General features: G+C 44.7%; 1 pseudogene; it reads right to left on the minus strand.

Moving 5' to 3' along the window:
- Positions 1-22,591: 22,591 nt before the first annotated feature.
- On the minus strand, positions 22,592-22,878 carry LOC100399052 (ATP synthase F(0) complex subunit f, mitochondrial pseudogene; annotated as a pseudogene).
- Positions 22,879-72,089: the final 49,211 nt, after the last annotated feature.

Here is a 72,089-nt window from a genome sequence, read left to right on the forward strand (position 1 = left end):
CGTGTGTGTGCTTGTCCATGCCTGTGTGTGTGTGCACGTGCACGTGTGTGCCTGTTTGTGGCTGTGCGTGTGTGTGTGCGCGTGTGCGTGTGTGTGTGTGTGTAGGTTATTCAATGCATAGTGGAGCGATAGTATTTCCAGCAGAGGGAACAGCAGGAACAACGTCTCTGAAGCAGGAAGCGCACGAATTTTGTTCCAGACCCAAGCAGGGGAGCCTGAGCAGGATGGATTGAGTCGAGAGGCCTGCATGGGAAGGAGGTCAAAGGGCAGCCGTGGTCAGGGTGAGCACAGGAGGAAGTCAGCTGAACTTTTAAAAGGAGAGACTAATGTCCTGGTTTATGCGTTTAGGAAGCTGCTCACAGGGCCAGGAGGCAGCTGGGGGTGGAGGCACCAAAGGGGACCTTGATCCTCGAGAGAGACCACCCGGGATGATGGAGAGGCTGAGAAGTGTGCGGCTTGTATTTTGGAGGGGGACACAGCAGGACATGCTAATGAGTCGGTATGAGATATGAAGAAATGAGGGCACTTGAGAACCCACCTATTTTTTGACTTGTATACCTGAAAGAGTGGTACGTTGAAAAACTGCCTTTTGTTAAGGGAAAGACGGGTTGGGCAGGGGTTGCCTGGAGACCAAAGGTCTCGGAGAAAGGCTGAGTTGGCATCGTTTACTGGACATCCCCGAGGAGCAGGCATGGAACTCATGTGGGTGTTGAGGCACGTCCTTTGTGGGTGGGTGCATGAGAGGAGCCGAGCAGCAGGAACTGGGTGTGACTCTCTAGCGCAGAGACAAAGAACAGGAGGGTATGCTCCTGTAATCCCAGCACTTTGGGAAGCCGAGGCAGGTGGATCACTTGAGGTCAGGAATTTGAAACCAGCCTGGCCAACATGGTGAACCTGTCTCTACTAAAAACACAAAAATTAGCCAGGTGTGATGGCAGGTGCCTGTAATTCCAGCTACTCAGGAGGCTGAGTCGGGAGAATCTCTTGAACCCAGGAGGTGGAGGCTGTAGTGAGCCAAGTCTGTACCACTGTACTCCAGCCTGGGTGACAGAGCCAGACTCTGCCGAAAAAAGAAAGAAAGAAAAGAAGAGGAGGGCAGACCAGCAAGGGAGACGGAGAAAGCAGGCAGAAAACACAAGTGGAGATGAATGGGTTTTTATAAACAGATGCTTCATCAACTGTGTCACGGAGTAAGACGGGGACTGAGAATTGACTATTTAACATGGTTTAAAAAAGAAAAAAATTCAGGTTGCCGGCAACCTTGACAAAATTCATCTCAATGACGTGGAGGAGACCACAGTGTGTTTGAAATGTAGTGAAGCGATAGGACATGAGGCTTGAGAGGCGATGACTGTATGGATGTGGTTAACAGCATGCATCCATCTTATTCACTATCCAGCCATGTACGGTCTAAAAGAGCACGGAAGCTGTTCTTTCAGACACTCTGGTGCACAGGAAATAATTCAGCAGCATAAAAAGAATGATACATTAGGATTTTGTTTTCCCTAGAAAGTCAGCGTCGAGTAAGCCTTGCACAATAACACAGCAAGGCTACCAGAGTTCACACATTGTAACCTTCTTAGAACTGGGACACTGTACATTCTTCAAATGTCATGATTTCACCAGGGCCTTCCTTATATGTAAGTCACTAATGCAATATCAAATGAAAATTTGTCTGTACCACAGAACATTAATAACCTTAGTTAAATGAGTTTACTAGGCAAACATGCATTTAATTTTTTTTTCTTTTTTTTTTTTTGAGACAGAGTTTCGCTCTTGTTACCCAAGCTGGAGTGCAGTGGCGCGATCTCGGCTCACCGCAACCTCCCCCTCCTGGGTTCAGGCAATTCTCCTGCCTCAGCCTCCTGAGCAGCTGGGATTACAGGCACGCACCACCACGCCCAGCTAGATTTTTATATTTTTAGTAGAGACGGGGTTTCACCATGTTGACCAGGATGGTCTCCATCTCTTGACCTCGTGATCCACCCGCCTTGGCCTCCCAAAGTGCTGGGATTACAGGCTTAAGCCACCATGCCCAGCCACATGCATTTAATTTATGATAACTTTCCCAGGTGTCAGAGGACTGCGGTGGACCAGATCACAGCAGGTGCCCACCTCACCTTGTTATGTCATGAAAGCCTCTTCATCAATGGCTGGACTTTTTAAGCTACCCGGAAATAGATTCCTTAGAAAATTTTCCTGTACCAGGAAGAGTATACCTCGTGCCACTGACCACAGAGCAATGCCCCAGCTGGGATCTTCTTTAAAAACAAACAAAAACTCAGTCAGCTATCACAGTATCTTAAGCTTGAAGAATTCTTTAATATCTTTTTTTGGGAAGGTTTGCAAAGTCATCCAGTTGTTCTTCTCTTTGTTTCTTGTTTTCCAAGAAAATGCGTTTCAGACTTGGAAAGAACCATGAAAGCGCAGACAGTGGAAGGGGGAGTCAGAGTCATACCTGTTTTCTGCTCTATGATGGATCTTTTTGATTCGATTGTATGGTTATTAACCCGAGGGTATTTTTGACACCAGCTGAAAAAAAAGAGAAGAGAAGAAAAAAGGAGAGAGAAGAAAAAAAAGAGAAGAGAAAAAAAGGAGAGAGAAGAGCACAGATTCTCCCCTCTGCTCTTCTCTCCCCTGTTCTTTCTTTGAGAGTCTTATTTGGATGTGTGTGGCGTGTTTCTAACTCAGGTAGTCTCAGGGGCAGTGAGACCTGGGACGTTAGTTTCCCAGGCATACTGGGGAGAAGGGGAGACCATGCCTGCAATGTCAGCTGAATGTGGGCTGGGCATGCCAGGCACTAGATGGGAAGGAAATGCACACAGGCCTCAGGTGCAGTGTTCAGGGGGAAATGGCAGAGGCCTGGCCAATCAGGGATTGGGGTCAGAGAAGGTCACAGGCCTGGGGCAAGGATGAAGTTCATTTGCCATGGGGTATATCCACTGACTGTGGAATGTAAGGAGCAGAACTAATTCCTGGGCCTCAGGCTGGATAGGCAGACAGCAAGTCACGTTCTCACAACTTGGGCTGAGGCTTAGTGATGAGTTCCAGACCCCAAAGGGCCTGAGCCACCATAGTGCTGGATGGAAATGGAAATCCTGCATAACACAGCACAAATTAATATTAAATCGACTGGAAGATTAAGTTAGTACAGGACAGCGGTGACTGTTTTTTATTTTGGATAAGAAAGGATCAGACATTACTAGGGCTGAGATCTCAGACGACAAGTTTCTTAAACTTTGTTTATGTGTTGGAAAAGACTGATATAATTGTAGAGGACCATTACATTACATGACATAGGTCACGGAAAATCTTATATCTGCAAGTTTGCTTGTAAAATGTGAAGTGTACTTACATTTCAGGAGTCAAACCCCTGGCAGTGTTTTCTGTTGTTTGTACGTGGTCAGTTGCATACAATGGACATTTTGACTTTAACAACATGTCATTTTTCCTGTAGTGTTTCAACATGGCAGTAGTGTCCAAATTTCTAAAAATAAATGTATGAATCATGGCAGAGTGATTTTTTCTTACAAAACTTCCTGTAAGTTGTGCTGAGAAGTCTTGGACATTTTTCCCTCCCCTAATAGGTCATTATTTATTTGCCTGGTGTTTTTCCACCCTATCTTCTCCTTCCCATCATTGCAACTATCGTTTCTTTCGTTCAAGTAGAAATGCCCTTTCGATTGCAGATATTTTCTCCAGTTAATATTTTGAGATAAAATTTACTTCCAGTGAAGTACAAAAATTGTGAAGATTTTTATAAACAAATACGCTTGTGTAACCACCACCCCAATAAAGATACAGACTCAGTCAATCACCCCAGAAGTTACTCATGCCTAAATCCAAGTCTCCGTCCTCCGAAGTCAACCACTGTTCTGGCTGACTTCTGTTGCCATAGATGAGTTTTTCCTGTTCTTGAACTTCATATACATGAAGGCATGCAGTGTGAAGCCCTTCAGGCCTGTGCTCTTCCATTTAATATATTGTTTTAGAGGTTCATACATGTTGTTGTGTGAATCTTTCATTCTTTTCATTGCTGTGTCATGTTCCATTGTATAAGTATGCTACAATTAATTTATTCATACCAATGATGTTTCAGTGGTTTCCAGTCTTTGACTATTTTGAATAACATTTTGTGTAAGTTATTTTATGCATGGGTATTTTCATTTCACTTGGGTAAAAACAAGAGCAAAATTTCCTCTAGTTTATACAATTCGGTTGTGTCTCCACCCAAATTGCATCTTGAATTGTAGCTCCCGTAATTCTCGTGAGTTGTAGGAGGTACTCGGTGGGAGACAACTGAATCATGGGGGCAGTTTCTCCACCACTGCTTTCGTGGTAGTGGGTAAGCCTCACGGGACCTGATGGTTTCATAAGGGTTTTGCCTTTTTCTTGGTTCTCATTCTCTCTTGCCTGTCACCATGTAAAACGTGCCTCTCACCCCCCACCACATTTGTGAGGCCTTCCCAGCCATGTGGAACTTGAGTTCATTAAACCTCTTTTTCTTTATAAATTACCCAGTCTCAGATATGTCTTTATCAGCAGCATGAAAATGGACTCATACACTAGTTTTCCAAAGTGACTCAATTATATTAAACTTCCACCAGGAGTGTATCAGAATTCCAGTGTTCCACAACCTTTCCAACACTCGGTATTTCCAGTCTCTTTTAAAATTCTAGCCATTCTGAGGTCAGTCCAGTAGTATCTCACTGTGGTTTTTGTTGGCATTTATTTGATGATTAATGATGCTGAACACTTTTTGTGTATTGGCATCTTGTGTATCTTTCTTTATGATGTGTGCAAGAATTTTGCCCATTTTTAGTGGGTTTTTAAATTACTTATTTCTGGAAGCTCATGACATGTTCTGAATATGAGACCTTTGTCAGATGTGTGTTTTGCAAATATTTTCTCCCAGTCTGTGGCTTGCTTTTTCATTTTCATAATTATGTCATTTAATGAACAGAAATTTTTCATTTTGATGAAGTTCAGTCTCTGAATTTTTCCTTTTATATGTAGTGTATTTTTGTATCCAGTCTAAGGAATCTTTGCCAATCCTAAGAGTGAAAAGACATTTCTCTGTTTTCTTCTGGAAATTTTATAGTTTTAGCTTTCATGATTCATCTTTAATTCATTTTCGTAGGGTTGCAAGGTAGGAGTTGAGGTTAATTTTTTTCATACGTTTATCCAGATGTGAAAACACAATTTGTTAAAAAGACATGATTTTCCACTTTTAACTATTTTAATGGTCACTGTCTCAAATATAGTGGCTCGATGATAAGTCATGAAATCATATAGGATAACTCTTCAAGCTTTGTTCTTCTTTTGAAGTTTGCTTTGCCTACTTTTTGTTGTTTGACTTTTTATATAAATTGAGAATCAGCTCTGATTTCTATAACAAACCTGTTAATATTTGACTAGGATTGTGTTGAATCTATATATCAATTTGTGAACAATTGAAATTTTACCAATATTTAGTCTTTTTAAAAAATCCATGAACATGGTATGTCTATTTATATAATTCCTCAGCAATATTTAAGAATTCTCAATGTAAATTATTTGCATGTAGTTTATTAAATTCATATCTAAGAATTTTATGTTTTCTGTAGTATCATAGCTGGAATGATTTTTATCTTGTATTTTGATAGTTTCACTATTTTTTAGGGGTTTAAAAATTATTACTTGCATAGTCTTTTTTAAAATATCATAAGTTTGGGAAAACAAGTGATATTTGGTTGCAAGGAAAAGTCCTTTAATGATGATTTCTGAGATTTTAGTGCACCCATCACCTGGGCAAGGTACACTGTACCAACATGCTGTCTTTATCCCTCACCCACTGCCACCCTTTCCAAGTCCCCAACGTTCGTTTTATCATTCTTACTTACATCTTTGCACCCTTACAGCTTAGCTCCTACTTTTAAGTGAGAACATACAGTGTTGGTTTTTGTTTCTGACTTACTTCACGTAGAATGATGATCTCCAACTCCATTCGGGTCTCTGCAAATGCCAGTATCTTATTCCTTTTTATGGCTGAATAGTATTCCATGGTGGGGTGTGTGTGTGTGTGTGTGTGTGTGTGCACGGGTATCACATTTTCTTTATCCCCTCATTGGTTTATGGGCATTTAGGCTGATTCCATATTTTTGCAATTGCAAATTGTGCTGCTATAAACATGTGCAAGCGTCTTTTCTGTATGACTTCTTTTCCTCTGAGTAAATACCCAGTAGTGGGATTGCTGGATCAAATGGTAGTTCTACTTCTAGTTCTTTAAGGAATCTCCATACTGTTTTCCATAGTGGTTAGACTAGTTTTACATTCCCACCAACAGTGTAAAAGCGTTCTTTCACCACATCCATGCCAACATCTGTTAATTTTTGATTTTTTAATGATGGCCATTCTTGCATGAGTAAAGTGGTATTTCATTGTTGTTTTGATTTGCATTTCCCTGATAATTGGTGATGCTGAGCATTTTTTCATATGTTTGTTGGCTGTTTACATAGCTGCTTTTGATAATTTTCTATTCATGTCCTTTGCCCACTTTTTGATGGGATTCCCTGCTTTCTTCTTGTTGATTTCTTTGAGTTTCTTGTAGATTCTGGATGTTAGTTCTTTGTTGGATGCATAGGTTGTGAATATTTTTTCCCGCTCTGTGGGTTGTCTGTCTACTCTTCTGATTATTTCTTTTGTTGCACAGAAGCTTTTTAGCTTAATTAGGTCCCATTGATTTATATTTGCTTTGTTGCATTTGTTTTCTTGGTCAGTAACTCTGCCTAAACCAATTTCTAGAATAATATCTCCGATGTTATCCTCTGGATTTTTTATGGTTTCAGGTTTTAGATTTAAGTTTTTGATCCACCTTGAGTTGATTTTTGTATAAGGTGAGAGATGAAGATCCAGTTTCCCTCTTCTACCTGTGGCTTGCCAGTTATCTCAGCACCATTTGTTGAATAGGATGTTCTTTCCCTATTTTATGTTTTTGTTTATATATCTATTATTATTATTATTTGCTTTGTCAAAAATCAGTTGACTGTAAGTATTTAGCTTTATTTCTGAGTTCTCACTTCTGTTTTATGGGTCTACATCCCTATTTTTATACTAGTACCATGTTGTTTTGATAACTATAGCCTTGTAGTATGATTTGAGGTCAGATAATGTGATGCCTCCAGATTTCTTCTTTTGCTTAGTTTTGCTTTGGCTATGCAGGTTCTTTTTTGGTTCCAAATGAATTTTAGAATTTTTTTTTCTAGTTCCGTAAAGAGTAACTTGGTATTTTGATGGGAGTTGTGTTGAATTTGTAAATTGCCTTTAGCAGTATGGCCATTTTTACAATATTGATTCTACCCATCTATGAGCATGACATGTATTTTCGTTTGCTTGTGTTGTCTTTGATTTCTCTCAGGATTGTATCACAGTTTTCCTTGTAGATATCTTTTACCTCCTTGGTTAGGTATATTCCTAGATATTTTATTTTGTTGTAGCTGTTGCCAAAAGGGTTGAGTTCTTGATTTGATTCTCAGGCTGATCATCGTTGGTATATAGCAGTGCTATTGCTTTGTGTACACTGATTTTGTACCCTGAAACTTTACTGAATTCATGAGTCTTCAGGATTTTCTTGGTATGTGTTCCTATCATTGGGGAAGAGCAACAGTTTGACTTCCTCTTGGCTGATTCCAACTCCCTCTGTGTCTTTCTCCTGTCTGATTGCTCTGGCTAGAACTTCCAGCACTATGCTGAATAGAAGTGGTGAGTGTGGGTGTCCTTGTCTCGTTTCACTTCTCAGGAGGAATGCTTTCAACTTTTTCCAATTCAGTATAATGGTGGCTGTGCATTTGTCATAGATAGCTTTTATTACCTTGAGGTATGTCCCTTCTATGCCGATTTTGCTGAGGGTTTTAATCATAAAGGAATTCTAAATTTTATAAAATGTTTTTTCTGCATCTTTTGAGATGCTCATATGATTTTTGTTTTTAATTCTGTTTATGTGACATGTCACATTTATTGACTTCAGTATGTTAAACCGTCCCTGCATCATTGGTATAAAACCTACTTGATCGTGGTGCATCATCTTTTTGATATGTTGCTGGGTTCAGTTGGCAAGTATTTTGTTGAGAGTTTTTGCATCTATGTTCATCAGAAATATTGGTCTATAGTTTTATTTCTTTGTTATTTCCTTTCCTGGTTTTTGTAATAATGTACACAAATATAAGTCTATGCTGCCAACGCAGTAAGTTATTTTATTCTAGTAGCTGACCTGTAGATTTCTCAGTATTTTCTACATACGCCATCTTGTCTTCTTCAAATGACCAAACTTTTTTTATCTTTCTAATCTGTATGCTATTGCTTTGTTCCTTGCCTTGTTTCAATAGGAAGTGTTCTTAAAACTAATTTTGAGTAAAACTGATGAGAGAGCATCCTAATATTATTATTATTAACAGGAAAGCAATCAATATTTTATTATTACATGATGGCATATGTAGTTGTTTTGGTAAAACTCTCAAATCACATTTTTTTCTCTGCTCTTACACCACAGCAATCAACACAGAAGACTTCTTTGACCAAATGTATGGGGTTTTTCCCCACCAACAAGCCGTGGACATCAGCTGGGTGTCCTCCAATTAAATTCTGACATTATCTACCTGGAGATGGTATCAAATCCCACAGGCTGACGGCTCAGACTCCAAGACTGCTCATTCACTCAACAGGTACCAGTTGCAAGTCTGTGCCTCCGGAACTTTTGACCTACTGGCTTCAAGTTGGGAGTCCCATGACGCCCCCCTTTACTTTTGATTCATTTGCTCACAAACTCAAGGAAACACTTGCTTGTGTCTGCTAGCTTATTATAAGGGACATCTGAAAGGGTACAGCTGTCGGGGAAGCGGTTCGGAGCTTCCATGCTCTCCCTGGTGTATGGTCCTCTAGAAACCTCCATGTGCTCAGCTATCCAGAAGCTCTCTGAACTCGGTCCTCTGGGGGCTTTTTGGAAGCTTCATAACATCAGCATTCCTTGTCCAGGGTATAGGGCAGGACACTCTCTGGGGAGGGTCTTAAACCCACAATCAGAAAAGTTAAGGACGTGTGCTGGGGAGACAGGTCTTTGCCTTTTTCCAAACGTGATTTGAGGGTTCCAAATTGAAAAGGGAAAGGAAGGGATATGAGAAGTACACAATTTTCATGTAAGAGGTGGGTGAAGAAGAACAGTCATTATGTTTTTGTCTGGCTCAGTGAATCTGCATTCTTTTAATTTAACATAAGATGACATAGACAAATGGAGCAGAGAAGTGCAGGAAAATGCATTTTACAGAAGACAACGTTGACAAAATGGGGCAGGGGAACAATGAGACATTAATTTGCGTCTGGCGGGTGGCGGGGCAGGGTATGGGTGACGGCTCCGGTAAAGAGAAGCTATCAGTTTACATTGCCATGTGAAATTTTAAGAGTAACACCTTGAAAGATCTTGTAGCTCGCTAGGAATTTCCTTGTGGGCAAAATATGGGGGAGGCGTGTAGCTGTTCATCATGCAGCCATCTTATTTACGAACCCAAAGGGAGAGGCAGGTTTGCATGACCTAGCTCTCAGCTTGACTTTTTCCTTTGGGTAAATGAGTTTGGGGTCCCAAGACTTCGTTTCCTTTCACACCGCCGTCTTGTTGATGTCAACATTGGCGGTGTTTCTGATTAGAAATCTGGCGTCCTTACCTTCCCTCCTCTTTATACATACTGGTTGGCTGCTGTTCAGGCTTTCTCTTTCTGACCAGTTTGGAGAAGTTTGATTATAGTCCGCCTTGTTTTGTTTGTGTGTTTTGTTTCTTGCGTGTGGACTTTGCTGAACTTCTTGGATCTGAGGGTATACAGTTTTCATCCAGTTTTTCAGATGGAGAATTACTTGATCCCGATACTAAAACGATTTCCTCGGATGTTTTCTGCTCTAGTGTCAGTCATCTCCTCTAAGGATTCCAAGTTCATCCAGCTTCATATGCTGGAACTTGTCCCACGGTAACGGATGCTCTTTCACCTTTCTTTTTCGTTATTTTCTCTCCCTGTGGTTTCTTTTGAGTAGTTTCTGCTAACTCTGTAAGTTCACTAAGTATTTTTAATTTCCATATCTAAAGGTCCATTAGTCTAACCCGGTGTCCATTTCTCCTCAGATGCTGTACTTACCAATTCTCAGACTTTGCCTTTTCCATATCTTTCATGAAATTTTTGAACATCTACATTCAGTTACAATAATTTTTAATGTTTTTTCTACTGTTTCGATCAGCTCTGTCCATCCTTTTCTTTTCCTTTCAGTTTTTTTTTTTTTTTTTTTTTTTTAGATAGAGGGCTGTGGCATGAGCTCAAGCAATCCTTGTGCCTCATCCTCCCAAGTAGCTGGAATTCCAGGCTCTGGAAATTAACCAAAGGCTTATAGGAATCCATTAAGTATTTATTCAAGGAAATGGATGAATTTCAGTAAGACCAATGAGCTTTATGGGATTTCAAGTTGTCTTAGTCTAATGCCTCATTCCCAGGCCTAGTTGTAGCTTTAAAAGATAAAATTCTTGGTACTCCAGAACAGATAAAGCTGGAGCTCTTTTTCACAGCTCATTCCTAAAGAATGGACGTTATTTGAGCTATCTAGTCATTCCCTGACAGGCTGACCAGACAGACTTTTATTTTACTTGAAGTCCAGCTCTCCCTTGGGGACATTATTCAAACTGTACAGACAAGTCTTTTAACACTGAAGCTGCCTGAGGCAATGGATAACAGTTGGGATAGGCTAGCTAAAAAGCTTAAAAGGAAAAGCTGAAGAAAAGGAAGGTAGGAGCTTTGAAAATATTTGAGGTATTTCTGAGAATCTCGGAGGCCATGCACCTCTTGAAAGCTGTGTGGCTGCTTTGGAAAGGCCTGAGATGGCCCTGTGCTCTCAACGATGGCTGACCATGGGATTTGCACAGGTGGGAAGCGAAGGCTGAGGAAGAGTTATGAATGACCTGGGGGAGGATTGAACCCATGACCCAACACACACAGAGCTCCATCCCTCAGAAAAGCCTGGGAGATTGGTTCGCAGCATATAAGGAATTTCGCCCCAATCTTCAGGTGACCATGAGACAACCAAGTAGAGGTTTTAATCGCCACACTGAATAAAAATACAGAGTTTACAGAGTTAGTTAAGACAAGTTGCTAAACAAACACGCAACTGTAATAGGCAGCAAAAACGATTCCTGGCAAAAGAAAGGGGAAGAACATGATCTCCATACTAGTTTATTTCTACACAATACTACCTAAAATATTCAATTTTCTATCGAAAAAGACACCAACCAAAAAAAAAACAAAGAAAAACAAAGGGAAGAAGAATGTATGGCCTGCAGAAGAAAAAAGGTGTGTTAGTCCATTCTCACACTGCTATAAAGGACTACCTGGGATGTGGCAATTCACAAAGAAGAGAGTTTAATGGGCTCCGTTCTATAGGCTGTACAGGAAGCATGGATGGGGAGGCCTCAGGAAACTGACAATCATGGTGGAAGCTGAAGGGAAGCAGGCATGTCCTGCACGCCTGGAGGAGGAGGAAGAAGAGAGAAGGGGGAGGTAACACACACTTTTAAACAACCAAATCTCTGGGCACATACTCACTATTACAAAAGCAGTACTCAGGAAAAAACCCTCCCCCAGGACCCAGTCACCTCCCACCAGGCCCTGCCTCCAACACCACCCATTACAATTTGATGTGAGATTTGGGCAGGGACACAAATCCAAACCATATCAAAAGGCAACTGATAGAAATTGTTCCTGGGGAAGCTAAGCCCTTAGCCATATGAGACATGTCTTTAAATCAGCCATTTAAAATATGTTCCCAGAGATTAAGAAAATAATTTCTAAAAAAGTACAAAAACAAAATCTCATAAAATAGAGAATGTCCATAAAGTGATAGAGATTTTGAAAACATACAAAGGAAAGTTCTGGAACTGAAAAATACAATAACTGAAATAAATATTTCACTAGGGGACTCAATAGCAGATTTGAACAGTCAGGAAAAAAAATCCTACGATTTTGAAGATATTTTAATTGAGATTATCCATCCTGAGGATCAGAAGTGAAAAAGAATAAAGAAAAATAAGTAGCTTCTCAGAGACTTGTGGGACACTATGAAATGGATATGGTTTGGATCTGTGTCACCACACAAATCTCAGGTTCAGTTGTCATCCCCAGTGCTGGGGCCGGGGCCTGCTGGGAGGTGACGGGATGGTGGGGATGGTTTCTAATGCTTTAGAACTACCCCCCCCAGGCGCTGTTCTTGTGGCAGAGTTCTCATGAGATCTGGCTGTTTGAAAGCATGTAGCACCTTCGCCTTCTCTCTTCCTCCTGCTCCAGCCATGTAAGATGTGCCTGATTCTCCTTTGCTTTGCCCGTTACTGAAAGTTTCCTGAGACCTCCTCAGAAACCATCACACTTCCTGGATAGCCTGTGACACTGTGAGCCAATCAACCTCTTAAGAAATTACCCAGTCTCAGCTGTTTCTTTATAGCAATGCGAGAATGGATGAAAACACGAACCTATCAACATAGGTGTAATGAGATTTCCAGAAGGGGAAGAGAGAAAAAGAAAAAAAAATGAAGTTTAAATGGCTGAAAACCTCTCAAATTTGATGAAAACTATTAATCTGCACTGAGGAAAAATAAAATAAAGTCCTAAGCTCCCCATCCAAGTGAAGAGACTCTCTTTTGGCCAAGGAGATCCTAGAAAAATATTGATAACCGAGTTCTCAGCCATGATGGGATGGGAGACTGGACATACCTCATTATCCTCCCTCCCTTGCTAACTGCCATTAGGTATTCTTCCCTAAAGGTTCAACAGAAGCTAACCCTTTGGAAAGACTCACTCTACCCCTGATATCAACCACACACTCAATGCTGCCTCTCCCTTTGGCACTGTCTACAAGACAACTGACCAGCATTCCTTTTTAAGAGACCAGCAACCGCAGAGTGTTTCTAGCCAGTCTTGTGTTCTCTGCTTCCCGTTTTGACATCACAAAACGGGAGGGCCCAAAACTCCACCCTCAGAGCATGTTAACGCCCCTGTTTAATGTGGGTGCCCTGGAGAGGCATGAAACCCAACTACCACATGCGTGCTTCTCCTTCTATAAATATATTGACTCCTCCTACAGCTTGTTAAACATGACTATTTAGCCACCTTGTTCAGCATAAACCCCTGTTTTATTCACCCCACCCTTGAAGTGTCTGTTTCCAGCTTCTCTCCAAAGGCCACCTTTTGCAGCTTCTCCAAAAGGTCACCCTTCAGGCTGCAACACTTTATGAAAAGTAAAAACCTGCTCCCCAAATGTACGAACCTCATCGTACTTCAGTTGACAACATATTCATGAAACCAAACAAACTCCATCGAAAAGAAGAAAGGACCCAAATCAATAAATTCACATTCTAGCTTGAGGAATTAGAAAATGCGGTACACTAAAATCAAGCAACACCGAGGGAATAAGGAAGAAAGAACAGACAGAAACTATGAAAACTGACTCGAGAAGAAAGAGATCGTCTGAGCACAGATGTACTAAGTAGAAGGACTGCTTTGGTGATCAAACCAATTTCCGGCAAAGAAAAGCTCAGAACCAAATGACCCTAGTGATGACATCTACCAAATATTTTAGAATCATGAACATCAATCCTTATAGCTCTTTCAAAAAAAAATAGAAGAGGTCTCAATCATGAACAGACCAATAACAAAGAGTGAGAACAATGTCAGACCTCCCAGCCCAAGTCTGCCCATTTTAGCCTTGGTGACCTGCACATATACCTCTGGATGGTCCCAAGAAGCCACAAAGGCTGAAGTAACCACAAATAACCAGGTGGCCACAGAAAGAAGTGAAACAACTTGTTCCTGCCTCAACTAATGGCTCTCCCCTTGCAGCCTGCAACCATTGTTCCTGCTCAGCCTTGCAAACATTTCCCCCTGGACATTGGGTTTCTCAAAACCCCCACCCCTTGTAACTCTGTAATTTACCTCACCCTCTCCTTCACTGCAACCAACCCCCCCCACCGTTATGATCACGCCTGTTTGTAATAAATGACCCCTGCCCTTGTGACCATGCATCCCGTGACACCCTTCCCCTCCCTAAGACAGATGACCACCTTTAGCTGATTATTTGCCCCAACCTGTATAAGCAATCCCCTCTCCTACCCCCTTTGCCTAACCTCTTTTTGGATTTGGCCTGCTTGCACCCAAGCACGAAATAAATGGCTTTGCTGCCCACACAGAACTTGCCTGGTGGTCTCTTTACATGAGTGACATGCTTGACAAGTAAATTGGTAATTTTTAAATTGCTGGACAGGCACGGTGGCTCATGCTTGTAATCCCAACACTTTTGGAGGCTGAGGCAGGTGGATCACTTGAGGTCAGGAGTTCAAAACCAGCCTGGCCAACATGGTGAAATTCCATCTCTAATAAAAATACAAAAATTAGCTGGGTATGGTGGCAGGTACCTGTAATCCCAGCTACTTGGGAGGCTGAGGCAGGAAAATTGCTTAAACTCAGGAGATTGCAGTTGCAGTGAGCCGAGATCATGCCCCTGCACTCCAGCCTGGGCGACAGAGCAAGACTCCATCAAAAAAAAAAAAAAGAAAAAATAATTTCCAACAAAAGAGCCCAAGGTCAGATGGATTCACAGCTGAATTCTATCACAGATGGATTTGCAGCAGAATTCTATCAGACATTCAAGGAAGAATTGCTATTAATCTTACTGAAACTATTTCAGAAAATGAGAAAGGGGGAATCTTCCCTGATTCATTCTATGAAACCAGTGTCACCCTGGTACCAAAGCCAAGAAAGGACATAACCAAACCCAAAATGGCACAGCAATATTCCTGAGGAAAACAGACACAGAAAATCTCAAGAAAATACTGGTGAATCCAATTCAATAGCGTATTAAAAAGGTAATTGATCATGATCCAGTGGGTGTCATCCCAGGGATGGTTCAATATCTGCAAATCAATAAATGCGATTGATCACACGGACACAATTAAAAATGAAAACCACACGGTTATCTCAATAGGTACAGAAAAAGCATTTGATAAAAGCCAGCATCCCTTCATAATACAAACCCTCAACAAAGGTTTTTTAGTCGTAAAAGGGACGTACCTCAAAATAATCAAAGCCATGTAATGCAAACCCACAGCCAACATCACGTTTAATGAAGAAAACTTGAAAGCATCTCCCCTGAGAACTGGAATAAGTCGAGGATGCTCACTTTTCCCATTTCTATTCAACATGGCGCTGGAAGTCCTGGCCAGACCAAGCAAGCAAGAGAAAGAAAGTCAGGGCATCGAAATCGGAAAGAGGAACTCAAGCTACCTCTGTTTACTGATGATGTAACATGATACCTAGAAAACTAAAGACTCCTCCAGGCCGGAGTGGTGGCTCGCGGCTGTAATCCCAGCACTTTTGAAGACTGCTGATCGGGAAGCCTCCAGTCCCTGGCCTGAGGAAAAGTCTGCCTAGAGGAGCGTTCACCAATCCCAAGGGAGGAGAGAGACTTTGGAAAACATGGCCCTCAACATTTATGAGTCTGGTTTATGTAACTGGAAAGACGGCTTATACCCATGACACATTTTGGGTGGAGCCTGCAAAAGCTCCTAACAAGAGGCGCAAACTCTGGTGACTTTAGTTCATCGCGGGACACTTTGAAGGCCTGAGTGCTGCCTTTGGAGGCCTCCTCATTACTGGAGCTGAAAGGCCGGAGCTCTCACGTTGGAGCTTTTTCCTTTCGGTGTGGGAAGGGTTCAAAGGATGGCACATGAAGTAGGTGGATCTGATAGTGCGGAGAAAACACGTTTTAAGATGAAAGTTATTAGTCTTGATTATCATAATTCAGAAGAGATGTTGCAGCCAGAAGCATATTTAGGGGATAATTCGCAGTAAAAGAAGAATAAAATCTGTCCTCATTTCTCACCCTCACAGCTCCTGAGTCTACAGGGACTGTCGTGATCAAACTTAAATCCCTCCAGGGCACCTGCAGCCTGGCATGAGGGAAGATACTGGCAGCCAAGGAAAGGAGAAATGCAAGTTTTGCTAACCTACTATGCATTTTTCTGGCTTAGGCTTAAATTGCTTTCGAAAGTTCAAGCACGAGCATTTCCATTTTTCTAAGACCAATGAGAATTTTAATTGTCTAAATACGTACTTCCAGAGATGTACTATCGTACTAGCAGAGTACATAGGAAGCATAGCCGTGTCTGCTTCCGGGGAGGCCTCAGCAAGACCATTTATATAACTGGGATCCTTAATGGTTCAAACCCAGGGGAAGCAGTGCGACTGAGTGCCTCCCGACCTGGGGTTGCCACACTAAGTGCCAGAGAGCAGAGGTCGTGCCCAGAAATGAGCAACCTTTGAGGGGAGACCAATAGCCTCATCTGGGAAGTGTATTTGGAAAGGTCGCTCTGCGGGAGAGATGTGTCATGGAGCATTTCCCGGGAATGGGGAAGGAAGGCGGGACTGTTCCCTCTTGGATGCTCACCGCAGGGCCTGCAGGGAGCCCAACCACTGCCCACAGTAAAATGGCTCATTTGCAAAATGACGGAGCAAGTGGCGAAGACCAGGGAGCGCCTCCTTTCAGGGTTCCTGTGGTCTCTGTATTACTCACCCAGCTTGGTGCTCCATTTTCAGAAAGGTATTGAAAAGAGTGTGCTAAGATCATCATACAATGCACACGTGCGTTGAAACCCTACCATAAATATTTACAATTATTAAGTTAATTATAAATTTCAAAAAATAGTGTGCTAAAGCAATCTTGAACTTGACTAGAACCCAATTCCCCGAGCATTCCGTGCAAAACCAGGACTGAACTTGTACTGCATTGCTCACACGTTTGGTCTCAGGAAAATGGAAATGCTTTTGTTTGAACTTTTGAAAGCAATTTAAGCCTAGCAGCCAGGGGTGAATAAAAAGCTGAGGTCAGTGTCAAATGAAAGCCATGCAGCCACGCTGGGTGACGCAGCCTCGATGGCTTTTTCGGATATGTTTTTACAACTTCACCTCTCCTAATGGTCACCAGAATGTTCCTCATGACCATTTGGTTTCTGAAAACTTTTGATATTTTATATGTTTACACTTTAAAAAATTTAATATTGTTTGATATTTAGTTTGAATAAACTATCCAACATGGAGTACCTGATCAAATATTTTAATATAAAACATTTTTACACGTAATTTCCTCACTCTTTTCTAAAACCAGATACATGAATATCCAATACTAAAAGTATTTTTTCTTTTGGATTTGAATCTACTTAAGACCTTGTGGTTTCTAAGATGAAAATCAGCACAGATCTTTTTGTTATGGCTTTTACTGGGAAGGCACGCTGAGAAAAAAGGCTGAACTCACTTCTGAGATGTCACATCAACCTAATGAAGCAATTTCGACGAGCCAAATGTAGATACATCTGGACACATGGTTTCATTTTCTGTATGATATAGAGGGCTCGCTATGAGAAGAAAACGCTTTGCCAGGGTCTGAGCACAAAATGTCTGAAGAAGTATTTTGAAATATTTAATAAAGTGTGATGGGGTCTGCGGAATCCAGCTGAAGTGTTAATGCATCTCTGGAAGTATTTATTTTTGTAATTAGAAGCTCATAGTTATTTTAAGAAAGTATGGGAAGCAAACGTCTATAAAAAATGTTTGAAATAATTTAGGACCTAATATGTCAGAGAATTAAAAATGCGCCAGCGCTGTGTGGAGGCTGGCAGTCGGTTTGTCAGGCTGTTTTCTACGTTGCACTAAGGGGATATTCAAGACTGGATAATTTATAAAGAAAAGAGGTGCAACTGGTTCACCCTTCTGCAGGATGTACAGGAAGCACAGCAGTGTCTGCTTCTGGGGAGGCCTCAGGAGGGTGACCATCTCAGTGGAAGGTGACGGGGAGCTAATGGAGGCAACAGGGCAGGTGGGGGGAGGTCCACACCCTTTTAAACAACGAGATCTTATATGAACGCAGAACAAGAACTCACTTATCACCAAGGAGCTGGTGCTAAGCCATACGTGAGTGACCCATGCCCATCATCCAGTCACCTCACACCAGGCCCCACCTCCCACACTGGGGCCACATATCAACATGAGACTTGGAGGGGTACACATCCAAACCGTATTATTCTGCCCCTTGGCTCCCCAAATCTCATTTCCTTCTTACATTTCAGAATACAATCACGTCTTTGCAATAGCCCCACAAAGTCTTAATTCATTCTAGCATTAACTCGAAATTTCCAAGTCTCAAGTGAAAAGTCTCATCTGGCGATGAGTCCCTTCCACCTATGTGCCTGTGAGATTAAAACGATTATTTATGCCCAAGATACAACGGGGTAGAGGCATAAATATTCCACTCCAAGAAGAGAAATCAGCCAAAAGAAAGGGACAATGGGTTCCACATGTGTCTGAAACCCAGCAGGGCAGTCATTTAATCTTAAAGCTCCAAAATAATTTCCTTGACTCCATGTCCCAAATCCAGGGCACACTAGTGCAAGAACTTGGGCAGCCCTGTCCCTGTGGCTGGGCCGGATACAGCCCATGAGGCTGCTCTGAAGTTAGGAGTCTAGTGTCTGTGACTCTTCCAGGCAGGGCATGCAAGCTCCCACTGGCAGGGTCTACAGGATGGGGGCCTCCTGCCCACAGCTCCATTAGGCAGTGTCCTGGTGGGGACTCTGCATGGGGGTAGGAACCCAACATTTCCTCTTAGCACTGCCGTTGGAGGCTCTCTGGTGGACTCCCCCTATGGCCGGCTTCTTCCCAGGCCCTCAGGCCTCCCTGTACATCCTCTGAAGCCTAGGTGGAATTCCCCCGCCTCCCCCCATGCTCCTTCACTCCTGCCTTCAGTGAACCAACTGGGTTAACACCACAAAGAATCTGCCAAAGCTTATTGTCTGCACCCTCTGGAGGAGTGGCCTGAACTGCACCTGAACCCCTTTGAGCCAAGCCTGGAGCTGAAGTGACCAGGATGTGGGGGAGCAGTGTCCTGAGGCTGCACAGCGCAGTGGCATCCAGGGTCTGGCCCCTGAGGCATCTGGGCCTGTGAGGAGAGGGCTTGCCTAGAAGATCCCCGAAATGCAATCAAGGCCTTTATCTCGTTGTCCTAGAGGTTAGCACTGGGCTCCCTTTCAGTCATGCTGATCTCTCCAGCAAATGGCTGCTCCACAGCCTGCTGGGATTCTTTCTCCACCCCAGGACCAAAGCTTGATGCTCTGCTTCCCTTTTAAATACAAGTTCCAAGTTTAACTCATTCCTCTGTCCCTACGTCTGATCCTAGGTTGTCAGAAGCAGCCAATCCACCTGAACACTTTGCCACTTAAAATTTACCCCACCGGCTACCTACCCTAAGTCATTATTCCACCAGATACCCACCCTAAGTCAACCCACTCTCAAGCTCAACCTTCCAGAAATCCCTGGGGTTTGAACACAGTGTAACCAAGTTCTTTGCTAGGGTGTGACTTGGGTCACCTCTAATAACTTTTCACTTCCATCTGAGATCTCAGCTTGGACTTCACTGTCCCTATTTCTGTCATCATTTTGGTCACAACCACTTAGCCAGTGTCTAGAAGAAGTTTCAAACTTTCCCTCTTCTTGTCTTCTTTCGAGCCCTTCGAACTCTTCCAACTTCTGCCCATCACCCGTTTCCACAGCCACTCACACATCTTCAGGTATCTTTAAAGCAACACCCCACTTCTCAGTATCAGTTTTCTGTTAGACCGTCTTTTGCATTGTTATAAAGGAATTCTTGAGACCAATTTATTTATAGAAAATAAGTTTAATTGGCTTATGGTTCCACGGTGGTACAGGTGGTGCTGACATCTGCTTCTGGGGAGGTCTCAGGAAGCTTATGATCACGGCAGAAGGCAGTGGGGAGCCAACGTGTCACACGGCAAGAGTCGGAGCAAGACAGAGTGAGGGGAGAGACCAACACTCTTCAAATAACCAGATCTCGTGTGAACTCACAGCGAGAACTAACTCATCAGCAAAGGAAGGGCACCAAGCCATTCATACGGGATCTACCCACGTGGTGCAGACACCTCCCACGGGGTCCCATCTCCACACCGGGTGCCACATTTTAACATGAGATCTGAAGGGGACAAGCATCCAAACCCTAACACTTGCTTCCTATTTCTGTTGTCTTAGCCAAGAGGTACTTGAAGTTGTGGGGTTTCTCCTCATGTCAGACGCCTGATGAGATGAGGTTGCTATTTCTGTTAGTCACTGCACTAATTTCCAGCCTAAACATACAATGTGCAAGTGTGCTATTATTTGTTCATTGATTTATGTCAGTAGAATGCTCACCTTGAGCAGCGCTTTGGCGAGCTTTGAGGGAAGCTGGATGAGTGGCCACTCACCGAGGGCAAAATGTTACTTGCAGCTTCCACAGCAGATGGATTAAATACATTGACCACGTTTTAATAACTATAATTATGTTGACGTAGGTGGCAAAAGCCCAGAGAATGAGTATCTGTGTGTTGCTTCCCAGTGGTGTGTTTATACTCTCAATGTACAATAAGATAGGAGGCTGAGCACAGGGGCTCATGGGTAATCCCCGAGCTCTGGGGGCTGAGGTGGGAAAATCACTTGAGCCAAGAGTTGCAGATCAGCCTGGCAACAGTGTTGCCAGGCTCTAAAATAAATACCTAAATAAAAATAAAAAATAAATAAAAAAGAAGAAAAGAAAGAACATCCTATAGGAAATGAGCAGATTCTGTCCTAAGCTCCTGGTACCCACTGGTCCGGAAGGTGGTTCTTCGCCATGCTGCTCTATGGATCCATTTCAAATGGTGACACGAAGCTGGTGACACAGTGTGAAGGTCAGGACGACAGAACGTCCCAGTGCGTCTTTTACTGTGAAGAGCCTTTAGCTCTACACCCACAGGACAAGGGCACACTTGAAATTCAACATTTAGAGAAAGCAATTAACAAAATTGTAGTAAAACTTTTCTTCTAATTTGGTTCTTGATATTTTGTTTCTCCATGTACAAAATTATAGTGTTTGGCCACTTGCTTTTAAATTTATATCTGTTGTTAGAATAAATGTGAAAATAAATATGAAATGACACATAAAAACATTTTCTTAAAGAGTTAGAAGGATTCATCATGTATAAGTTAGATAATATATTATTATGAGTGAATATAGAATATATTTTATACGTAATATATTTATATAAACACATGATTAAGACATGTGTTTAATGTCTTAATCACATGATTAATAAGTATATCTGTCTTTAAAGACATGATTAATAAGTATATTTGTCTATATTTTTAAAGAACTAATGTTGGGTTCCAGATTGCAATATTAGCTCATGCGTCTTTATTTCAAACTTGAGACGAGCATCCAAAAATGTGTGGCTCAGACAGCATTCCAGATATTGTACGTTCATCTAAATCTGCTCTGAATTTCTTAGGCCTGAAAATGTGGAAAATTAGAAATCTTGAGGATAGTTGATAAGATTTCCAGTAGTCTCTGTTTCTAGTTAAGCTGTGCTTCCAGCTTAGTCATGGATGAGGTCCAGCAGGGTGGAAACAAATGGGAATCTAATCTAATCTGAGGTCCTCACAATGCTAAAAGGCAGCTCCAGCCAGGACAGTAAATTTTACTTTGCTAATGGCAGACACAAGGCTCACAGGGACCATGGCGTTTCCCAGAAGGGAGTGCGATTTACTCCAACACTCAGTGTTATTTGTGTCCTAGATACATCATCAGGATTTCTGCTAAGTATAGTCAAGACTTCTGCCTGAGAATGGCCCCTAGGACTAAGGTGCTTTTCTCAGCAATCCCAGTAAATCCAGGAACATGCTTTTTGCTTGATCCCACACGTGACCTGAGCTGATTGTCTCTGGGATGTGGCCCATGAGTGTCCTGATGATAGAGCTCTGTCTGTGGACATGCTCCCTCTGCACGGCAGGAAGCTGGAAGGAGAGAACCTATGGAAAGCATTGGTAGTGAGCAGAAGCTGTTAGCTGATAGACATGATCAAACGCAAAGCTGAAATGAAAGTCATTTGGTCACAGCAAAAAGAGCAGAAACAAACAAAGAACCACATGGATCTCCAAAATGTCACGTCTGTTCCTGAGGTGATGCCTGCAGGAGCCACTCTAGCTGTAGGTGTGACACGAAGGCCGTTCTTCTCATAACTCATAACTCATAACTGAGGCTGGAGCACAGTGGTGCGATCATGGCTGACTGCAGCCTTGAAATCCTGGGCTCAAAGGATCCTCCAGCCTCAGCCTCCCGAGTAGCTGGGACTACAGGTGTGTGCCGTCATGCTTAGCCAACTGAATTTTTTTTTTTTGTAAAGATGTGGTCTCACTATATTTCCCAAGCTAGTCTCGAACTTCTGGCCTCAACAATCCTCCCACCTCAGCCTCCCAAATCTTTTGGATTAATTAAAGGCATGAGCCACCATGCCTAGTTAGCAACAGTATCACTGAATACTGTTTTTTTTTTTTTTTTTTTACCAGTCATCTTTTATTTGGAGGTTAATTCCATTAGGGTATGAAAGGATTCAGCAATATTTGAGACTGTGTTCCTTATGGAGGGGCTCAAGCCAAGAAGGTTGTGGAGGGGAGTGCAGAGCCTGTCTTCCTCAGTGGTACTTGCGTTGCTGCTCGTGCTTGAGTCCTTGTAGGAAAAGGTGTAGTTGAAGACCACGTAGCATGCCAGCACCATGGTAAGCCCCGCGATGCTGCCCTTCTTCACGTTAATATATTTGTTATAGTACCGGCAGTAACCGCTTCGAAACGCTCCGACAATGCCACTAGGGCTGAAGTCCCGCATCGAGACCCAGCTTGGCAGCTCTCCTAGTCTGACCTCCAGAAGTTTCTTGTCCTTCAATGGTATGACTGACGCCATCTTGGAGTACTGGTGTCCGCTGTCTTTTTTTTTTTTTTCACAGAACAAATGGAGCTCAAGTTTGTTGAGCTTGCACCGGGTGTGCAAGACCCAGTGCCAAGACAATTATTAAGAAACAGTGCTAAGACAAGTATATGCTGAGACAGGTAACCCATATGGGGTGTGACCCTTGGGAGATACAGATAAAGGGGTCGAGGAGTGAGATGGGGAAGAGAAAGCACCAGAAACTCACGCTGCGTTAGAAGCTGCTCGGTAAGAGCTGAATACATCACCTGTTTGCTGCCGCGCGCTGACCTGCGGTCCTGGCCAGGTGTTACATGACTTAGCTTTAGCTGGGTTATCATTCAAACACAAGGAATCGCATGAACTTTCTCAACAGTGGCATTGAGATATAACCTAGATATCGTGCGTTCACCCTCTTCGGGTGTGCAGTTTGGTGGTTTGGCACACTGACAAAATCGTGTAGGCATCATTACAGTAAATGTCAGAGCACCTTCATCACCACAAAAAGATAGTCTGTAATGTTTAGCTGTTCCTCCTGGCTGCACCTCTCAGATACCTCCAGCAGCAAGCGCCCCTGCAAATACGATCTGAGCATTCTGGCCAGAGCTCCGGCGCAATCCTGAACGGAGGAGGGGCAGCGGACATCCTTGCTCCTGGTGGGCAGGGGGCAGTGGGAAAATCACCCAGACTGTCCCCACTAAGTCCGAAGGTAGCTGTGGGTATGTGCTGCATGCCTTGTAGCAGGTTGGCGAAACCTCCTTGTATTTCCAGTGCAAGTATTCTTATCATCAGAGTGTTAGAGTTCTGTCAAATGGTTTTTCTGTCTCTATTGAAATAATTTTGTGCTTTGTGCCTTTTATTCTGGTGATATACGACATTCGGTGGTTTACGGCTATTGACCGAACTTTGCCCTCCTGGAGAAGATCCCACTTGGTCATGAGGCATACCTCCTTTTATACACTGCTGGATCTGGTGTGCTGCTATACTTGGTGGATTTTTCCATCTATGTCTGTAAGAGATGTTGATCCCAGTTTTTGAAGACAAAACAAAACTTCACTATCTTGTGTTCTAAGGCCAGATACCCTGAAATTAGAGCACCGGCCAGGCTGCGTTCACTCTGTATGTTCTAAGGGCCGGATACCCTGAAATCAGAGCACTGGCCAGGCTGCGTTCACTCTGTATGTTCTAAGGGCCGGATACCCTGAAATCAGAGCGCCAGCCAGGCTCCGTTCACTCTGAACCCTGAGGCATACCACTTTGTTGCCTTTTCTCGTCCCCAGAGGTTGCCTGCTCGTGTTTGCCCCGAGTCCTTTCATTAGTCTGGTTTCTCCTGCGTGACACTGGGAGTCTGAGAGTGTGTTTTGTTTCATCTTTTCTCTATCCCTTGTAGTCTAAGCCTGTAGCTTCTCACAGGCATAACATCTCCAGGGACTTTGTGGGTCCCACGTGACTGTTACAGGGATTCCATCTGCTTTTCAGGGGCTCCACTGCATGACTTTCCCATCTCTATTTTCAGGTTTTGCTGGTATGCGTGAGAACACCCATGAACCGCACCCCTCATGACTTCAAAAGAGCCCTCCGTGAGAGGGACACGCTGGCATTTTCATCCTTCTGAGGCATGAGCTGCAGGTGCTCCAGCACAGCCTGGCTTTCTCTCTTTCCAGATAGTGAATCTCCACATTTGAGACTCTTTTGCACTTTGGACAGGCTGGAAATTTCCCAGATTATGAAATCCTGTTTTCTTTTCTTTTTTCTATTCTGTCTGCTTTGATCTAGCTGTGCGGAGATCGGAGGTGAGGTTCAGAGTGTGACCCACGGGGAGGTGCGGTGCGCTCGGTAAGAACCGGTTGGCTTTTCTAATTTAGATCAGCAGGAATCCGGAGCACAGACGTGGGGTGGATATTAGGGGTGTGGGATAATGGGGGAAGCAGCACAGAGTTGGATCAGGCTGAATTTATTGACTTGGGCCCACTAAGCAGGGGTTCTGCATTTAATGTTGCAGCTCGGGGATTGAAAAAAGGTTCTAACAGTGTGTTTGCCTTGTTAGCTGAAATATGGATCAAAACAAGGCCCACTGTGAGGGAGAGGGAAATGCCTGATCTCCCTTGGTTTCATGTAGAGGAGGGAGATTGGGATGCAACAGTCGATTAGTCACTCTAGACCTACTCATCTCAGCTGGGAGGGGCCAGAAGACATACCCTTCACCAATGCCTTGTGAAACGGATTTGTGAGGGGAGCGCCTGCATCCTTGAGCTCTGTGAATGCTCTTCTCTGTATGCTGGATCTTACAGTGGGCACCACAGTCACTCAGTTGGAAAACTTAAATACAATGGGGATAACTGGATCCTGAGGTGGAAGGGCCAAGTGGTGGCACTCAACCATCGAGGATCTCACATCCTCGAAGAGCACCTGCATCCTTGAAGATCTGTGATTGCTCTTCTCTGTATGCTGGATCTTACAGTGGGCACCACAGTAACTCAGTTGGAAAACTTAAACACAATGGGGGTAACTGGATCCTGAGGTGGAAGGGCCAAATGGTGGCACTCAACCATCGAGGATCTCACATCCTCGAAGAGCACCTGCATCCTTGAAGATCTGTGATTGCTCTTCTCTGTATGCTGGATCTCGGAGTGAGATCCACAGTCACTCAATTAGAAAACTTAAACACAATGGGGATAACTGGATCCTGAGGTGGAAGGGCCAAGTGCTGGCACTCAACCATCAAAGGCAAGGTAGGCATAGCTACCGTAACGGACCGCAGAGACAAAGCAGCAGCCATGTAGTCTGACTCAGGTAGAGCTCTGCCACTGGCTTATCACTCACAGTGTTCCTAGAGTGACATTGACAGAAAGCCTACTGCATTCTTACTTAAGTTGTATCTAAGAAAGTATCTTCATTTTATTTCCTTTCTTTTCTGTTTCCTTTGTTCTCCTTTGTTCTTTTTCCTGCATTTTGCTGTAAGTAGCAAGAAGAATCCAGGCTGCACCTTCCATACTCAGAAACTTCCTCAGGCAAACACCCAAGTTTGTCACTTACAAGTCTGCTTCCCGCAGAGCAGTAGGATTTGGTTCCGTTTAGCTTTTAGCCACTACATTCGAACAGTTTTCTTTCTTCCAGTTCCAGTAACGCTTTTCCTCATTTCCTTCTAAGCCCTCATCAGCAGTTCATTCCTTGTGCAAATTCCCACCTCATCTGCTTATGAAATTGTGGTTAGTTTCCAGAACAATGAATTTCCCTCATCCTCCTGCTCACGTCTTCTGAGTCCCCAGCAGCACAGTTTTCAGCGTCTGTCTTTCTGCCTGCCATCGGTTGATGATGATTTAGCTGTTCTCAGACCATGTGTGTTTTCTCTGCCATGCCTCTTCCTCCCTTCTTTACATCGCTTTTCTGCTCACAGCCCGTGCAGGCAGCCTAGACTTTTCCTACAGTGCTGCATAACTCTTCTCCTTCCCCTATCACTTCCCACTTCCAAAGTATCTTCCATATTTTGTGTATTTCTTACAGTAGTGACTCACTTGTGGCACTATTTTCAATTGTTGCTATAACAAATTACCAGAAACTCAGTGGACCATACCAATTTATTATCATACAGTTATTGAGGTCCAAAGCCCTAAAACGAAGCTTCGGCACCTCACGGCACCAACCTCCATCTTCAAAGTCAATGGTGTCTTCCAGTCTCTGTCTCTCTTTCCGACTCCAGCTCTCTTGACTACTATTTAAAAAGACTCTTGAGATTACATTGGGCCCATCTGGATAATTCAGGATACTCTCACCTCAACATTTTAAATGAAATTTCATCTACCAAATCCCCTTTGATAGATAAGGTAAAATCTTTAAAGGTTCCAGAAATTAAGGCATAAACATATTCTGCAGTTTTTTATTTTGTTTACCACAGGGGCATATGTTTACGATGGTTATATATTACTAATGGATTGACATGTTTGTTCTTATGAACTATCCCTACTATCTCTAGTAACATTTTTTCTTTGTTTTAAGGTACTTTTATTTTTGTCTGATGTTAGTATAACACTCCAGCTTTTTTATTATGCTTTGTGAATGATAAACCTGATTTCTATCCTCTTACATCCAAGCTAGTCATATCTTTGAAGTCAAAATGTGTCTTATGTAGAAAGCATATAGTCAGATTTTGTTTGCTTTATTCAGTCTGAAAATCTCTGCCTTTTGACTAGATTGTTTAGTCCATTTACATTTAATGTTATTATTGATATAGATTGTTATCTGCCATTTTTTTATGTCTCATAAATTTTTGTCCTCTATTCCTCCTTTTTCATTTTTATTTGCATTCAGTGAAATTTTTCTAATGTTTCAATTCCTTTCATGATTTTTGCTATATTACTTGATTGCTTTCTTAGTGGTTGTTCTAGGGCTTAGTATATACGTCAGAAGCTACTTCAGGTATGTATTAACTGAATACTAGTGAGATAAATCAATATTTCTCTGATACAGCTCTATTTCCTTGCCCCCTTTCTTGTGCCGTTGTTGTTATACATGTTACATTTTTATGTATTACAAACTCAAGAATGCATTCTTATCATTATTACTTCATGTGATCTTACATATTTACAGAAGCTGGGAAAGAAAAGATCAAGGATATATTTACAGGGCTAGTTACATCCTTGTTATTTGCCTTTTCTTTTGCACTATGCATTTATTCCTGTGGAAACAAGTCACGCTGTGTAATTGTTTCTTTGCTTCTGACTTACGGCTTTGGAACGTGTCCTCTGACAGCTTTCTGGCCTCCATAGTTCCTCATGAGAACTCAGCTGTTAATCTTAATTGGGGCTCTTTGCACGTAATGAGTCATTGTTATCTTTCTGCTCTCGAGGTTTCATCTTGCCCTTCAGCTTTTTTACTGTGATAGGTCTGCTTGTAGGTGTCCTTGCATCATATTTATACTATGTCAAGTTGGTCGAGCTTCTTGGATGTTTAGACTAATGCTTTTTTATTGAATTTGGGAAGGTGTCCACCATTTGCTATTCACATGTTTTCCTTTTCTCTCTCTTTCTTTATCCAGGGAGATATTGTAACCTTGACAGGGAGCTGGGGAAGAAAACGCCCTGCCCCAATCCCAAGTGGAGCTTTCAGTGTGTGTTGTGTATGTATGTGTCTGTGTTGTGTGTGTGTGTGTTTGTTATACTCAAAGTGCTAAAAGAAAAACCTGTTGAACAAAAATCTTATATCCAACAAAATGATCCTTCAAAACTGTAGATAAAATAAACACATTCACAGATAACTGAAAACAGAGAGACTTGTTAGTAGATCAACCTGACAGGAATGTTGTTTCATGTGAATGGCAGAAACTCCTGACAGTAATTCACAAAAAGCTGGGGGTTGCTGAGAGGGGTGAGCCACGGCTCAAGTGTCGAGGATGCTCGCCATCACGGTTCACTCAGACCCAGAAAATGCCCTTTAGTGACAGTTTCCTCCCCTGCTGTGTGTCCTCAGGGTAATTCCCAGGGACCTTAAACATTGTGAAAAATGGTTTCCACCAGTTACAGCTGTTCTGCTGGGAAGCACACCTGCAGAGCTTCTCATGCTGCCCTTCCAGAGGAGACTCATCACCTTCCTTCATTCTCCACACACTTGTTACACACTTTGTGTGTACCTGTTCCTGTGCCAAACAAGGGGATTTGTGCCTTTTAATACTTCCTGGCTGTACATTCAGGTCGGGTCCTCGTGGCCCTTTCTCTCTTGAACCCTTTCAACAACCCAAGGACTCTTTCCACCTAGAGTCTTGCCCCACTAAAATCCACCCTTTGCATTGCTCCTAAAACAAATAAATAAGTCTGATCTGCTTAAAACTACACAATTTCTAACTTCTCTCAAGATTAAATCTGAGTCTGTGCCATGCTAGTTAATATCTGCCTGTCTCACACTCTCGGTATTTTTTTTTGTGCTTGAGTCATCTACTCTAGCTACAGCATGGGCTTTCCCACTTCAGCGTCTTTATGTGGGGTTCCCTGCCTGCAATCACCTCCTCACATCTCATTGTGAGGAACTATTTTCCATATTTAAGAAGCAGCACAGAGCCGGGAGTGGTGGCTCACACCTGTAATCCCAGCACTTTGGGAGGCCAAGGTGGGTTGATCATGAGGTCAAGAGATCGAGACCATCCTGGTCAACATGGAGAAACCCTGTCTCTACTAAAAATACAAAAAATTAGCTGGGCACAGTGGTGCGTGCCTGTAATCCCAGCTACTCAGGAGGCTGAGGCAGGAGAATTGCTTGAACCCAGGAGGTGGAGGTTGCGGTGAGCCGAGATCGCACCATTGCACTCCAGCCTGGGTAACAAGAGCGAAACCCTGTCTCAAAAAAAAAAAAAAAAGAAGAAGCAGCAGCAGCACAGGTTTACCTCTATAGGAAAGTGAAGGCTATTTAGGTTTTATATGTCATATACACAACTCAGCACGCTTCTCAGCCTCACCGCTCTATGATACTTGTTTTTTTAATCTGTCTTCTGCACTACAAGGTGAGATGCTTGAATCCAGAGATCCTGTCTTTTACCCCTTTCACTGTAGTGCTTGACAAATAGGAAATGATTAATAAATAAGCTGAGTATATTTAAAAATGGTTGGCTGGGATGTGGCCCCAGATTGATGAAGCTTACATTTTATCAGGGTTGTAATATACAAGCCATTTTAATTAGTGCAGTGGGTATTATGACAATTATATAAGACAAAATCACATAAAAACACAGGAAGAGAATGGGGCCAGAAGGCAGCGGGCTGGAGTTTCAGCGGATGAGCTGCAGAAGGTGGCAGAGACTTTGGGAAAAGGCGCTTGGCACAGATGGAGGCGAGAGGCAGCCACTTCATGGGCCATTTGGAAAGTGGGTCCTCTAAGACGTGTGGCACTCAGCCATGCACTGCTTAAAATGTAGCCAGAAAAGCAATTTCAGGCCTGATCTTGAAGAACACTTAATGCCCTGTTTAGGACCTGGGGACTTGCTTTTTATTGTGTAAGTGGTAATGTTTGTGTGATGGAAAGTGCTGAGCTCCTGTCTCTGTTAGGATGATGCTCCCATTTGCAGAGTGGAGACAAGAGCACCAGCTCACCACGCTTCAGCAACGACCGAAGAGGACGAGGTGCAATTTGTAGTCTTGGTTTATTGTTATTATTATTTGCTGTGTTCCTGCCAAAGGCTTGAGACAGCTAGCGTGACTCGCCCCATTTTGGCTGCTGGACCTATCTGTTCTCTGCCGCTCTCGAGGCCTGTCGAGTTGAGGCAAGGGTCACAGGCTGAGCCACTGAGACAGAAACAAGATACAGAGCAAGGGCCTGCGGTTTACAAGGGCATTGTGCTGACTGCTTTCATATCCCCTTTAATCTCTGTGTAAGCAACGGACTTGCTGCAATTGAGATGCCTGAGAGGGGCAAGGACCCCTGCCCATATTTTCTCAGGAGCTGAGCCTTTGCTCTGCCTCCTGATGGAAAACATAATTAACAAGCCACCTTAAGGGCACCATTGTTTGATTGCACTCTGTACTCTTGAAAAACATATACTAACCTTTAAACTGCTTTGTGAGCTGTTATCACAAGCCCCTGATAACTGTTTTTACGTGGTTTCTGTTCCCTTTTCTGTTTGCCCCCTTTTCTGCTGAGCTAAAGTAAATGTAGCAAGAAAAACGGTATAAAAGCTGTCACCCACAGAAATAAAGCTGCTGCCTGACTACAAGTCACGCAGACCTCCAGACTCCGCTTTTCCTTCTTCTTTCACTTCCACACACTCTCTCCCTCAGGTTGAACGAGACATCTACGCTGGCGGTCTTGGGGACTCCCACAGGTCGGCAGCCCCTGGCAGAGGTGCCGGACCCCAACAATTATTATTATATTATTATTAATTTTGTCAGAGTCTCACTCTTGTTTCCCTGGCTGGAGTGCAGTGGTGCAATCTTGGCTCACTGCAACCTTGCAACCTCCGCCTCCCAGGTTCAGGTGATTCTCCTGCTCAGCCTCCTGAGTAGCTGGGCCTACAGGTATGTGCCACCATGCCCAGCTAATTTTTGTATTTTTAGTAGAGATGGCATTTCACCAGGTTGGCCAGGCTGGTCTTGAACTCCTGACCTCATGATCTGCCCACCTTGGCAGCCCAAAATGCTGCGATTACAGGCGTGAGCCACCAGCCTCATGTTTTACTTAAGACTGGAAGCAAAGATGCTGCTGAAAGACTTTAAACAGGATCCACAGCATTTGGTTTTGCTTTTTTCTAATGGTGATGTCACAGTTTTCTTGCATTTAAAGGTACACGATGGAAGTGTCCCAACCAATTCGTTTTTGTCTATGTACACAATGACAACTTGACTCATCTATAGCATGCACAAAAAGCAGTGCATTTGGTAAAGATAAAAACATCTGCAATATGACGGTAACCAAATTTAAATCTGCAAAAACAAAATGTCATAGCATTTAAAATTATTGTTTTGTTATCTTAGGAAGATAAAAATGCACTGTAAATTCAACATGAACTGAAATATTTTTGAACTCTGAGTTTCCGGGTTCTAGAAATCTTTTTAGGGGCAGGTAAGTGGTGAGAATAGCTGGGACTGAACTTTGAATCATTTCTGAAGTTGCTAAAAGGATTGTTAATCAGGATCTGAGTTAACCGTGAAAACTGTCCCTGTGTGTTCCGAGGGCTCCCGCCTAATCCGAAGGTTGCTGGATCCAGTGTGACTATCTGGAAGGCTCTGAGAAGCCGGGGGCTTAACAAATAGAAATTCCACTTAGGTAATAGAAACTATGATCTTCCCACACGAAATACTTGTGTCAAATAAAAGCAAAGAACTAATAAAGCTCTCACAGCGCCAGCTTAGATGGAGACCCAGAGCTGGCCCGGGTAAAGTGAGGATGTTGAGTCTCCCCCCGACTCTCCCTCCACTGTCTCCTGATACCTGTTTCTGCAGAGCAGTGCTGACCCACTCTGGGCAGGTGGTCATTTGGGATCCCACCTCAGCACCCTGTTGGGCCTGTGAGCCCGGGACCGCGTCCTCTTGCCAGGCATCTCAGCCCCACCTGGACGCTATTTCCCCAGGGCCCAGCTCTTCCCAAATGGAACCTAATCCAACCAACTGGTGAGCTTAGGACAATGTGTCCCTGCAAAACTCCCCTGTCCCACAGGTTCTCCAGACCTTTCAACCCAAATCTGGTGCCTTTTCAGGGTCCCGTAGACAAGAATGCCAATGTAATTAGGATAAGAGGCAGGAAGGGGTTTAAAGCTCAGGCCAAGTTTATTAAAAAATACACCATGGGAAAAAACAGAGACCTGGTGGAGTTCTCGCTGTGTTCACGTGCTGAGTGACTGAGAGGCGCACAGCCTCACACTCATGCACACGTGATGTGTTCATTCAGGGAGGGAGGGCTTTGTCCTCCTTGCCTAGGCTCAACCCAAGAGCTAGGAGAAAAATAACAGCAGGCATGGGAGGTGGGGCATCCAGAGCAGTGAGGCATAGCCTGCTACACTCTCTTTATGCAGGTGTCACTGGGCAGGGATCTGAGGAGGCGCTGGGCCAGGGCTTCCAGAGCAGAGGGAACTGCAGGCTCCTGAGGCTAGAGGCCAGGAGGTCAGCAGGGAGGCAGGAGGAAGGGAAGGAAGGGGAGGAGTGGGAGGAGGTGGGGCCACAGACACCCTTGGGGCCAGCAGTGTCGGCCTTCAGAGGCCCTGGAAGGACCTTGGCTTCCCCCCAGGCAGTGGAGTCCAATGCATTCTGCCTTCAGTCTTCCATGACCTTTATCTCAGCTCCTCCTCAGCACGTGACAGGAGGCTCCCTAGGGGCACACCGCGTGCCTGTGCCTCCCCGCGCCAAAGCTGGACTCCATGAGTCCACAGCACCATTCTGCTCAGTAGGTTGTGCAAACAGGAGAATGACGCAAGCCGACCTCACCGGCGTCTTCTGTCCTGGGCCAAGTCCGCTTGCTGGCACCTCTGCAGCCTGCGTGCAGCATTCCGCAGGGCTCCTTCTGACTGACTGCTCGTATTCCACGGTACGTTGTTTATCTCTGTCTCATTCAAAGGGGCACATGGTTCTCTCATGACCAAAGGCAGAAGGACTCTGTTTGTAGAAATACAAAGAATCTTATCAAAGCAATCAAAATATGCATCACCTTACATATTGTCAGCCACCTAATACTTTATTCAAAATCTTCCGTGTCTTTAAAATTTAGGTTTCAGTAGATTATTATAGAGCAGAAAATGTGCTTTCGAAAGTTAATGTTGCCGATTATCTGATCTTAATTCTTCACTACTCAGCTACTACATGAGCTCTATGTTGTTGAAATCTCAAATATCACGTCTGTTCTGCGTGAGGAAGTGTTTTGACAGCTGCGTTTGATTGTGTTCATGTACAACAGCCGAATGGATCTATGGCTGAAGCAACTTCAGAAGGTGAAGCTGGTGTTTGGTACCTGAGTATCCTGATTTTGGCCATAGTTATCTGGTTTTGTTATGCACTGAAAGTTACAGAACCATATACCTAAGGGAATAAAACTGGAGTTTGGAGGAAATGTCTACTACCTAAAATTAATGGTTGTGCACATAAAAAAAGCCCTTTTACATAATTCTGTGAACAGTAAAAATGCAAAGGTAATAAAGAATTAAAGTTACAAGGATTTATAATGTGCTGAGTAAGTATCAACCATGCTTAACGCATCTTGAGTCACGGCTTCACGGCAGGTGTTTTCATGCAGCAAAGTGACGTGACGAAACACACCTCTCCAAAACAGAAAGAGGGAAAAACGGGATTGTGTGGGGGAGAAATGTACCTATGAACGATCTTGTCTTCAGAGCGGAAGTTCCCTCTTATTCTTTTCACGTCCATCCAAACCACCAGCAGGGCTACCACGAGGGTCTGCAAATCCCTGCCCTGAGACGCACATCCCGTCCAGCTTCCATCGCTGGGTCCTTCTCAAAGTGGGTGTGGCGTGGAGGGAGCTCCTCAAATGTCACCAGTGATTCCTGCTTCCTGGCCTTCATGCCCCATGCAGTGTCCTCTCCTGAGCATCTGGGCCTCACTGCTGACGAGTGGCATGTGGTGGAAGTGGCGGGTGCCTCTTCTGAGACTAGATGACACAAACTGGGGGCTTCTCTCTCTCCAGCCTTCTCGCGTGATCATTCTGATAAAACCAGCAGCTTTGTGGTGACTTGCCCTGGGTAGAGGCCCACAGACAAGAAATTGAGGGAGCTTATGGCCAACGGGCATGGACAAACCAAGTCTTGTGGACAAGCACATGAGCGAGTTAGAGGTAGACCCTCTCCAGACAAGCCCTCAGCTGAGACCACAGCTGCAGCCAGCTCTTTGATGAAAGCCTCATGGAGACCCTGAGCCCGAGGGCTCTGTGGTGCTTAGGTTTGTAACCCAGAGGCAGCAAGGAATCATCTTTTGGGATAATTTATTATGTAGCAATAGGTCACTAACACATGCATTTTAGATGTTAGAGTGTGGCTTACGTGTTATCCTGTCCGTGAAGACTTTACCAGCTTTTCAGTCTGTGGTTGAAAAAACTCCACTGGCATCCATTCTCTCAGGCCCAAGACCATTTACTGAATGACACTTGTTTCAAGGTGCACGAATACTGTGTTTGTTTATTTCTTCATTGCCTATTTCGACGCTGTTCTTCATCGCAACATAGCGTCTAGCAGACGTATGTATTCAATAAATATTAAGTGCCTAAGTGGATGAATGAATGAATGAATGACGATTCACAAACTTACACTCTTTGAAGTCATTTTGAGAGGGTAAGAGTTGAATCAGAAGGATTATTCAGAGTAACGATTTTAACGGAATGTCCCAGGCTGGATCACGAGAAAGGTTTGAGCAGGAGGTGTGGGCTGGCAGTGCAGATGAGGCTCCCGGCCTGGCAGCTCAGGGAGAGTTTGGAAGCTGTGACGAGGAGCCGTGCCTGAGCAGGATGTGGCCCCTAATGTTTTTTCAGCGCAGTCCTAGACATGTGATGCCTGCAAGTTTTGAAGTGGTTTTCCAGGGAGACGCTGACAAGCGAGGATATGGGATCCGGGTCCCGTGTGTCTGACTCTGTAGCCTTTGCATGCCCACTTTTCACTCTTCTGCTTAACTCCCTCATGAAATTGCACCCTGGTGTAGCGGTTCTCAACTGGCTGTATTTTTTTTTTCTTCTAGGAGAGTCTTGCTCTGTCACCCAGCCTAGAGTGCAATGACACGATCTTGGCTCACTGCAACCTTTGCCTCTCAGGTTCAAGCGAATCTCCTGCCTTGGCCTCCTGAGTAGCTGCAATTACTGACATTGACCATCACGTCTGGCTAATTTTTTAATTTTTAGTAGAGTTGGGTTTCGCCACATTGCCCAGGCTGGTCTCAAACTCCTGACTTCAGGTGATCCACCTGCCTTTGCCTCCCAAAGTGGCTGCGTTTTAGAACTATATGAGAGACTTTAAAAAGCATGAACACCTGGCCCGAATCCAGATATTTTGCGTTAATTGATTTTCATTACGAATTCTATTTAGAGGGTTTACTTCGCACATCTATCCTTAAAACATTGGAACTATGGGGCATACTATTCGCATTAGAAATTGAAAGTGTTACGAACCTGGGCAACATGGCAAAACCCCATCTCTACAGAAAATACAGAAACTAGCTGGGCATGGTGGTGTGTGCCTGAAGTCCCAGCTACTGGGGACGGGGACTGCCTCAGCCAGGAGCGTCCATTGAGCCCAGGAGGTCAAGGCTGCAGAGAGCTGTGATCACATCCTGCACTCCAGCCTGGGTGGAAGATCAAGACCCTGCCCCCAAATAAATAAATAAATAGGTATTAGAAAAGACGCTGATATCAAGAAGGAAGGCAAGAGTGATATTCTCTACCAAACAGCGAAGCACACTGCCCCACGTGCGGTTCCCCAGGACGGAAGCTTGCTGGCAGCCTCACCTGCGGGGACGTGGCATGGCGAAGCTTCGGAGGCTGCAGCTTCAGGTTCCGATCTGAGTACCACCTGACAAGACCCGTGCGTTCTCTCACCATACCTCCACCATTCATTATAATCATCAACCTTAAATGAAAATTGGTATGTTATATCCATTATGTATATTATCATAATTGATAGAATTAACAAATTCTTTGATTTTCATTCAATAAGATGTGTTTTTACTTTTTTGTTTTCCTTAATATTTCTATTTCTCCATCCTAAAAATAAAATTTTATTCTGGGAAAAGATTCTCTTTTAGGTGAGCACAGATCACTGCCACTGAGTTAGACTTATACAACTTTCTGCTTCTAATGACTCAGGAGAGGGTTATACGCTTTAGGCATCGTTCTACTGACAGCTTGAACCTATGCGGGTCTTTCATTGTAGAACAAAGCACAGTAAATGAAAGGGTCCCCAGAAAGTAAAATTAAAGAATTAAAGTTGCTGTGTGGATTCGCTGTAATCGTAGTTTATGAGCCTTTCCCAGAAAATTGAATGTGGTAAAAGAGCGAGAAAAATAACACCATGTATTCACCTCCAAGGTCTTAAATTACCCAGAGAAAGCTTCATCCAAGCAAAGAGAAAAAAACTTAAGCCAGCATTGAATTGAGAGTTTAGGTAACAGGACAACAGCTGCCAAGCCAAAGTCTGTGTGGAGCCGAGAGTGGCCGGTCCCAGCCAGTGGTCACCACACAGAGCGCCGTCTGTCTCTCTCACTGGCAGGGACAGCGGCTCCAGAGGGAGGCCTCAGAGTCTCCTGTGACCCCGGGCACGCTGGCCTGGCCACGGGGACCTGGCCTTCTGCAGGACCGATACTCTGCCCTGAGGATCCTGTCTGTCCATCAGAGACCTGAACGCAGAGGCAGAAGCTGCCAAGGGGGAGACGAGGTGCTGCCCGCTTGCTGGGCTCCCTGGGTGCAAACAGATCCCCACGAGGGCCTGGGAATGTGTCCACTGGGGCGGCAGCCGCTGCCTTTCCTCCGTGTCCCTGGAACGTGCTGCCGGGATCTGGGAGCAGCTTCTGGGCTCCTGCTGAGCTGCACATGGCCGGATAAGCACTGCCCTGAAAGGGTCCATTAGGGATAATTAATCATTTTACCCCGAGATGGTTTTTGGAAGGGCTCATATACCTTTGCCACAGGAGGCCTTTCTAAATACCTACCAAAGGCTCCGTATATATTTTTTAAACAATTTAACAAGGCTTGTTTCTTCAGAAAGCATTTTCTGTCTAAATGCACTGATGGCTGCACTTCAAGAAATGATTTAAGCGATTTTCTAAAAAACAAAGCAGGTATTTTTCAACACAACTGTTTTGAGAGAGAACACACTGAACTTTTTGTGAAATACGTCTTGATACTTACAGAGATTTTAAAAGAAAATATTTGGGCTGTGGTTTAGGAATCAAACAGTCTTAAGTATGTAAATAATGACAAGCTGGAACTCTTTCTAAAAAAATATATGCTGACTATAAAACACACAGCCAGCTCTGAAGGCCGGGGCGAGCCGTGAGGAGGTGCTGGGAGGTTTGCATCTCACCCTGCTGGCTCCAGGGGTCTATGCAGGTGGGCCCAGCACTGTCCACCAGGCCACCGCTCCCAGGTTTCGGGAATCAGCTCTCTCAGGAATGTCTTCCTGAGTCTAATTCTGCTGTTTGAGAGTCTCCGTAAGCCAGGCGCCGTGACAGCTCAAGCCTGTAGCCCCAGCACTTTGGGAGGCCAAGGCAGATGGATCACCTGAGGTCAGGAGTTTGAGACCAGCCTGGCCAACCTGGTGAAACCATCTTTACTAAAAATACAAAAATTCGCCAGGCATGGTGGCCGGCACCTGTAATCGCAGCTACTTGGGAGGCTGAGGCAGGAGAATTGCCTGAACCCAGGAGGTGGAGGTTGCAGTGAGCCCAGATTGCGTCACTGCACTCCAGCCGGGGTGACACAGCGAGACTCTGTTTAAAAACAAAAATCTCCATAAAGATGGAGTCTGTACTGGGGTCAAGACCATTTAGCACTGAGGGACAGCACATTTCCCCCGATGCAGCACCCCAAATTGGCCTATCTTACGAACAGCTACCTCTCCTGCGGAAGTGCAAGCTCCGCAGACAGGTGCCCATCTGCCTGGTTCACGTGAGCATCCTGCGTGTCGTGTCCACAGCAACCGCTGCACACGCAAGGTGCTGCCTGGCATGCTTTCTTCCTGAGCTCACTGCTGACAACATCCTGGCCTGTGCCAGCTGTTGTTCAACCCGTGGGTTTGGGGGAAGGGCAGGCATTGGAATCTATCAATCTGAAACATCTTCAATTTCATTAGCACGTTCCTATGTGGCTTTATCCACACATAAACACTAAAACTAATTTTATGCTCTCTAACTTAACCAAGGCTTGAACAGCCGCAGCAGGACATTAGGGACGAAATCCAGGCGATCTCCCGGCCAGGGCATGTCTGCTCCTCGGATCTCACTCGATGACAGGGCCACCTGCAGAGATGATCACGCTGCAGGGCCATCACCAGGCCGACACCGTTCCCTGTGATGGCCTCTGGTCCCTCCACCCTGCTGTCCAGGAGTGCTGCCTGCCCTTGCCCCTCAGCTGCCACCCTCCCTCTCCAGGACCCCAGCTCTCCACTACGCGCCTTCAGGGTCTAGGACATAGGAGTCGCTCTCTGTCCTGGACTGCTGTGAATGTCCTGGAACTGGATCCCGGCCTTTGGCTCACATACGGGACGTTTGCTTCCCTGCCTGGCTGTAAATGAGGAATGGGAGCTTGAGGTTCTGCCTGTGTTCCCCAGCCCACCCAGGCCTCCTGCAGGTATGGCCGAGCCCAGGGCCTCCGGGCTGGGCAGAGGTCCCTGCTCAGAGACAAAGGTCAGCATTTAATTCCATTATTTATTCGGGGGTTTTCCCCTTGTACCCCATTCTCAGGAAACTTTATCAGGTCCAGTCTGGGAATAAAGTGATCTGACTTTGCTCAGTCCTGCTTTATGGACTCAGTTTTTGACTTTCAAATGTGAAAACACTGACCAATTTACTCTGTGTATTCCATTATGACACCTGCTTCTAAAATAGGCACTTTGTGCTCTAGCTGTCTGAGTGAAGGTGAGGCACTGCAAACAGGAATCTCAAGAGAAAACAGAAAGAGGCTCATTTCTCAGATTTGTCCCTGCAATTATGGATGAATCTGAGTAAAGGCTACAGAAATCAGAATATTATCCAAGACATTCGTGTAAGCAGAAACGCAGGGGCTATGCAAGCAGAGGGAGCCCCGAAGACACAGAACGCTTGCCCGAAACCCAGGCACCCACCCAGCACTGCCCCATCTTCAGGGACAAGGACGGCTGGATCTGCTCCTGCTCCTCCAAGGCCTTCACGTCTTTTTGGGAGAACTGGGCCTGAGATTACAGAGCAGAATCAAGTTCACTCAACCACCAGGGTTGAAAGGTTGAAGGTGGAATTATCTCAGGGCAAGGACAAATGGAGATCGTTATGCAAACACAAATTGCAGTGTTTTGCCTCCATATGTAGGTTCCAAGGGTTTTGGAATATATAATTGACCCAATGACTCACTTTTCCACTTCAGCTTTATTTGCAGATAGGTTTTAAGATAGGTTTTTAGTTTATATGCCGATTCTCCCCCGAGAAGAGAAAAAAGTGAAACGTTATTTCATGAACAGTGCCAATTCCTGGTGACCTTGATTCATATATTGGATCAAAATAGAAAACAGTCTCTGTTCTGTTTCCTAAAGAAGGAATACATTTATTCTTTACTGACACCCAAGAGTCAGCAAGTCATGAAGTTATGTGCAAGTTGAGATTGAAAGAATTTATTTCCCAAGAATGATAGACGACAAGAGGAGCTAAGGGTCGCTACCGTGTCCACGTTTCAGCGCCTGTCCTGTTGTGCTGGGCAGATTCAGTAACGCAGTTCCATAGATAGGCGAGGAGGGGCTTAGGCTTGTCAACCAGGCAGATGCTGGCAGGAACCGCTGCGTCTTGAAGCGGGAAGGAAGGAGCACGGTGTTGTGATCATGACTGGTCTGGAAGTCACCAGACTGTGAATCCCTGGTATCAGACTTCTCAGAACAAGACTCACAGCATCTTTCGCTTTATGATATGGCTATAACTAGAAAAAGTAGTTTTTTTTTCTGGCCCATCTAATGGCAACATTTATGGTTCTTTCTCTGGAATCCAAGCTCTACATTTCCACCTTGCTCCCCAGTGGAAACTCGTAAGTAAATTTCTATTTATAAAGTTAACGAGAACTCTTGGGAAATGTGGATCCAAATAGGTTGATAAAGATGTCACGTGCTCATGGATCACAGCCAATCTCTGATTAGGGCCTCGTTATGTGTGGGACACTGAAGAGAACCAGCAATTCGCCCGTCAAGCAGATCAACTCTCCCTGACCTCGTGGTCCCAGAGATGAAACGAGGATGCTGCGATCACACCTGGAGAAAGAGCATGTTGAGACATATGGAGGAAAGTCAGTGAGAGGAAGCTGGGAGGTGAGCAGAAACCATCATGAGAGAGAGATTCTTTATTTTTCTTTTTTTTATGTATTTATGTATTTATTTTTGGGACAGGGTCTTGCTCATGATCTCAGCTCACTGCAACCTCACTTTCCCAGGCTCAAGCAATTCTCCTACCTCAGCCTCCTAAGTAGTTGGGATTACAGATATGGACCACCACATCTGGCTAACTTTTGTATTTTTTTTTTTTTTTTTTGGTAGAGATGAGGTTGCCCAGGCTGGTCTCCTGGACTCAAGGAATTCACACACTTCAGCCTCCCACAGTGCCTGGATTACAATTGTGAGCCTCTGTGCCCCATGGAGAGAATTTCTTACCCCGATTCTGTAATTTCATGACTCCATGCTTTTGCTATTAACGACCTCAACACATATAAAAGCCAAATCCCATTTCCTAAAATTATTTCTAATGCATTACAAGCAGGTCTTCCTGCTGCTTGCCCTGTTTCTTGGACTGGTATCAATTTCCAACAAGGTCCCAATGGAGCTCTCTCTACCCCATAGGTGCTTCGTCCAGACAAAGAGTGATCAATCTGCTCGTGTTTCTAACCCAGACATAGTGATCTTCTATGGCCAGCTGTGACCACAGAGAACAGGAACAGCAGGTGGAAGTGCATGCTCTCCCTGGCATGAAATCAAAATTCCTACAGAAGCATTTCCTCTGGACAAGATTGTCAGCTTTACCTAAGGCAAACTTAACCATCATTTATTGAACCCTTATGTGAAAGACACTTTGCTAACTGCTGGATGAGTATATACACATCAATCCAATCCCTGCCACCTGGAAAGAGTGTTGGCACAGATGAATGTACGTAAAGGGCACAGCAGATTAGATTAATTCTGGCTGAAAAAGACTGAGTTGAATAATTACATTTAAACATGTAGCAAATTATTTTAGCTATATCATTTGTTAGATATAGCTTGCTAAGCATGTGAGTGAAAAATGGATATGATGGGGTCATACACTTAATTCACACAGTGGTAATATGTAAGAAAAATATAGCTTAATTTCTTATTTTCTCTGATTCTTCTTTATAATCAACTTTCCCAAATATTCAACAAATTCTTCAACAATTTCTCCCCTGAAACTCAAACACATAAGACAATACATTTATTCTATCTTTCTCACCGAGCCTCCTTCCTAAGGTCCCCCATCCACTAGCTCCAGTCTGGACCAAGACTCCTGGGCTGACCCCGCATCTCTGCCCGGGTCCAGAAGCTCACTGTGGAAGACCAGGTACTATCTTGTTTTAAGTTTTTACACATCAGAAATGTCCACTTTTCTTCCCTCATATTTAAATGACTGCATAGCTGGGTATAAATTTTTTTTTCTTTTTTCCTGTGAAGTCACAGGGTATTTTTCGCTTGTCTTCTCACTTCTTGCATTGCTGCTGAGAAAACCAGTGCATGTTGTTTCTTTGTACTTTCTGTTCCAGTCCCTGATATGACTGCCAGGGTCCCCATCAGACCTTCTCCTCATCTCTGTTGACAGCTCACAGTCCTGTGCCTTCCTGAGGTTGTCCTTTCCTCTGTGGTGCTGGGCACTGGGTCAGCCTTTTAAAACTGGAGATGCCTGACAAACATTTTAATAACTTTTTCTGACATTATGTATCTGATGATTTTCTCCCCCTATATTTTTTCTATTCTCTTTTCTAAAACTACTTTAGTGAAATTTTAGATTTCACAGATTGATCCTTATATTTTCACATTTTTTAATGACTTTTCCATTTGCTTTTTAAAAATATTGTTTTATTTTTTAACTTTCTCATTTAATCTTTGTGTGTGTGTAGAGAAGATATCCACATAGACATATATGCATATACAAATCCAATTATTATATTTTTATTTTGCCAGAGCTCACTATTAATCTCTAATAATCCTTTTACATAATTTCATACTGTTCTTGTTTTACAAATGTAATATTTCCTCTTATTTCTTCAGAAATACTAATTATAATGTGATTACATTGAAGTTTCTCTCATGCAATGTCTCTGGCTTGCTTATTTTTTTGTTTAATTATCTGTGTTTATTTTTATGTTAGAGGTCAAATACTTGGTGGTCTTCAGCTGTTTGCTTTTAAGAGCTGCAACTAAACATTTGATTGGGTGGGTTGTCACTGGGTGGCCCTCAATGTAAGGTGACCAAGTGGTGAGCCACACTTCAATTAGAGCATGCTCCACGGCAGCATTTGCAGGTGTTTATTTTAGTAACCACAGCCCGTTCTATATTGTCCTGTCTGATGCAGCAATGATACTAAAAATGGGTCCTGCCATAGCAAGAACTCAGGGTGCACGAACCAGAAGGAAGGAGCCTGGCAAGGGTGTGTGCTGGAAATTGAGAGGTGCATCTCCCAAGGAGGGGCCTCAGCCTTCCAGAGTCCAGGGCCGGAGAGCTGCAGGGGCCCTCTTCACCTCCGTATCTTCTCTTAGTTCTTATGGATTAGTGGCTTTTTCTTTATCTGTCACCGTGGTTTTGGAGCATACTGGAAGAGTGGGTGCATTATGGGTATTTAGCTTAGTGTGTGATATGGTTTGGGTCTGTGTCCCCACCAAATCTCATGTTGAATTGTAATCCCCTGTGCTGGAGGTGGGGCCTGTGGGAAGTGACTGGACCCTGGGGGAGAAGTTCTTATGAACGGGCAGCACCATCTCATGTTGATTGTAATCTCCAGGGCTGGAGGTGGGGCCCGTGGGAGGTGACTGGACCCTGGGGGAGAAGTTCTTATGAACGGGCAGCAGCATCCCATGTTGAATTGTAATCCCCTGTGCTGGAGGTGGGGCCTGTGGGAAGTGACTGGACCCTGGGGGAGAAGTTCTTATGAACGGGCAGCACCATCCCATGTTGAATTGCAATCCCCAGGGCTGGAGGTGGGGCCCGTGGGAGGTGACTGGACCCTGGGGGAGGAGTTCTTATGAATGGGCAGCACCATCTCATGTTGTTTGTAATCCCCAGGGCTGGAGGTGGGGCCCGTGGGAGGTCACTGGACCCCGGGAAGAAGCCCTCACGAATGGGCAGCACCATCCCCCTTGGTGCTGTCCTTGTGACGGTGAGTGAGTGAGTTATCGTGATGTCTAGTTGTTAAAAGCATGCGGCACCCCCTCCACCTTTCCTGCTTCTTCTTTCACCACACAAGACACACCTGCTCCCCCTTCACCTTCCACCAGGAACGAAAGTTTCCTGATGCCTCCAAGAAGCCAAGTGTATGCCAGCGCCACGCTTCCTGCGCAGCCTGCAGAGCTGTGAGCCAAGGAAACCTCCTCTCTTTATAAATCACCTAGCCCCAGCTGTTTCTTCACAGCGGTGTGAGAACGGATGAGAACACCATGTTTACGTGGAAATGATCAAGGATTCACAGGTTCTGTGAGAGGACCTGTGAGGCTGGGCACTGGCAGCCACTTTGGGGCTCTGGTGATGAGGCTGGGTGGGGCTGAGGGGAGGACACACAACCCCAGCTGGAGCCTCATCATGGCCAGGGCGAGTTGGTAGGGCCACTGTCACCATGGCGAAGCAAGCCCACAATGTGCCTGGCAGCCCAGGCTCTCTCCCATGTCGGCACCACCTGCCACCCAGCAGCAGCATGTCGGGGAAGGAACTGAGGCTGGAGCGAGAGCGCACGGCAGACCCATCAGTAGGACGCCCCTTGGTCCTTCTAGAAGGGTTCAGAGAAGGAATGTGTGTGTGTGTGTGTGTGTGTGTGTGTGTGTGTGTGTGTGTTTTGCAGGAAAATGAACAGCCTCCAGGCACAGGTTAGGATGAAATCTACACCTTTACAACATGAAAATCAGTGCAATTTACCAGTAACCACACATTCAAAAAATTATGATATTGGGTTTACACAAAATTCACTATTACTATATTATGAATACTGATCTTTTATTATATTTTCTACTTACTAAGCTATTTATTCAAAGCAACTGTACAAGCATTATGAAAAGTGATACTTGGTGTATTTTAGGAGAATTCTTTTTTTTTTTTTTTTTTTATTTTTTTTTTTAATTTTTTATTGGATTATAGGTTTTGGGGTACATGAGCAGAGCATGCAAGACAGTTGCATAGGTACACACATGGCAGTGTGCTTTGCTTTTCTTCTCCCCTTCACCCACATTTGGCATTTCTCCCCAGGCTATCCCTCCCCACCCCCCCTCCCACTGGCCCTCCCCTTTTCCCCCCAATAGACCCCAGTGTTTAGTACTCCCCTCCCTGTGTCCATGTGTTCTCATTTTTCATCACCCACCTATGAGTGAGAATATGCGGTGTTTCATTTTCTGTTCTTGTGTCAGTTTGCTGAGGATGATGTTTTCCAGATTCATCCATGTCCCTACAAACAACACGAACTCATCATTTCTGATTGCTGCATAATATTCCATGGTGTATATGTGCCACATTTTTCCAATCCAGTCTATTATCAATGGGCATTTGGGTTGATTCCAGGTCTTTGCTATTGTAAACAGTGCTGCAATGAACATTCGTGTACATGTGTCCTTATAGTAGAACGATTTATAGTCCTTTGGATATATACCCAGTAATGGGATTGCTGGGTCAAATGGAATTTCTATTTCTAAGGCCTTGAGGAATCACCACACTGTCTTCCACAATGGTTGAACTAATTTACACTCCCACCAACAGTGTAAAAGTGTTCCTTTTTCTCCACATCCTCTCCAGCGTCTGTTGTCTCCAGATTTTTTGATGATCGCCATTCTAACTGGCGTGAGATGGTATCTCAATGTGGTTTTGATTTGCATCTCTCTGATGACCAGTGACGATGAGCATTTTTTCATATGATTGTTGGCCTCATATATGTCTTCTTTCGTAAAGTATCTGTTCATATCCTTTGCCCACTTTTGAATGGGCTTGTTTGTTTTTTTCCTGTAAATCTGCTTGAGTTGTTTGTAAATTCTGGATATCAGCCCTTTGTCAGATGGGTAGACTGCGAAAATTTTTTCCCATTCTGTTGGTTGCCGATTCACTCTAGTGACTGTTTCTTTTGCCGTGCAGAAGCTGTGGAGTTTCATTAGGTCCCATTTGTCTATTTTGGCTTTTGTTACCAATGCTTTTGGTGTTTTGTTCATGAAGTCCTTGCCTACTCCTATGTCCTGGATAGTTTTGCCTAGATTTCCTTCTAGGGTTTTTATGGTGCCAGGTCTTATGTTTAAGTCTTTAATCCATCTGGAGTTAATTTTAGTGTAAGGTGTCAGGAAGGGGTCCAGTTTCTGCTTTCTGCACATGGCTAGCCAGTTTTCCCAACACCATTTGTTAAACATGGAATCCTTGCCCCATTGCTTGTTTTTGTCAGGTTTATCAAAGATTGTATAGTTGTATGTATGTTGTGTTGCCTCCGGTGCCTCTGTTTTGTTCCATTGGTCTATATCTCTGTTTTGGTACCAGTACCATGCTGTTTTGATTACTGTAGCCTTGTAGTATAGTTTGAAATCCGGTAGTGTGATGCCCCCCGCTGTGTTCTTTTTGCTTAGAATTGACTTGGCTATGCGGGCTCTCTTTTGGTTCCATATGAATTTCATGGTGGTTTTTTCCAGTTCTGTGAAGAAAGTCAATGGTAGCTTGATGGGGATAGCATTGATTCTGTAAATTACTTTGGGCAGTATAGCCATTTTCACGATATTAATTCTTCCTAACCATGAACATGGAATGTTTCTCCATCTGTTTGTGTCCTCTCTGATTTCGTTGAGCAGTGGTTTGTAGTTCTCCTTGAAGAGGTCCCTTACGTTCCTTGTGAGTTGTATTCCAAGGTATTTTATTCTTTTTGTAGCAATTGCGAATGGCAGTTCGCTCTTGATTTGGCTTTCTTTAAGTCTGTTATTGGTGTAGACGAATGCTTGTGATTTTTGCACATTGATTTTATATCCTGAGACTTTGCTGAAGTTGTTTATCAGTTTCAGGAGTTTTTGGGCTGAGGCGATGGGGTCTTCTAGGTATACTATCATGTCGTCTGCAAATAGAGACAATTTGGCTTCCACCTTTCCTATTTGAATACCCTTTATTTCTTTTTCTTGCCTGATTGCTCTGGCTAGAACTTCCAGTACTATATTGAATAGGAGTGGTGAGAGAGGGCATCCTTGTCTAGTACCAGATTTCAAAGGGAATGCTTCCAGTTTTTGCCCATTCAGTATGATATTGGCTGTTGGTTTGTCATAAATAGCTTTTATTACTTTGAGATACGTTCCATCGATACCGAGTTTATTGAGGGTTTTTAGCATAAAGGGCTGTTGAATTTTGTCAAATGCCTTCTCTGCGTCAATTGAGATAATCATGTGGTTTTTGTTTTTGGTTCTGTTTATGTGGTGAATTACGTTTATAGACTTGCGTATGTTGAACCAGCCTTGCATCCCTGGGATGAATCCTACTTGATCATGATGAATAAGTTTTTTGATTTGCTGTTGCAATCGGCTTGCCAATATTTTATTGAAGATTTTTGCATCTATGTTCATCATGGATATTGGCCTGAAGTTTTCTTTTCTCGTTGGGTCTCTGCCGGGTTTTGGTATCAGGATGATGTTGGTCTCATAAAATGATTTGGGAAGGATTCCCTCTTTTTGGATTGTTTGAAATAGTTTTAGAAGGAATGGTACCAGCTCCTCCTTGTGTGTCTGGTAGAATTCGGCTATGAATCCATCTGGACCTGGGCTTTTTTTGTGAGGTAGGCTCTTAATTGCTGCCTCGACTTCAGACCTTGTTATTGGTCTATTCATAGTTTCAGCTTCCTCCTGGTTTAGGCTTGGGAGGACACAGGAGTCCAGGAATTTATCCATTTCTTCCAGGTTTACTAGTTTATGTGCATAGAGTTGTTTGTAATATTCTCTGATGATGGTTTGAATTTCTGTGGAATCTGTGGTGATTTCCCCTTTATCATTTTTTATTGCATCTATTTGGTTGTTCTCTCTTTTATTTTTAATCAATCTGGCTAGTGGTCTGTCTATTTTGTTGATCTTTTCAAAAAACCAGCTCTTGGATTTATTGATTTTTTGAAGGGTTTTTCGTGTCTCAATCTCCTTCAGCTCAGCTCTGATCTTAGTAATTCCTTGTCTTCTGCTGGGTTTTGAGTTTTTTTGATCTTGCTCCTCTAGCTCTTTCAATTTTGACGATAGGGTGTCAATTTTGGATCTCTCCATTCTCCTCATATGGGCACTTATTGCTATATACTTTCCTCTAGAGACTGCTTTAAATGTGTCCCAGAGGTTCTGGCACGTTGTGTCTTCATTCTCATTGGTTTTGAAGAACTTCTTTATTTCTGCCTTCATTTCGTTGTTTACCCAGTCAACATTCAAGAGCCAGTTGTTCAGTTTCCATGAAGCTGTGCGGTTCTGGGTCGGTTTCTGAATTCTGAGTTCTAACTTGATTGCACTATGGTCTGAGAGGCTGTTTGTTATGATTTCAGTTGTTTTGCATTTGTTGAGCAGTGCTTTACTTCCAATTATGTGGTCAATTTTAGAGTAGGTGTGATGTGGTGCTGAGAAGAATGTGTATTCTGTGGATTTGGGGTGGAGAGTTCTGTAAATGTCCACCAGGTTTGCTTGCTCCAGGTCTGAGTTCAAGCCCTGGGTATCCTTGTTGATTTTCTGTCTGGTTGATCTGTCTAGTATTGACAGTGGAGTGTTAAAGTCTCCCACTATTATTGTGTGGGAGTCTAAGTCCTTCTGTAAGTCATTAAGAACTTGCCTTATGTATCTGGGTGCTCCTATGTTGGGTCCATATATGTTTAGGATCGTTAGCTCTTCTTGTTGTATCGATCCTTTTACCATTATGTAATGGCCTTCTTTGTCTCTTTTGATCTTTGTTGCTTTAAAGTCTATTTTATCAGAGATGAGAATTGCAACTCCTGCTTTTTTTTGCTTTCCATTAGCTTGGTAAATCTTCCTCCATCCCTTTATTTTGAGCCTTTGTGTATCCTTGCATGTGAGATGGGTTTCCTGGATACAGCACACTGATGGGTTTTGGATTTTTATTCAATTTGCCAGTCTGTGTCTTTTGATTGGTGCATTTAGTCCATTTACATTTAGGGTTAATATTGTTATGTGTGAATTTGATACTGCCATTTTGATTCTAAGTGGCTGTTTTGCCTGTTAGTTGTTGTAGATTCTTCATTATGTTGAAGCTCTTTAGCATTCAGTGTGATTTTGGAATGGCTGGTACTGATTGATCCTTTCTATGTGTAGTGCCTCTTTTAGGAGCTCTTGTAAAGCAGGCCTGGTGGTGACAAAATCTCTGAGTACTTGCTTGTTCGCAAAGGATTTTATTCTTCCTTCACTTCTGAAGCTCAGTTTGGCTGGATATGAAATTCTGGGTTGAAAGTTCTTTTCTTTAAGAATGTTGAATATTGGCCCCCACTCTCTTCTGGCTTGTAGTGTTTCTGCCGAGAGATCTGCTGTGAGTCTGATGGGCTTCCCTTTGTGGGTGACCCGACCTTTCTCTCTGGCTGCCCTTAGTATTCTCTCCTTTATTTCAACCCTGTTGAATCTGACGATTATGTGCCTTGGGGTTGCTCTTCTTGCGGAATATCTTTGTGGTGTTCTCTGTATTTCCTGCAATTGAGTGTTGGCTTGTCTTGCTAGGTGGGGGAAATTTTCCTGGATGATGTCCTGAAGAGTATTTTCCAGCTGGGATTCATTCTCTTCGTCCCCTTCTGGTACACCTATCAAACGTAGGTTAGGTCTTTTCACATAGTCCCACATTTCTTGGAGACTTTGTTCATTCCTTTTTGCGCTTTTTTCTCTGATCTTGGTTTCTCGTTTTATTTCATTGAGTTGGTCTTCGACTTCAGATATTCTTTCTTCTGCTTGGTCAATTCGGCTATTGAAACTTGCGTTTGCTTCGCGAAGTTCTCGTATTGTGTTTTTCAGCTCCTTTAATTCATTCATATTCCTCTCTAAGGTATCCATTCTTGTTATCATTTCCTCGAATCTTTTTTCAAATCTTTTTTCAAGGTTCTTAGTTTCTTTGCATTGATTTAATACATGATCTTTTAGCTCACAAAAGTTTCTCATTATCCATCTTCTGAAGTCTAATTCCGTCATTTCGTCACAGTCATTCTCCGTCCAGCTTTGTTCCCTTGCTGGTGAGGAGTTTTGGTCCTTTCTAGGAGGCGATGTGTTCTGGTTTCGGGTGTTTTCCTCCTTTTTGCGCTGGTTTCTTCCCATCTTTGTGGATTTGTCCGCTGGTCGTCTGCGTAGTTGCTGACTTTTCGTTTGGGTCTCTGAGTGGACACCCAGAATGTTGATAATGAAGTATTTCTGTTGCTTGGTTTTCCTTCTACCAGTCTAGCCCCTTCGCTGTACGACTGTTGAGGTCCGCTCCAGACCCTGCTTGTCTGGGGTGCACCTCTAGTAGCCGTGGCACAGCGAGGGATGCTACCAGTTTCTTTTTCTGCTCTCTTTGTCCCAGGATGATGCCTGCCTAATGACAGTCTTTTGGATATAGAGGGGTCAGGGAGCTGCTTGAGGAGACAGTTTGTACTTTATAGGGGTTTAATTGCTGAGCTGTGCACTCTGTTGTTCATTCAGGGCTGTTAGGCTGCTATGTTTGATTCTGCTGCAACACAGCTCATTAAACAACCTTTTTTTTTTTCTCAAATGCTCTGTGTTGAGGGGTTTGGGCTTTATTTTTGGATGTCCGATCAGGTGTCCTGCCCAGCTCAAAGGCAGACTAGCCACTGTTTGGCTGCCGAGGCTCCGCCCTGCTGTTGTGTGATTCGCGCTGTTCCTGCCGGCTCTGCTGTGGTCTCCGCCACGCCCTGCGGCGGAGTCTCTTCGTTGTAGCGTGTTGCCTCAGCAACGGCAGGCTGCGTCAGCAGTGGGCGTGTATCTCAGTAGGGACGGGTTGCCTCGGCAACGGCTGGCTGCGTCAGCAGTGGGCGTGTATCTCAGTTGGGGCGGGTTGCCTCGGCAACGGCTGGCTGCCTCAGCAGTGGGCGTGTATCTCAGTTGGGGCGGGTTGCCTCCGTAGTGGTGGACGCCCCTCCCCCACAGAGCGTCTCGGACCGTCTGCCCGGGATAGTTTGAAATCGCGGTTTTGTTCGTCCCACTGGGTATCCCAAGCGATCTGTCCCTGCAATCCCCTGGGCTGGGCTACTGTGCAAGTCTCGTTCAGTCTCAAGTCCAGCCCTCTCAAGTCTCAGGTTGCCGGTTCAACAAGGCACCCGGACAAGCGCGCCCTGTGGGGATTGCTGGGTAGGGCCGGCCGCCGCCGCCCCGGCTGCCGGCTTCGCCAGGCAGACCTACTGCCTGGCGTCCCGTGTCTTTTTATACTTGGGAGTTTCCCCGTTCTGTGGGCAACAAAGATCAGTCTGGAAATGCAGCACTGACTCACCGTTTGCGAATTCAACGCGGGCTCCAATCCTGGGTTGTTCTCACAGCGCCATCTTGAGTCCCCTCGTATTTTAGGAGAATTCTAAACCGTGTTCTCACTATTCCAGGTGGATATTTCTGTGGTCGGTTCACTGGAGATGGTGTCCTCTGTACACAGTTACGAAGCTTTTACGAAGTACAGTCGTGCTAAGATACACCAGAACTTTTGCTTTTCTGAATAAAATAAATACATTGCATTACAATTACTGGTCTAAATGGTAAAATGTTCACCGTGGAGTCAAGGACGAGAGTCAGACTGAGCCACAATGGCGCCAAATAAAGAGCTTTTCCATGTGGAATTTGTGCAGAAAAATTATGTTTAATAAACCAGCTAAATAGAAATATAATATTAATTTTATGAGAGTACACCCATGTGTCATGTTGCATGTTAACACAGCATGTGATATTGTATGAAACACACAGATTTGAAGGTTGTTCACGTGTGTGGAAGCTCCGTGTCCAGTCCCCGATGGGAGCCCCATGGCGGCCTGCCTGTCTGTCTGGGGCCCAGCCTTGCAGTGTGAGCTGCAGCCAGGGTTCTCACACAAGGGACTGCTTTGTGGATGGAGCTTGGGATTTTTTTTTTTTTTTTTTGCTTCCTATGCTGTCTAGCTTCTGGTAGCCCAGCTGAAACCATAAACACTCAAATTCAGAAACCTCTTTCAAAACCTGCGAATGTTAAATGCTTAATTCTGAAATCTTCCATGAGGCTCTGAAATGTACCTCTGGGCACCCCGCCGCAGCCTGTGAAGGACCCTCCCCTCCCAGGTCCCTATTCTGACCTGTGGCGGGCACATGGGTGGCACTGCCAGGCGGTCCTTTCCCGCTCTTCCTCTTCCCAGTATGTTGAGTTTTCCAAGCTCTGAGTATCCGATGTCCCCGAGGAGCTGCCTGACACCGTGGCCTTGCCTTGACCAGGCTCTGACGGTCAGTCCTGCTGATATCCCGGTCACGTCATTTCAGCTCAGATCAATAAGCTTTCAGGTATCATGCAGCAGGGTCAGCCTCTGCAGTGGATAGCAGGCATTCCCGGGTGAAGGGGATGCCATCCGCGCTTGTGAGAACCTGGTGTTTCAGCGAAGGCTTCAGCAGCCGTGAGGTTAGAAAAGGACTTTGCATGAGCTGGAGCAGTTCATTATTTTCTAGGCAGAAAATTGCCTTTGAGAAAGAGAAAATATGCGTTGATTAGGCAACTACTCTGTACCAGAAACTTCACATCCACTTTCATTCAATCCTCTAAGCATCACCTAAGAGTTTCCTTGTCTTCCCTTTGGATCAAACCATCAGTCCAAGGACAGGAGGGTCAGTCCCAGCCCTGCTCCTCTCCAGAGCTTTTGTCCTCCCACCCAACCCACAGGCTCGATTTCATAACCTTTTTGTCCGCGTGTGACCTCCAGCGCGGATATTTCTAGAAGGAAGATGAGGAAAGCTGCCGAATTCATGCACAGAACATTGCCCCGGATTTGGTAAAGTATACCTTTTCCCTAGTTCTTTCTGTTATTTGTGTTTCAGTTGTCACTCTGTGCAAAAGGCAGGTGAGTACAGCTGCCTCTGTTTTCCCTCCTGGGCGCCGCTCCTCTGCTTCCCGTAAACGTGGGCACCCTCTCCGTGTAGTGTGTGCGGTAAGGACTCAGCTTTCTCTCCAGGTAGCGGGACTGGAGCGCTGGCTGTTAACACAGGTCCCCAGAACATGAACGGTCTTGACAGAAAAATAAGCTGCCCAGGGCGTTCATTCTCTGACCCACAGCCTCACTTTCCCTTCCAAAATTAAATGGCCCCTTTAAAACTAGAAGAGTGTTGCAGGCTTTAGACCAAGAGAGAGAATCAAAACAGCCAGTGATTCCTTTTTTCTTTCTTTCTTTCTTTTCTTTCTTTTTTTTAGATGGAGTCTCTCTCTATCGCCCAGGCTGGAGAGTAGTTGTGCAGCTTCAGCTCACTGCAACCTCTGCCTCCTGAGTTCAAGCAATTCTCCTGCCGCAGCCTCCTGAGTAGCTGGGATTACAGTGCCCACCACCACGCCTGGCTAATTTTTGTATTTTTAGTAGAGATGGGTTTTCACTATATGTTGGCCAGGCTGGTCTCGAACTCTTGACCTCAGGTGATTTGCCCACCTAGGCCTCCCAAAGCCAGTGATTCTTAACCTTGGTGGTTCCTCAGACTCAGTGATACGCTCATTAAAAATACATATGCCTATTTCTTATACCTCAGGGATTCTGCTTCTCTCTATTTTGGGGGTAGGAACTGAGCAGCCATGTTTTCATAAAATGTCTCATCATCATTTTAATGGTCTCCAAGTTTGAGGAGCACTGGTCCACATGGACAGCCAGGGTCTGGGTTCTCTCTGCTCCTCAGCACCACTGCCCAGGCGTACTTAGAGTTCACAGTGGACACCTCAATGGCTCTAGGCCCTGACTCCACCTGGCTGAGTCAGAGGTGCGGGTGTACCCCGAAGAGCTGTGCTGAGTCAGAGGTGTCGGTGTACCCCGAAGAGCTGTGCTGAGTCAGAGGTGTGAGTGTACCCCAAAGAGCTGTGCTGAGTCAGAGGTGTCGGTGTACCCCAAAGAGCTGTGCTGAGTCAGAGGTGTGAGTGTACCCCAAAGAGCTGTGCTGAGTCAGAGGTGTCAGTGTACCCCGAAGAGCTGCACCGAGTCAGAGGTGCGGGTGTACCCCAAAGAGCTGTGCTGAGTCAGAGGTGTCGGTGTACCCCGAAGAGCTGTGCTGAGTTAGAGGTGTGAGTGTACCCCAATGAGCTGTGCTGAGTCAGAGGTGTCAGTGTACCCCGAAGAGCTGTGCTGAGTCAGAGGTGTCGGTGTACCCCAAAGAGCTGTGCTGAGTCAGAGGTGTGAGTGTATCCTGAAGAGCTGTGCTGAGTCAGAGGTATGGGTGTACCCTTAAGAGCGGTGCTGAGTCAGAGGTGTGAGTGTATCCTGAAGAGCTGTGCTGAGTCAGAGATGTGGGTGTACCCTGAAGAGCGGTGCTGAGTCACAGGTGTGGGTGTACCCCGAAGAGCTGTGCCGAGTCAGGGTATGGGTGTACCCTGAAGAGCTGTGCCGAGTCAGAGGTGTGGGTGTACCCCGAAGAGCTGTGCCGAGTCAGGGTATGGGTGTACCCTGAAGAGCTGTGCCGAGTCAGAGGTGTGGGTGTACCCTGAAGAGCTGTGCTGAGTCAGCGGTATGGGTGTACCCTGAAGAGCTGTGCCGAGTCAGAGGTGTGGGTGTAGCCTGAAGAGCTGTGCCGAGTCAGGGTGTGGGTGTACCCTGAAGAGCTGTGCACACATTTAGCAAGGAGATTGCCCAGGCCTCTTGATCTCTTTCTGGATTCCAAAAGCCTCGTATCAGTTTTCCTCTGACATTGTTGTCGCTGTGTCCACGTGGGGGACAGCCAGGGGCATGGGTCAGGCTGTGGCCCTACACGCTTCCTCCCTCGCCCCATGAATCCACGCCTGTTCACCTCGGCATCCTGTGCTGTGAAACACACACGTGCGTCATGTAATTAAAGTCATGAGCTCGAGTCCGCACTCCCTTTTATTTCATGGAACACAGTAAATCACCGTGTGTTATGTTTCATTCAGAACACCCGGGTCCCAGCTCCCTCGCCTCCATGCTGTATGAGCGCCCCGCTCCGCTCCATCCCCAGCTGTCTGTGCTTTCGCGGTAAGAGGGCTCAGCGGTTGCTTGTTTTAAAAGAACTGAGTGGATCACCAGAACAGACAGACCAGCTTCTTTCACGCCCTAGGGCCCAGCGCGGTTTGGAAAGCGGTTCTCCTGACACACCTTTTTCTATCCAACACTTTTACACAATATCCAAAACACACTCTTGCACATGAAGAATGGCGATCTTCCACTGGGAAGACCCAGCAAAGGATGACCAGAAAATCGCACTGAGAAAACTCGGGTTCCTCTATGAAAATAAAATTAAACATCTAATAAATACCACTCATCAAACCCCGAACCTAGATCAAAAGAAGACCTTTAAAGAACCAGACACAGATGTGAGAGAATAATAATATTAAAACAAGATGTAGGATTTCCCAAGTAAAATCTCAGAAAGCAAAAAGAGAAATATTTATAAATTTTATTTTGTAAACAAAAACTTATATCTTTAAACTTTATGGAGAAAATTAAATTAAAATCAAAAACAGGAAATAACCTTCAATAATACTTAATAAGTAACATACACCAGCCAATAAAAATAGTACAACTGCATTAAAACTTGACAAATGGCGTGAATGAAGTGTTTGCAGAAAAGGAAAGTCGAAATGCCTAATTCATATCAAAATGCGCAGAATAATATAATCTTACGCTGTTTCGCCTCCAAGTTAGCAAATAATTTTACAAGCTCTAATCCTCATGGCGACTGAGCATATGTGAGACAAGCTCTAATCCTCATGGCTGGTGTGTATATGTAGACAAGCTCTAATACTCATGGCTGGTGTGTATATGTTAGACAAGCTCTAATCCTCATGGCTGGTGTGTATATGTAGACAAGCTCTAATACTCATGGCTGGTGTGTATATGTGAGACAAGCTCTAATCCTCGTGGCTGGTGTGTATATGTAGACAAGTTCTAATCCTCATGGCTGGTGTGTATATGTAGACAAGCTCTAATCCTCATGGCTGGTGTGTATATGTTAGACAAGCTCTAATCCTCATGGCTGGTGTGTATATGTAGACAAGTTCTAATCCTCATGGCTGGTGTGTATATGTTAGACAAGCTCTAATCCTCATGGCTGGTGTGTATATGTAGACAAGCTCTAAACCTCAGGGCTGGTGTGTATATGTGAGACAAGCTCTAATCCTCACGGCTGGTGTGTATATGTGAGACAAGCTCTAATCCTCGTGGCTGGTGTGTATATGTAGACAAGCTCTAATCCTCATGGCTGGTGTGTATATGTTAGACAAGCTCTAATCCTCATGGCTGGTGTGTATATGTAGACAAGCTCTAATACTCATGGCTGGTGTGTATATGTTAGACAAGCTCTAATCCTCATGGCTGGTGTGTATATGTGAGACAAGCTCTAATCCTCATGGCTGGTGTGTATACGAAGACAAGCTCTAAACCTCAGGGCTGGTGTGTATATGTAGACAAGCTCTAATCCTCGTGGCTGGTGTGTATACGAAGACAAGCTCTAACCCTCAGGGCTGGTGTGTATATGTAGACAAGCTCTAACCCTCATGGCTGGTGTGTATATGTGAGACAAGCTCTAATCCTCATGGCTGGTGTGTATATGTGAGACAAGCTCTAATCCTCGTGGCTGGTGTGTATACGTGAGACAAGCTCTAATCCTCATGGCTGGAGTGTATATGTAGACAAGCTCTAATCCTCATGGCTGGAGTGTATATGTAGACAAGCTCTAATCCTCATGGCTGGTGTGTATATGTAGACAAGCTCTCATCCTCATGGCTGGTGTGTATGTGAAGACAAGCTCTAATCCTCATGGCTGTGTGTATATGTAGACAAGCTCTAATCCTCATGGCTGGTGTGTATATGTAGACAAGCTCTAGTCCTCATGGCTGGTGTGTATATGTAGACAAGCTCTAATCCTCATGGCTGGTGTGTATATGGAGACAAGCTCTAATCCTCATGGCTGGTGTGTATATGTGAGACAAGCTCTAACCCTCATGGCTGGTGTGTATATGTGAGACAAGCTCTAATCCTTGCGGCTGGTGTGTATATGTAGACAAGTTCTAATCCTCATGGTTGGTGTGTATGTGTTAGACTAGCTCTAATCCTCGTCGCTGGTGTGTATATGTAGACAAGCTCTAATCCTCATGGCTGATGTGTATATGTGAGACAAGCTCTAACCCTCATGGCTGGTGTGTATATGTGAGACAAGCTCTAATCCTCATGGCTGGTGTGTATATGTGAGACAAGCTCTAATCCCCATGGCTGGTGTGCATATGTGAGACAAGCTCTAATCCTCATGGCTGGTGTGTATATGTAGACAAGCTCTAATCCTCATGGCTGGTGTGTATATGTAGACAAGCTCTAATCCTCATGGCTGGTGTGTATATGTGAGACAAGCTCTAATCCTCATGGCTGGTGTGTATATGTTAGACAAGCTCTAATCCTCGTGGCTGGTGTGTATATGTGAGACAAGCTCTAATCCTCATGGCTGGTGTGTATATGTGAGACAAGCTCTAATCCTCATGGCTGGTGTGTATATGTTAGACAAGCTCTAATCCTCATGGCTGGTGTGTATATGTGAGACAAGCTCTAATCCTCATGGCTGGTGTGTATATGTGAGACAAGCTCTAATCATCGTGGCTGGTGTGTATATGTGAGACCAGCTCTAATCCTCATGGCTGGTGTGTATATGTAGACAAGCTCTAATCCTCATGGCTGGTGTGTATATGTAGACAAGCTCTAACCCTCGTGGCTGGTGTGTATATGTGAGACAAGCTCTAATCCTCATGGCTAATGTGTATATGTGAGACAAGCTCTAATCCTCATGGCTGGTGTGTATATGTAGACAAGCTCTAATACTCATGGCTGGTGTGTATATGTGAGACAAGCTCTAATCCTCATGGCTAATGGGTATATGTGAGACAAGCTCTAACCCTCATGGCTGGTGTGTATATGTGAGACAAGCTCTAATCCTCATGTCTGGTGTGTATATGTGAGACAATCTCTAATCCTCATGGCTGATGTGTATATGTGAGACAAGCTCTAATCCTCATGGCTGGTGTGTATATTTAGACAGGCTCTAATCCTCATGGCTGGTGTGTATATGTAGACAAGCTCTAACCCTCATAGCTGGTGTGTATATGTGAGACAAGCTCTAATCCTCACGGCTGGTGTGTATATGTAGACAAGCTCTAACCCTCATGGCTGGTGTGTATATGTGAGACAAGCTCTAATCCTCACGGCTGGTGTGTATATGTAGACAAGCTCTACTCCTCGTGGCTGGTGTGTATATGTAGACAAGTTCTAATCCTCATGGCTGGTGTATATGTGAGACAAGCTCTAATCCTCGTGGCTGGTGTGTATATGTGAGACAAGCTCTAACCCTCATGGCTGGTGTGTATATGTGAGACAAGCTCTAATCATCGTGGCTGGTGTGTATATGTAGACAAGCTCTAATCCTCATGGCTGGTGTGTATATGTAGACAAGCTCTAACCCTCATGGCTGGTGTGTATATGTGAGACAAGCTCTAATCCTCATGGCTGGTGTGTATATGTAGACAAGCTCTAATCCTCATGGCTGGTGTGTATATGTGAGACAAGCTCTAAACCTAATGGCTGGTGTGTATATGAAGACAAGCTCTAATCCTCGTGGCTGGTGTATATGTGAGACAAGCTCTAACCCTCATGGCTGGTGTGTATATGTGAGACAAGCTCTAAACCTCATGGCTGGTGTGTATATGAAGACAAGCTCTAATCCTCATGGCTGGTGTGCATATGTAGACAAGCTCTAATCCTCGTGGCTGGTGTATATGTGAGACAAGCTCTAATCCTCATGGCTGGTGTGTATATGTAGACAAGCTCTAATCCTCATGGCTGGTGTGTATATGTGAGACAAGCTCTAACACTCATGGCTGGTGTGTATATGTGAGACAAGCTCTAATCATCGTGGCTGGTGTGTATATGTAGACAAGCTCTAATCCTCGTGGCTGGTGTGTATATGTGAGACAAGCTCTAATCCTCATGGCTGGTGTGTATATATGAGACAAGCTCTAATCCTCGTGGCTGGGGTGTATATGTAGACAAGCTCTAATCCTCGTGGCTGGTGTGTATATGTAGACAAGTTCTAATCCTCATGGCTTGTGTATATGTGAGACAAGCTCTAATCCTCGTGGCTGGTGTGTATATGTGAGACAAGCTCTAATCCTCATGGCTGGTGTGTATATGTAGACAAGCTCTAACCCTCGTGGCTTGTGTGTATATATGAGACAAGCTCTAATCCTCGTGGCTGGGGTGTATATGTGAGACCAGTTCTAATCCTCATGGCTGGTGTGTATATGTGAGACAAGCTCTAATCCTCATGGCTGGTGTGTATATATGAGACAAGCTCTAATCCTCGTGGCTGGTGTGTATATGTGAGACAAGCTCTAATCCTCATGGCTGGTGTGTATATATGAGACAAGCTCTAATCCTCGTGGCTGGGGTGTATATGTAGACAAGCTCTAATCCTCGTGGCTGGTGTATATATGAGACAAGCTCTAATCCTCGTGGCTGGGGTGTATATGTGAGACCAGCTCTAATCCTCGTGGCTGGGGTGTATATGTGAGACCAGCTCTAATCCTCGTGGCTGGTGTGTATATGTGAGACAAGCTCTAATCCTCGTGGCTGGTGTATATATGAGACAAGCTCTAATCCTCGTGGCTGGGGTGTATATGTGAGACCAGCTCTAATCCTCGTGGCTGGGGTGTATATGTGAGACAAGCTCTAATCCTTATGGCTGGTGTGTATATGTGAGACAAGCTCTAATCCTCATGGCTGGTGTGTATATATGAGACAAGCTCTAATCCTCGTGGCTGGTGTGTATATGTGAGACAAGCTCTAATCCTCGTGGCTTGGGTGTATATGTGAGACAAGCTCTAATCCTCGTGGCTGGGGTGTATATATGAGACAAGCTCTAATCCTCGTGGCTGGGGTGTATATGTGAGACCAGCTCTAATCCTCATGGCTGGTGTGTATATGTGAGACAAGCTCTAATCCTCGTGGCTTGTGTGTATATGTGAGACAAGCTCTAATCCTCGTGGCTGGTGTGTATATGTAGACAAGCTCTAATCCTCGTGGCTGGGGTGTATATGTGAGACAAGCTCTAATCCTCGTGGCTGGTGTATATGTGAGACAAGCTCTAATTCTCGTGGCTGGTGTGTATATATGAGACAAGCTCTAATCCTCGTGGCTGGGGTGTATATGTGAGACCAGCTCTAATCCTCGTGGCTGGGGTGTATATGTGAGACCAGCTCTAATCCTCGTGGCTGGGGTGTATATGTGAGACCAGCTCTAATCCTCGTGGCTGGGGTGTATATGTGAGACCAGCTCTAATCCTCGTGGCTGGTGTGTATATGTGAGACAAGCTCTAATCCTCGTGGCTGGTGTATATATGAGACAAGCTCTAATCCTCGTGGCTGGGGTGTATATGTGAGACCAGCTCTAATCCTCGTGGCTGGGGTGTATATGTGAGACAAGCTCTAATCCTTATGGCTGGTGTGTATATGTGAGACAAGCTCTAATCCTCATGGCTGGTGTGTATATATGAGACAAGCTCTAATCCTCGTGGCTGGTGTGTATATGTGAGACAGGCTCTAATCCTCGTGGCTGGGGTGTATATGTGAGACCAGTTCTAATCCTCCTGGCTTGTGTGTATATGTGAGACAAGCTCTAATCCTCGTGGCTGGGGTGTATATATGAGACAAGCTCTAATCCTCGTGGCTGGGGTGTATATGTGAGACCAGCTCTAATCCTCATGGCTGGGGTGTATATGTGAGACAAGCTCTAATCCTCGTGGCTGGTGTGTATATGTGAGACCAGCTCTAATCCTCATGGCTGGGGTGTATATGTGAGACAAGCTCTAATCCTCACGGCTGGTGTGTATATGTGAGACAAGCTCTAATCCTCGTGGCTGGGGTGTATATGTAGACAAGCTCTAATCCTCGTGGCTGGGGTGTATATATGAGACAAGCTCTAACCCTCATGGCTGGTGTGCATATGTGAGACAAGCTCTAATCCTCGTGGCTGGTGTGTATATGTGAGACAAGCTCTAATCCTCGTGGCTGGTGTGTATATGTAGACAAGCTCTAATCCTCGTGGCTGGGGTGTATATGTGAGACAAGCTCTAATCCTCGTGGCTGGTGTATATGTGAGACAAGCTCTAATCCTCGTGGCTGGTGTGTATACATGAGACAAGCTCTAATCCTCGTGGCTGGGGTGTATATGTAGACAAGCTCTAATCCTCATGGCTGGTGTGTATATGTGAGACAAGCTCTAATCCTCATGGCTGGTGTGTATATGTGAGACAAGCTCTAATCATTGTGGCTGGTGTGTATATGCAGACAAGCTCTAATCCTTGTGGCTGGTGTGTATATGTGAGAAAAGCTCTAATCATCGTGGCTGGGGTGTATATGTAGACAAGCTCTAATCCTCGTGGCTGGGGTGTATATGTGAGACAAGCTCTAATCCTCGTGGCTGGGGTGTATATGTGAGACAAGCTCTAATCCTCGTGGCTGGGGTGTATATGTGAGACAAGCTCTAATCCTCGTGGCTGGTGTGTATATGTGAGACAAGCTCTAATCATCGTGGCTGGGGTGTATATGTAGACAAGCTCTAATCCTCGTGGCTGGGGTGTATATGTGAGACAAGCTCTAATCCTCGTGGCTGGGGTGTATATGTGAGACAAGCTCTAATCCTTGTGGCTGGGGTGTATATGTGAGACCAGCTCTAATCCTCGTGGCTGGGGTGTATATGTGAGACAAGCTCTAATCCTCGTGGCTGGTGTGTATATGTGAGACAAGCTCTAATCATCGTGGCTGGGGTGTATATGTAGACAAGCTCTAATCCTCGTGGCTGGGGTGTATATGTGAGACAAGCTCTAATCCTCGTGGCTGGGGTGTATATGTGAGACAAGCTCTAATCCTCGTGGCTGGTGTGTATATGTGAGACAAGCTCTAATCATCGTGGCTGGGGTGTATATGTAGACAAGCTCTAATCCTCGTGGCTGGGGTGTATATGTGAGACAAGCTCTAATCCTCGTGGCTGGTGTGTATATATGAGACAAGCTCTAATCCTCGTGGCTGGGGTGTATATGTAGACAAGCTCTAATCCTCGTGGCTGGTGTGTATATGTAGACAAGCTCTAATCCTCGTGGCTGGGGTGTATATGTGAGAGAAGCTCTAATCCTCGTGGCTGGGGTGTATATGTAGACAAGCTCTAATCCTCGTGGCTGGGGTGTATATGTGAGAGAAGCTCTAATCCTCGTGGCTGGGGTGTATATGTAGACAAGCTCTAATCCTCGTGGCTGGGGTGTATATGTGAGACAAGCTCTAATCCTCGTGGCTGGGGTGTATATATGAGACAAGCTCTAATCCTCGTGGCTGGGGTGTATATGTGAGACAAGCTCTAATCCTCGTGGCTGGTGTGTATATGTGAGACAAGCTCTAATCCTCGTGGCTGGTGTGTATATGTAGACAAGCTCTAATCCTCGTGGCTGGGGTGTATATGTGAGACCAGCTCTAATCCTCGTGGCTGGGGTGTATATGTAGACAAGCTCTAATCCTCGTGGCTGGGGTGTATATGTGAGACAAGCTCTAATCCTCGTGGCTGGTGTGTATATGTGAGACAAGCTCTAATCCTCGTGGCTGGGGTGTATATGTGAGACAAGCTCTAATCCTCGTGGCTGGTGTGTATATGTGAGACAAGCTCTAATCATCGTGGCTGGGGTGTATATGTAGACAAGCTCTAATCCTCGTGGCTGGGGTGTATATGTGAGACAAGGTCTAATCCTCGTGGCTGGGGTGTATATGTGAGACAAGCTCTAATCCTCGTGGCTGGTGTGTATATGTGAGACAAGCTCTAATCATCGTGGCTGGGGTGTATATGTAGACAAGCTCTAATCCTCGTGGCTGGGGTGTATATGTGAGACAAGCTCTAATCCTCGTGGCTGGTGTGTATATGTGAGACAAGCTCTAATCCTCGTGGCTGGTGTGTATATGTAGACAAGCTCTAATCCTCATGGCTCGTGTGTATATGTAGACAAGCTCTAATCCTCATGGCTGGGGTGTATATGTGAGACAAGCTCTAATCCTCGTGGCTGGGGTGTATATGTGAGACAAGCTCTAATCCTCGTGGCTGGGGTGTATATGTGAGACAAGCTCTAATCCTCGTGGCTGGGGTGTATATGTAGACAGGCTCTAATCCTCGTGGCTGGTGTGTATATGTGAGACAAGCTCTAATCCACGTGGCTGGGGTGTATATGTGAGACAAGCTCTAATCCTCATGGCTGGGGTGTATATGTGAGACAAGCTCTAATCCTCGTGGCTGGTGTGTATATGTGAGACAAGCTCTAATCATCGTGGCTGGGGTGTATATGTAGACAAGCTCTAATCCTCGTGGCTGGGGTGTATATGTGAGACAAGGTCTAATCCTCGTGGCTGGGGTGTATATGTGAGACAAGCTCTAATCCTCGTGGCTGGTGTGTATATGTGAGACAAGCTCTAATCATCGTGGCTGGGGTGTATATGTAGACAAGTTCTAATCCTCGTGGCTGGGGTGTATATGTGAGACAAGCTCTAATCCTCGTGGCTGGTGTGTATATGTGAGACAAGCTCTAATCCTCATGGCTGGTGTGTATATGTAGACAAGCTCTAATCCTCATGGCTGGTGTGTTTATGTAGACAAGCTCTAATCCTCATGGCTGGGGTGTATATGTGAGACCAGCTCTAATCCTCGTGGCTGGGGTGTATATGTGAGACAAGCTCTAATCCTCATGGCTGGTGTGTATATGTAGACAAGCTCTAATCCTCATGGCTGGTGTGTATATGTAGACAAGCTCTAATCCTCATGGCTGGTGTGTATATATGAGACAAGCTCTAATCCTCGTGGCTGGGGTGTATATGTGAGACAAGCTCTAATCCTCGTGGCTGGGGTGTATATATGAGACAAGCTCTAATCCTCGTGGCTGGGGTTTATATATGAGACAAGCTCTAATCCTCGTGGCTGGGGTGTATATATGAGACAAGCTCTAATCCTCGTGGCTGGGGTGTATATGTGAGACAAGCTCTAATCCTCGTGGCTGGGGTGTATATGTGAGACAAGCTCTAATCCTCGTGGCTGGGGTGTATATATGAGACAAGCTCTAATCCTCGTGGCTGGGGTGTATATATGAGACAAGCTCTAATCCTCGTGGCTGGGGTGTATATATGAGACAAGCTCTAATCCTCGTGGCTGGGGTGTATATGTGAGACAAGCTCTAATCCTCGTGGCTGGGGTGTATATATGAGACAAGCTCTAATCCTCGTGGCTGGGGTGTATATATGAGACAAGCTCTAATCCTCGTGGCTGGGGTGTATATATGAGACAAGCTCTAATCCTCGTGGCTGGGGTGTATATGTAGACAAGCTCTAATCCTCGTGGCTGGTGTGTATATGTGAGACAAGCTCTAATCCTCATGGCTGGTGTATATGTGAGACAAGCTCTAATACTCGTGGCTGGGGTGTATATGTGAGACAAGCTCTAATCCTCGTGGCTGGGGTGTATATGTGAGACAAGCTCTAATCCTCGTGGCTGGTGTGTATATGTGAGACAAGCTCTAATCCTCATGGCTGGTGTGTATATGCAGACAAGCTCTAATCCTCGTGGCTGGGGTGTATATGTAGACAAGCTCTAATCCCCGTGGCTGGTGTGTATATGTAGACAAGCTCTAATCCTCGTGGCTGGGGTGTATATGCAGACAAGCTCTAATCCTCGTGGCTGGTGTGTATATGTGAGACAAGCTCTAATCCTCGTGGCTGGTGTATATGTGAGACAAGCTCTAATCCTCGTGGCTGGGGTGTATATGTGAGACAAGCTCTAATCCTCGTGGCTGGGGTGTATATGTGAGACAAGCTCTAATCCTCGTGGCTGGGGTGTATATGTGAGACAAGCTCTAATCCTCGTGGCTGGGGTGTATATGTGAGACAAGCTCTAATCCTCGTGGCTGGGGTGTATATGTGAGACAAGCTCTAATCCTCGTGGCTGGTGTGTATATGTGAGACAAGCTCTAATCCTCATGGCTGGTGTGTATATGTAGACAAGCTCTAATCCTCGTGGCTGGGGTGTATATGTAGACAAGCTCTAATCCTCGTGGCTGGTGTGTATATGTGAGACAAGCTCTAATCCTCATGGCTGGTGTGTATATGTAGACAAGCTCTAATCCTCGTGGCTGGGGTGTATATGTGAGACAAGCTCTAATCCTCGTGGCTGGGGTGTATATGTGAGACAAGCTCTAATCCTCATGGCTGGTGTGTATATGTGAGACAAGCTCTAATCCTCATGGCTGGTGTGTATATGTAGACAAGCTCTAATCCTCATTGCTGGTGTGTATATGTGAGACAAGCTCTAATCCTCGTGGCTGGGGTGTATATGTGAGACAAGCTCTAATCCTCATGGCTGGTGTGTATATGTAGACAAGCTCTAATCCTCGTGGCTGGGGTGTATATGTGAGACAAGCTCTAATCCTCATGGCTGGTGTGTATATGTAGACAAGCTCTAATCCTCGTGGCTGGGGTGTATATGTGAGACAAGCTCTAATCCTCGTGGCTGGGGTGTATATGTGAGACAAGCTCTAATCCTCATGGCTGGTGTATATATGAGACAAGCTCTAATCCTCATGGCTGGTGTGTATATGTGAGACAAGCTCTAATCCTCATGGCTGGGGTGTATATGTGAGACAAGCTCTAATCCTCATGGCTGGTGTGTATATGTAGACAAGCTCTAATCCTCGTGGCTGGGGTGTATATGTGAGACAAGCTCTAATCCTCGTGGCTGGGGTGTATATGTAGACAAGCTCTAATCCTCATGGCTGGTGTATATATGAGACAAGCTCTAATCCTCGTGGCTGGTGTGTATATGTAGACAAGCTCTAATCCTCATGGCTGGTGTGTATATGTGAGACAAGCTCTAATCCTCGTGGCTGGTGTGTATATGTAGACAAGCTCTAATCCTCATGGCTGGTGTGTATATGTGAGACAAGCTCTAATCCTCATGGCTGGTGTGTATATGTAGACAAGCTCTAATCCTCATGGCTGGTGTGTATATGTAGACAAGCTCTAACCCTCGTGGCTGGTGTGTATATGTGAGACAAGCTCTAATCCTCATGGCTAATGTGTATATGTGAGACAAGCTCTAATCCTCACGGCTGGTGTGTATATGTAGACAAGCTCTAACCCTCATGGCTGGTGTGTATATGTGAGACAAGCTCTAATCATCGTGACTGGTGTGTATATGAGGACAAGCTCTAATCCTCGTGGCTGGTGTGTATATATAGACAAGCTCTAATTCTCATGGCTGGTGTGTATATGATAGACAAGCTCTAATCCTCGTGGTTGGTGTGTATATGTAGACAAGCTCTAATCCTCATGGCTGGTGTGTATATGAAGACAAGCTCTAATCCTCATGGCTGGTGTGTATATGTAGACAAGCTCTAATCCTCATGGCTGGTGTGTATATGTTAGACAAGCTCTAATCCTCATGGCTGGTGTGTATATGTTAGACTAGCTCTAATCCTCGTGGCTGGTGTGTATATGTGAGACAAGCTCTAACCCTCATGGCTGGTGTGTATATGTGAGACAAGCTCTAATCATCGTGGCTGGTGTGTATATGTAGACAAGCTCTAATCCTCATGGCTGGTGTATATGTGAGACAAGCTCTAATCCTCGTGGCTGGTGTGTATATGTGAGACAAGCTCTAACCCTCATGGCTGGTGTGTATATGTGAGACAAGCTCTAATCATCGTGGCTGGTGTGTATATGTAGACAAGCTCTAATCCTCGTGGCTGGTGTGTATATGTGAGACAAGCTCTAATCATCGTGGCTGGTGTGTATATGTGAGACAAGCTCTAATCCTCGTGGCTGGTGTGTATATGTGAGACAAGCTCTAATCCTCATGGCTGGTGTGTATATGTAGACAAGCTCTAATCCTCATTGCTGGTGTGTATATGTGAGACAAGCTCTAATCCTCGTGGCTGGGGTGTATATGTAGACAAGCTCTAATCCTCATTGCTGGTGTGTATATGTGAGACAAGCTCTAATCCTCGTGGCTGGTGTGTATATGTGAGACAAGCTCTAACCCTCATGGCTGGTGTGTATATGTGAGACAAGCTCTAATCATCGTGGCTGGTGTGTATATGTAGACAAGCTCTAATCCTCATGGCTGGTGTATATGTGAGACAAGCTCTAATCCTCGTGGCTGGTGTGTATATGTGAGACAAGCTCTAACCCTCATGGCTGGTGTGTATATGTGAGACAAGCTCTAATCATCGTGGCTGGTGTGTATATGTAGACAAGCTCTAATCCTCGTGGCTGGTGTGTATATGTGAGACAAGCTCTAATCATCGTGGCTGGTGTGTATATGTAGACAAGCTCTAATCCTCGTGGCTGGTGTGTATATGTGAGACAAGCTCTAATCCTCATGGCTGGTGTGTATATGTAGACAAGCTCTAATCCTCGTGGCTGGTGTGTATATGAGACAAGCTCTAATCCTCATGGCTGGTGTATATGTGAGACAAGCTCTAATCCTCGTGGCTGGTGTGTATATGTGAGACAAGCTCTAATCCTCATGGCTGGTGTGTATATATGAGACAAGCTCTAATCCTCGTGGCTGGGGTGTATATGTGAGACCAGTTCTAACCCTCATAGCCTGCGTGCCTGCAGGAAACAAGCACTTCTCTGTTTATTTCTGTGGGAAGCTTAATTGATAGAAAAATATTTAATTGAGAAATAATTTGACAATATGTACCAAGTTTCTTTAAAATTGTCATATTCGTGGCTTATGCCTGTAATCCCAACTCTTTGGGGGGCCCGGGTGGGTGAATCCCTTCCTCTCAGGGGTTTGAGACAGGCCCAGACAATATGATAAAACCCTGTCTCTACAAAAAATACAAAACATTAGCTCGGCACGGTGGCATGCCTGTCGTCCTAGGTACTCAGGAGGTGGAGTTGGGAGAATCACTTGAACCCAGGAGGCTGGGACTGCAGTGAACTGTGGTCACTCCATTGTGGATTACAGAGCGACACTCTGCTCAGGAATTGTTTTAAAAGGTCGTTTTCTTTAATGTGATAATTTCACTTTTAGAAATCTATCCAAATAAAACAGTGATAAATGAAGAAAACTACGAGAATACACAGATAGTTATTATAATATTATGTATCATAGAATTAATTTCAAAAGAATGTAAATGCCTAACCTTAGGAGAATATTAAAGAAATTATTCCATTTTCATATTATTGGAGAGTGTAAATATTAAAGCTGATACATACGAAAACCTTTTCATATTGTGGAAACATTCTCATGAACATAATATTAAGTCTCAGAAGTCAAGATACAGAACTATGCATGCAGGTTAGCCTTATTTATGACATTGAACTGAAGACAAGACATTCACCCATTATCAACAGAAAATCATAGAGTCAGGAAGTGCATGCACAATCTTTCTTTTCTCCTTTGCTCTGGTGTGGTTTTCTGTAAGGAACATTTTAATCAGAAAAGCAGGGTAGGAGTGAGAGAGTGCTGTATGAACACCCTGGAAGTGCTGGGTGTGAGCCTGCCTCAGCTCCGCCTCCACCTGCCCTGACAAACGCCTTAGTTACTGCCCTGAGCTGCACTGTGCCCCCCAAGATTTATGTTGATGCCCCAACCCCCCCGTGATTCAAAGTGTGACTTATTCGGAGAGCAGACCTCACATAAGCAATTAAGTTCAAATGAGGCCCTTCGAGTGGGTGCCCGTCCAGTCTGACTGGTGTCCTCATCAGCAGTGGAGATTAGGACGCAGGGAGAGGCCGTGGATTCACGTGCACAGAGGGATGACCAGCATGAAGGTGCCATGTGCAAGCCCAGGAGAGAGGCCCCCAAAAAGCCCATCTGCCCACACCCAGGTCTTGGCCTCCAGCCTCCACGTCTGTGGTTAAAGCATGCAGTCTGCAGTGCTTGTCAGGGCGGCCCTGCCAGACTCACAGGTCCTGTTTTTGGAATTGCTGCCTGTAAATTTGAGTGAGAGTCCAGGCAAAAGACCTGCACGAGGCCTGCGGAAGCTTGGCCCATGGATGGTGTGCTGGCGGATGGTGAACGTGCCAGCCGGGAACGCTGTCTGGAAGGCAATATTCCTTCACGAGGGGGTGTTAGAAATGGAACTGTGCACGTTGACATATACATGCAATGCCCAGCATCCTCACACTGGTATCAGCTCTCACCATTCTTGACTGAAGAAACAGGCGCGGTGGATAAATGGAAAAAGTAAAATCATCGAGCGAGACATCTGTGAAGTGTTGGGTTTTGTAGTTGGGAAAATGTGGAAAATCCAGACACACATGGAAAGAAAGTGCTCTGAAGGTACAGGTGGGACTGAGTGCCCTTCTAAAGAGTTGGCATCCCAGGGAGGGAAGGAGCAAGCCACAGGCAGGTGAGGGCACAGCCAGCTTCCCGTCAATCCTCTTGCCATGTGCTTGTCAATCCGTCACCTGCCCGTCAATCCCCCAGCCACTGCCTGTCAATCCTCCAGTCATCTCCCGGTCAATCCTCTTGCCATGTGCTCGTCAATCCCCCGGTCACCTGCCTGTCAATCCTCCAGTCATCTCCCCGTCAATCCCCCAGCCACTGCCTGTCAATCCTCCAGTCATCTCCCCGTCAATCCTCCAGTCATCTCCCTGTCAATCTCCCAGCCACTGCCTGTCAATCCCCCAGTCATCTCCCCGTCAATCCTCCAGTCATCTCCCTGTCAATCTCCCAGCCACAAGGTGATGGACAGCTTGGTGGTCAGCATCCCTACACGAGTGTTCTAAAATGAACTGTGAAATGGGTTCCCCTTCTCCAGAGTAGGCAGATATTTGATTACAAACAACTGCAGTTGTATGCAAGACTCAGTTACGACACACACGTAATTTATTATTAAATCACGGGAGTATTCCTACTGCTCTAGCCTTCCCCGAGGGTTCTAAGTTAGCACGCTGCTTGCAGGGGTCTGACAGCATTTGCTCTCTCGCTCCCTTTTTCTCATCTCTCCCTGTCTTTCTCCCTCTCTTGCTCTCCCCCTCTTCCCTCTCTCTTCTTATCTCTTTTTCTCTCTCTCTTATTCACTCCTCCACCCTCTCTCTCTCTCCGCTACCAGCAGCTGAACTTACTGAAAATTCCAACACGTGTAACCGTGCAGAACGTGTGATTCCCTCCCTGTGCTCCTCAGCTGGCTGCCAGAGTTATTGAGGCAAGTCCTGTTTTGTTTCACTGAATGTTCCCACCTTTCACTGAATGTCCCCACCCTGCTCTTGACCAGGTCCACACCTCCCTAGATTATTTTGAAGCACATCCCCACTCCCAGCCCCCACTTCCCTAGACATCCCCCAAAATCGCCCTTCGATTTGCCTTGATGTTGAAGCTCTCCTGCAGATGAAGTTGGCAGCTCCCCAGTAAGACTCTCCAAGGCATTCCACCTGGTAAGTACGAGGTGGCACCTTGGGACCTGACACCTAGCTTCTCATTTGCCTTTTGGAAAAGGTGTTGTAATCTGATGGTGTGATAGCAAGTGAATTCACCTGATTTTAGTGGAACTAGGGTTCCGAGGGCTGAGAGGGTTTACAAAACAGGTAACCTTTCTCAAGACATGTGTACACGTCTGTATGAGAGATGAATGGTGGCCTGGTATAGAGACAGACAGACGGTGAGAGATGGGTGGATAGATATCCCAAGGGAGAGAGACAGAGAGAGAGAGGTGTGTGTGTGCATGTGTGCACTCTGCTCTAGAGGCTTTCTATAAAATGTCTCTTAATTATAATTTTCTTAGGAAACCTTTTACAGGCAAAGTATTTTTGAAAGCATGTTTACATAATGTCCAGTCGATGACTTGGCCATCGAGCTTGCTGTACCGAAACATGCGCTAACTCAAATTCATCCGTTTTCTCAGTTTTATTGAAGTATAATTGACAAATAAAAATTGTATCTATTCATATGTACAATGAGATGTTCCAATATGTGTGTACCACGTGAAATGATTAAATCAGGTGGATTAACATATCTACCATTCATATGCTTATTATTTTGTACTGTGAGAACATTTCAAATATTCCTTCTTAGCAATTTTCAAACATCCAATACATTATTATTAATTATGGTCAGCACGCTGTACAGAGATCACGACTTACTCCTCTGCTCTGCCTGAAGCTCCATTCCCTTTAACCAGCATCCCCCCGTCCCCATGTGGCCCCTGCCCTCACCCAGGGCCTGGTAGCCTCCATTCTACTCTGTGCCTCTGAGTTTGACTTTTTTTAGATTCCACTTATAAGTGAGACTATGTAGCCTTTGTCTTTCTGTGCCATACTTATTTCACCTAACGTAACATCCCCCAGGTCTGGCCATGTTGTTGCAAATGACAGGACTTCATTCTTCTTTAAGGTTGCATAGTATTTCATTGTATTCACATCCTGCATCTGCTCTATCCACTCATCTGTGATGGACAGTCAGGGTGATTCCGTGCCTTGGCCGTTGTGAACAGTGTTTCAGTGAACACGGGAACGTCGACATCTCCCTGTATTGATTTCAATTCCTTTGGAGATACTGATCCAGAAGTGAGACTGTGGGGTGTACGGCAGTTCTATTTTAATATTTTGAGGGACCTTCATAGAGTTCACTGTGCGCTTACATCTGCGGCGTAGGAGAGCTCTTCCTCCCACGCCATCACTAACAGCTGACTTTTTTGATAACCGTCGTTCTGACTTGAGTGAGATGATAGTTTATTGTGGTTTTGATTTGTATTTCCCTAAAGATGAGAGAAGTTGAATATTTAAAAATGTACTTCTTGACCATTTGCACTGTATGTCTTCTTTTTAGAAATGTCTGTTCATGTTCTTTGTCCACTTTTTAATTGGGTTATTTGCATTGTTGCTACTGAGTTGACATGCCAAATTAACAAAATTAAGGACAAAAGTCCTGTGATTATCACAATAGATTCAGAAAAAGCACCCAACAAAATTTCACATCGTTTCATTATTAAAAACCCTCAACAACTTAGGGGTAGAAGGAACAACCTTGAGACAAAAAAGATCATATTAACAAACACATGGACAACGTCAGGTTCCACTGTGAAAAGCTGATGGGCTTTCCTCTAAGAGCAGGAACAAGACAAAGATGCCCACTCTCACCACATCTACTCAACACAGCACTGGAGGTCCCAGCCAAAGCAATTGGGCAAGAAAAAGAAACTAAAGGAATCCAAATTGGGAAGAAGGATGTTGCATTGCCTCTGCTTGCCAATAGCATGATGTTATATGTAGAAAACTCTAAAGAAGACTCCATCAAAAAATGGTTATAAATAATAAACAAATTTAGTAAGATTGCAACATGTAGAAATCAGTCTAGCCACAAAAGAAATTAAGAAAGCAAAAACTTAAAATATTTTGAATTAAATTTAACCAAGAAGGTACAAATTTTGCACACTGAAACTATAAAAAGACTGATTTTAAAAATCGCAGATGGAAATCAATGAAAAGATAGCTCACATTCATGTATTAGAAAAATTACTATTTTTAAAAAGTCCATACTACCCAAAGGACTCTACAGATGTAATAAAACCTTTATCAAAATCCCAATGTTGTCTTTTCACAAAAAATAGAAAAAAGAAATCTTAAAATTCCTATGTAACTACAAAAAAATCCCACATAGCTAAAGTGAATCTGAGCAAGAAGAACAAAACTGGAGGTGTCACACTGCCTGGTTTCAACA

Source organism: Callithrix jacchus, chromosome 4, assembly GCF_049354715.1.
Source record: "Callithrix jacchus isolate 240 chromosome 4, calJac240_pri, whole genome shotgun sequence".
In the NCBI taxonomy this organism is placed as follows: domain Eukaryota; kingdom Metazoa; phylum Chordata; class Mammalia; order Primates; family Cebidae; genus Callithrix; species Callithrix jacchus.